This window comes from Pseudophryne corroboree, chromosome 3 (assembly GCF_028390025.1).
Source record: "Pseudophryne corroboree isolate aPseCor3 chromosome 3, aPseCor3.hap2, whole genome shotgun sequence".
NCBI classification, from domain to species: Eukaryota; Metazoa; Chordata; class Amphibia; order Anura; family Myobatrachidae; genus Pseudophryne; species Pseudophryne corroboree.
Genome location: NC_086446.1, coordinates 360,494,333 through 360,559,631, shown reverse-complemented (window position 1 = coordinate 360,559,631; position 65,299 = coordinate 360,494,333). Strand labels below are relative to the sequence as shown.

At 42.7% G+C, this 65,299-nt stretch overlaps 2 protein-coding genes across 2 annotated transcripts in view; both read left to right on the top strand.

Annotated features, from left to right (window-relative positions):
- The first annotated feature begins 18,668 nt into the window (after positions 1–18,668).
- On the top strand, positions 18,669–26,213 carry LOC135055595 (keratin, type I cytoskeletal 17-like). Its single transcript, XM_063959830.1, has 8 exons — positions 18,669–19,202; positions 21,045–21,127; positions 21,548–21,704; positions 22,156–22,317; positions 22,414–22,539; positions 22,636–22,856; positions 23,921–23,937; positions 25,744–26,213. The coding sequence occupies exons 1-8, from the start codon at positions 18,714–18,716 to the stop codon at positions 25,836–25,838; spliced, it is 1,350 nt and encodes a 449-aa protein (XP_063815900.1). The 5' UTR covers positions 18,669–18,713; the 3' UTR covers positions 25,839–26,213.
- Positions 26,214–49,211: 22,998 nt separating this feature from the next.
- Positions 49,212–65,299, top strand: part of LOC135055594 (keratin, type I cytoskeletal 14-like) — a 19,487-nt gene continuing 3,399 nt past the window's right edge. The window contains exons 1-7 of the mRNA XM_063959829.1: positions 49,212–49,566; positions 60,056–60,138; positions 60,239–60,395; positions 60,600–60,761; positions 60,847–60,972; positions 61,172–61,392; positions 63,493–63,563. Of these exons, the coding sequence (XP_063815899.1) occupies positions 49,396–49,566; positions 60,056–60,138; positions 60,239–60,395; positions 60,600–60,761; positions 60,847–60,972; positions 61,172–61,392; positions 63,493–63,563 (991 nt within the window). The 5' untranslated portion in view covers positions 49,212–49,395. The remainder of the gene's footprint in view (positions 49,567–60,055; positions 60,139–60,238; positions 60,396–60,599; positions 60,762–60,846; positions 60,973–61,171; positions 61,393–63,492; positions 63,564–65,299) is intronic.

Below are 65,299 nucleotides of genomic sequence, written 5' to 3'. Positions count from 1 at the left end.
TGGATGCACTCTCAACTTGCTGCTAACACGACAGCAGTCTTCACTTAAACACCACTGAATTTACAAAAAAACAATCATTTCAATCTTCTAAACAGAACCTGCCATCAATCCCCTTCAGTATCAAATAGGCTGCGCTGCTGCAAAGCAACAAAATAATTATTTTTTTCTTTAAAATGATGGGCAGAGCCGGCCCTAGCCAATTTGATGCCCTAGGCAAAATTTTGGCTGGTACCTCCTAGCACCGCCGCTAGTTCTGCATCTGACCCAGCAACACTCAGGCAGTGGTGCCCACCGGGGGGGGGGGGTCACCCTGTGCCCCTGTGGGCCAGGTGAACCTTGCATAATGCTCCACAGTAATGCCCATAATACAGATAATTCCACACAGTAATGCACCTTACACATATGCCCCATATTAGTAATGCCCATAATACACATAGGGGGTCATTCCGGGTTGATCGCACTTAGCAACTTTTTGCTGTCCGTGCGATCAACTAGACGCTACCTACGGGGGAGTGTATTTCTGCATAGCAGGGCTGCGAATGCTTGTGCAGCCCTGCTATGCTAAAAAAGTTTCCTGTAAAAGAAGAACAGGGTAAGAGTTACTACCCTGTACAATCATTCCAGCGATGCAGGTCCCGGAATTGACGTCAGACATCCGCCCTCCAAATGCCTGGACACGCCTGCGTTGAACTCACCATTCCCAGAAAACGGTGAGTAGCCGCCCCGGAATGCCTTCCTACTGTCAATCTTCTTGCGATCGCTCCAGCGATTGCTTTCTTCATTCTTCTGGTCATTGTCCGTCGACAGCCGTCGCTGGGCAACGATGCGCGTGCACATTGCAGCTGCCACGCAGGCACAGTCCTCACCCGTTAGCTCCGCTGTGACAAACAGCAGCGTACGAACGGGTCGGAATGACCACCATAATTCCACACAATAATGCACCTTACACATATGCCCCACATTAGTAATGCCCAAAATACACATAATTCCACACAGTAATTCACCTTACACATATGAACCACATTAGTAATGCCCATAATACACATAATTCCACACAGCAATTCACCTTACACATATGAACCACATTAGTAATGCCCATAATACACATAATTTCACACAGTAATGCACCTTACACATATGAACCACATTAGTAATGCCCATAATACACATAATGCCACACAGCAATGCACCTTACACATATGCCCCACATTAGTAATGCTAGTAGCTTTATTGTTTATAAAACTTACTTTTGCTTGCTGGTGAGCTTGCAGTCAGTGTGTGCGTCCATGGAGCTCCCTAGATCCGTGACTGCGTTTTGTGAGATGGGGGTGGCAGGATGGGTGAGTGCTTATGCTCGCACCCGCTAAAGGGGCACCTGTGCAAGGGATGTGACCTCACAGGGTATGCCGTCCTTTGCAAGCCTCATCCTTTATTTTAGCTTGCTGGTTGGACACAGATGGCAGCAAAGTCCAGATACTGCCATACTTGCTTGTTATACAAAACGACCAGTATCAAACATGTAGCAACTGTCCATTCTCTTCACTGTTCAGTGTGTTTGCTGGTGTCTTTTACTCCCGGCAACTGCATGCCCTTTATTTTATACTGCGGTAGCAATATGCTCTGCCCTCTAGTCTGATGAGTCCGAAAGTCACGCTGCACTGATGTTTCATATAGAAATAGCGCAACGCAACTTACTGACCACGTTACAGTGCTGGATGGCAGGGGAATTTTACATCATGGACTGACTAGGAAATAAAGTGTGGGGAGAACACTGCCCATGTTATGTCCCTTCAGACACCTGGGGTTTGCACAGGGATAAGGGACACAGGATAGCAGGGTCCCCCATGTGCACAAGCAGTATAGGTGATGTCAGATTTATGTAGAGCAGTCTTCCAAAATACATGTGGTATCATAAGGAGCCATCCAGTAATAGCCTTATATAGTCAGTGAAAATGTCACAGGTCCAGGAATTGCAGTTACTGGGCTTCTGCTGTCTAAACTCTCACAAGTCAGGAGCATTCAAGCATGTCGGAGGGAGTTCAAGGGACAGTGTGTTTTCTATTGACAAATGTAAACAGCAGTGTATACAAGTACTGACTGAATACATTTAGAAAGTAACAGATAGTTTGCAGACTGTCCCTCCCAGCATGAGATACTGCAGGGACATGCTTGGATGCCCCTAGACATGCTTGGATGCCCTAGGCAAATGCCTAGCCTGCCTATAGCTAAGGCCGGCTCTGATGATGGGGGCACTGGGGGTATGAGAGGTCTATTGCATAATCATGGCCCCACCCTTGGTACACAATGCCACTTCACCTAGGAAGACTTGCCAACTCTCCTGGGCATCCAGGACAGTCACCTCTGATTCAGGCGCTTCCCCGGATATTCTGGAAGAATACATTACAAAATTTGGGATGACAAAAAGTGTGGGGTCCACAAACATTGTTAAAGGCAGCACTATAGAAAAAAAACTTGGGGTCCCCTGCCATAGTCCCAATCAGTTGAATTAGCACGGACCTGTATTCCTAGGTGATCAGTCTCATAACTAACAAGCACTACGGCTCTGCCCACACCCGTATAGCAGTAGGTAGTGTGGTTATAAAATGCTTTAAAGATTAAATATATATATTTTTTACTGATGCACTACAGATCCCAGCAATCTTTGTCATTCCCATCCAAGGCCCACTGGCAATTTGCAAAAAAGTATAAATTAAATCCTGAAATAGACACAGAAACACACACCATGTTTTAATGCTTGGGGGCCCCCACAATTTAGTTGCCCTGGGGCCCCCACACAATTTAGTTGCCCTGGGGCCCCCACAGACCAAGCATGAAACCATAATGTGCAATAAAATAGATATACTCATATGGATAATAATAAAAATAATAATAATAATTTTATGCAGCATTCTTTCTCCCATAGGACTCAAGGTGCTTATCAGACAGAATGAGACATAATATAGTACAGAAACAAAACACAGTACAGGAACAATGAAATACAGAAAAGCTTTTTATGCACGCAGCAATACAAAGAGCATGGAGATACTACAATGATTTAAAACCCAATGTATAATTTATAATATTAGTAGTAGGGACTCATAACAGCTGGGGAAAGTAGTACGAAAGTAAGGGCACATTTGACATCTGGATGGGGGAAGTAGTAGGGATATATGATAGGTGAGGGTGGGTAGTTGTACGGTGATTAAGTACAAGCCAATCAGCTCCTAACTGGCAATAAGGAGACATGACAGCTAGGGTAGTAGCAAACTTGTCTCTCCTGGACGGGAGGATGGAAGCCTTATGCACCCCTCCCTGTAATATACCACAAATGGAGGTTTTGAACAGGCCCACTATGACATTTAGACTGCCCTCCACTGTAAAATATTGTGAATCACGGCTTTAAGCAACAATGGGTGAGGCCATGATTATGAGATGTGACACCACACCCCTGCCCACCAGAGAGTCCTGGAGGTGGTTTGAAAAATGTTGGCAAGTATGGGTGGTAGTGTAGAAGTAGGAACACCTAACAGTTGGGGATAGTAGTCATAGAAGTAGGAAATCAGATGGCAGCTGGCTGGGAGTACTAGTAGGAGCATATGATAACTGATTTTGGTAACAGAAGTAGGGACACAGATGACTGCTTCTGTAGTGGTGGTAGTACTAGAAGTAGGAACAGCTGGGGGCTATATATGCTACAGGATTTACAATGACACTGAACTGATCTAACAAATTATTTTTTACACTTTTATCTGTAAGAGAAAAACATTGTTTCTCTGACGTCCTAGTGGATGCTGGGAACTCTGTAAGGACCATGGGGAATAGACGGGCTCCGCAGGAGACTGAGCACTCTAAAAGAAAGATTAGGTACTATCTGGTGTGCACTGGCTCCTCCCACTATGACCCTCCTCCAGACCTCAGTTAGATTTCTGTGCCCGGCCGAGCTGGATGCACACTAGGGGCTCTCCTGAGCTCCTAGAAAGAAAGTTTATTTTAGGTTTTTTATTTTACAGTGAGACCTGCTGGCAACAGGCTCACTGCATCGAGGGACTAAGGGGAGAAGAAGCGAACCTACCTGCTTGCAGCTAGCTTGGGCTTCTTAGGCTACTGGACACCATTAGCTCCAGAGGGATCGACCGCATGGAACTGGCCTTGGTGTTCGTTCCCGGAGCCGCGCCGCCGTCCCCCTTACAGAGCCAGAAGCAAGAAGAGGTCCGGAAAATCGGCGGCAGAAGACTTCGGTCTTCACCAAGGTAGCGCACAGCACTGCAGCTGTGCGCCATTGCTCCTCATGCACACTTCACACTCCGGTCACTGAGGGTGCAGGGCGCTGGGGGGGGGCGCCCTGAGGGCAATATATGACACCTTGGCTGGCAAATCTACATCATATATAGTCCTAGAGGCTATATAGATGTAAAATTACCCCTGCCAGTATTCCAGAAAAAGCGGGAGAAAGTCAGTTGAAAAAGGGGCGGGGCTTCTCCCTCAGCACACTGGCGCCATTTTCTCTTCACAGTACAGCTGGAAGACAGCTCCCCAGGCTCTCCCCTGTAGTTTTCAGGCTCAAAGGGTTAAAAAGAGAGGGGGGGGGCACAAAATTTAGGCGCAATATTGTATATACAAGCAGCTATTGGGAAAAATTCACTCAATATAGTGTTAATCCCAAAATTATATAGCGCTCTGGTGTGTGCTGGCATACTCTCTCTCTGTCTCCCCAAAGGGCTGTGTGGGGTCCTGTCCTCAGTCAGAGCATTTCCTGTGGGTGTGTGCGGTGTGTCGGTACGGCTGTGTCGACACGTTTGATGAGGAGGCTTATGTGATGGCAGAGCAGATGCCGATAAATGTGATGTCGCCCCCTGTGGGGCCGACACCAGAGTGGATGGATAGGTGGAAGGTATAAACTGACAGTGTCAACTCCTTACATAAAAGGCTGGATGACGTAACAGCTATGGGACAGCCGGCTTCTCAGCCCGCGCCTGCCCAGGCGTCTCAAAGGCTATCAGGGGCTCAAAAACGCCCGCTCCCTCAGATGGCAGACACAGATGTCGACACGGAGTCTGACTCCAGTGTCGACGAGGTTGAGACATATACACAATCCACTAGGAACATACGTTACATGATCCCGGCAATAAAAAATGTGTTACACATTTCTGACATTAACCCAAGTACCACTAAAAAAGGGTTTTATGTTTGGGGAGAAAAAGCAGGCAGTGTTTTGTTCCCCCATCAAATGAGTGAATGAAGTGTGAAAAAGCGTGGGTTCCCCCGATAAGAAACTGGTAATTTCTAAAAAGTTACTGATGGCGTACCCTTTCCCGCCAGAGGATAAGTTACGTTGGGAGATATCCCCTAGGGTGGATAAGGCGCTCACACGTTTGTCAAAAAAGGTGGCACTGCCGTCTTAGGATACGGCCACTTTGAAGGTACCTGCTGATAAAAAGCAGGAGGCTATCCTGAAGTCTGTATTTACACACTCAGGTACTAGACTGAGACCTGCAGATAGTGCTGCTACAGCGTGGTCTGTAACCCTGTCAAACAGGGATACTATTTTGCGAACATAAGACGTCGTCTTATATATGAGGGATGCACAGAGGGATATTTTGCCGGCTGGCATCCAGAATTAATGCAATGTCCATTCTGTCAGGAGGGTATTAGAGACCCGACACTGGACAGGTGATGCTGACTTTAAAAGGCACATAGAGCCTTATAAGGGTGAGGAATTGTTTGGGGATGGTCTCTGGGACCTCGTATCCACAGCAACAGCTGGGAAGAATTTTTTTTTACCTCAGGTTTCCTCACAGCCTAAGAAAGCACTGTATTATCAGGTACAGTCCTTTCGGCTTCAGAAAAGCAAGCGGGTCAAAGGCGCTTCCTTTCTGCACAGAGACGAGGGAAGAGGGAAAAAGCTGCACCAGTCAGCCAGTTCCCAGAATTAAAATTCTTCCCCCGCTTCCTCTGAGTCCACCGCATGACGCGGGGGCTCCACAGGCGTAGCCAGGTACGGTGGGGGGCCGCCTCAAAAATTTCAGCGATCAGTGGGCTCGCTCACAGGTGGATCCCTGGATCCTTCAAGTAGTATCTCAGGGGTACAAGCTGGAATTCGAGGCATCTCCCCCCCGCCGTTTCCTCAAATCTGCCTTGCCGACAACTCCCTCAGGCAGGGAGGCTGTGCTAGAGGCAATTCACAAGCTGTATTCCCATCAGGTGATAGTCAAGGTGCCCCTACTTCAACAAGGACGGGGTTACTATTCCACACTGTTTGTGGTACCGAAACCGGACGGTTCGGTGAGACCCATTTTAAATTTGAAATCCTTGAACACATACATAAAAAAATTCAAGTTCAAGATGGAATCGCTCAGGGCGGTTATTGCAAGCCTGGAGGAGGGGGATTACATGGTATCCCTGGACATCAAGGATGCTTACCTACATGTCCCCATTTACCATCCTCACCAGGAGTACCTCAGATTTGTGGTACAGGATTGCCATTACCAATTCCAAACACTGCCGTTTGGACTGTCCACGGCACCGAGGGTCTTTACCAAGGTAATGGCAGAAATGATGATACTCCTTCGAAAAAAGGGAGTTTTAATTATCCCGTACTTGGACGATCTCCTTATAAAGGCGAGGTCCAGGGAGCAGTTGTTGGTCGGAGTAGCACTATCTCGGGAAGTGCTACAACAGCACGGATGGATTCTATACATTCCAAAGTCACAGCTGGTTCCTACCACACGCCTACTGTTCCTGGGGATGGTTCTGGACACAGAACAGAAAAAAGTGTTTCTCCCGCAGGAGAAAGCCAAGGAGCTGTCATCTCTAGTCAGAGACCTCCTGAAACCAAAACAGGTATCGGTGCATCACTGCACACGAGTCCTGGGAAAAATGGTAACTTCTTACGAAGCAAAATTCCATTCGGCAGGTTCCATGCAAGAACCTTTCAGTGGGACCTCTTGGACAAGTGGTCGGGATCGCATCTTCAGATGCATCGGCTGATAACCCTGTCTCCAAGGACCAGGGTATCTCTACTGTGGTGGCTGCAGAGTGCTCATCTTCAAGAGGGCAGCAGATTCGGCATACAGGACTGGGTCCTGGTAACCACGGATGCCAGCCTTCGAGGCTGGGGGGCAGTCACACAGGGAAGAAATTTCCAAGGACTTTGGTCAAGTCAGGAGTCGTCCCTAAACATAAAAATTCTGGAACTGAGGGCCATTTACAATGCCCTAAGTCTGGCAAGGCCTCTGCTTCAAAATCAGCCGGTACTGATCCAATCAGACAACATCACGGCAGTCGCCCATGTAAACCGACAGGGCGGCACAAGAAGCAAGATGGCGATGGTAGAAGCCACAAGGATTCTCCGATGGGCGGAAAATCACGTCTTAGCACTGTCAGCAGTGTTCATTCCGGGAGTGGACAACTGGGAAGCAGACTTCCTCAGCAGACACGACCTACACCCGGGAGAGTGGGGACTTCATCCAGAAGTCTTCCAACTGTTGGTAAACCGTTGGGAAAGGCCACAGGTGGACATGATGGCGTCCCGCCTAAACAAAAAACTAGATATTGCGCCAGGTCAAGGGACCCTCAGGCAATAGCTGTGGACGCTCTAGTGACACCGTGGGTGTACCAGTCGGTTTATGTATTCCCTCCTCTGCCTCTCATACCAAAGGTACTGAGAATAATAAGAAAACGAGGAGTAAGAACGATACTCGTGGTTCCGGATGGGCCAAGAAGAGCTTGGTACCCAGAACTTCAAGAAATGATATCAGAGGACCCATGGCCTCTACCGCTCAGACAGGATCTGCTACAGCAGGGGCCCTGTCTGTTTCAAGACTTACCGTGGCTGCGTTTGACGGCATGGCGGTTGAATTCCGGATCCTAAAGGAAAAGGGCATTCCGGAAGAAGTCATTCCTACGCTGATAAAAGCCAGGAAAGAAGTAACCGCAAACCATTATCACCGTATTTGGCGAAAATATGTTGCGTGGTGTGAGGCCAGGAAGGCCCCAACAGAGGAATTTCAGCTGGGTCGTTTTCTGCACTTCCTACAGTCAGGGGTGACTATGGGCCTAAAATTGGGTTCCATTAAGGTCCAGATTTCGGCTCTGTCAATTTTCTTCCAGAAAGAACTGGCTTCACTGCCTGGAGTTCAGACATTTGTAAAGGGAGTGCTACATATTCAGCCCCCTTTTGTGCCTCCTGTGGCACCTTGGGATCTCAACGTGGTGTTGAGTTTCTTAAAATCACATTGGTTTGAGCCACTTAAAACTGTGGATTTGAAATATCTCACGTGGAAAGTGGTCATGTTATTGGCCTTGGCTTCGGCCAGGCGTGTGTCAGAATTGGCGGCTTTGTCATGTAAAAGCCCTTATCTGATTTTCCATATGGATAGGGCAGAATTGAGGACTCGTCCCCAGTTTCTCCCTAAGGTGGTATCAGCTTTTCACTTGAACCAACCTATTGTAGTGCCTGCGGCTACTAGGGACTTGGAAGATTCCAAGTTACTGGACGTAGTCAGGGCCTTAAAAATTTATATTTCCAGGACGTCTGGAGTCAGGAAAACTGACTCGCTTTTTATCCTGTAGGCACCCAACAAAATAGGTGCTCCTGCTTCTAAGCAGACTATTGCTCGCTGAATTTGTAGCACAATTCAGCTGGAGCATTCTGCGGCTGGATTGCCGCATCCTAAATCAGTAAAAGCCCATTCCACGAGGAAAGTGGGCTCATCTTGGGCGGCTGCCCGAGTGGTCTCGGCTTTACAATTTTGCCGAGCTGCAACTTGGTCAGGGGCAAACACGTTTGCTAAATTCTACAAAATTGATACCATGGCTGAGGAGGACCTTGAGTTCTCTCATTCGGTGCTGCAGAGTCATCCGCACTCTCCCGCCCGTTTGGGAGCTTTGGTATAATCCCCATGGTCCTTACGGAGTTCCCAGCATCCACCAGGACGTCAGAGAAAATAAGATTTTACTCACCGGTAAATCTATTTCTCGTAGTCCGTAGTGGATGCTGGGCGCCCATCCCAAGTGCGGATTGTCTGCAATACTTGTATGTAGTTATTGCCTAACTAAGGGTTATTGTTGAGCCATCTGTTGAGAGGCTCAGTTATATTTCATACTGTTAACTGGGTGTAGTATCACGAGTTATACGGTGTGATTGGTGTGGCTGGTATGAGTCTTACCCGGGATTCAAAATCCTTCCTTATTGTGTCAGCTCTTCCGGGCACAGTATCCTAACTGAGGTCTGGAGGAGGGTCATAGTGGGAGGAGCCAGTGCACACCAGATAGTACCTAATCTTTCTTTTAGAGTGCCCAGTCTCCTGCGGAGCCCGTCTATTCCCCATGGTCCTTACGGAGTTCCCAGCATCCACTACGGACTACGAGAAATAGATTTACCGGTGAGTAAAATCTTATTTTTATAGTGAACACAATGTAACACTCCTCAAAAAATCAACTATTCTGTTATCTGTATACCTAGTAAGGAGAATCTGCCAAGGGCTGACTGAGCAGTGCACTGTGTGTGGTACCATGCCGCCATCATGTCACTGTGATACAGTTGGTGGTGGGCAGTGGGGGGCTCACCATCGACCCATCTGGCATTTGGTTCAGCCTGTATAGCTCTGCTCTGAAAAAAAATGTCCAGTTTCCTTGAACTATAACTCTTAATAAAACTGCAATTGCCCATTTAAGGGTCAATTTAACAACCTTCAGAGTTTTGTTCTAATAACTGTAATTTCTTATCGACAAATATTGCAGTTGTGCATGTTGCTCAAAAATGTGGTATATCTCCAAAAACAGCAATTTTAGCAGAATTTACTGCATTTTTGGTTTAATAAATGGGCCCTCTAAATAGATGACTACCTATACTTAGTAACAAGCAGCAGTATGGGTATCCCAAGTTTGAACCTCTACCAAATGGACCAGAGCTGTTGCCAATTTCTTATATAATCGTAACTTCTGGTCTGTGAAACTGCGATCTAGAACTTCATGTCAGGTCCTGTAATGTGTGTACAGTATTTACAGTACAGTGCACATAAGTGTCTTGTATAACAGTTACAATGTAAGAAGCTAGTAGGTAATGATGATATGGATTAGCATGGATCAACAACACAAAGAAGCTTCCAGTCTTTAATGCACACATAGTTCTGCACCATTGTATTGAAATAGCTGAGTACATAATTATTTAACAAGTTGGGCGGATTACTCATGTATAGATTATACCAGTAGTGGGGTTTAATGAGTTTATTTTCCAATCTGAGTACATTATACTTCCTGATGTTGTAACCTGGTTACGCATCTAACAACTCTGACAACAGAACTGTTTAGGGAATACACAAATGTTGAGAGCTGCATGATTTTTTACACAGTTAATGAGATTTGATTTTCTATTATCAGACATTGCATTTCATTATTACAAACCGCTTATAGACAGGTGTGCAGCCCTTTAAACGTGTGCTAATGCATCAAATTATTCATCTTCACATAATAACAAGTAGATCCACTGTACGCTTTTCAGACCAATCCCTGTAAACGGTGTGATTCGGCTAGATGGTAAAAAAAGTCCAGCCTTTTCGCCACTTTACAACCACTCACTACATTCATTTTATGCCTACAATACCTTCTACTATTTTACTCCTTATCTGTGTTACAGTTAATCAGGAGATACAGTTGAGTCTCCTCCCATATCCAAAATGCTTGGACCCAGAAGTATTTTGGATATTGGATTCTTCGGTATTTTGATATATATGCATTCCATAAAGAGATATCTTGGGGATAGGACCCAAGTCTTAACAAAGAATGCATTTATGTTTCATATACACATTACATACAATATAGCCTGAAGGTCATTTTATACAATATTTGTAATCATTTTGTGTATTAAACAAAGTCTGTGTACATTAAATCATCAGAGGGAACAAGGTGTCACTTTGTGAGTTGCGCTCAAAAATTCTGGCTGCCGGAATATTCCGTATTTTGGGAATTTTGGACATGGGATACTCAACCTGTATCAGTACTGTCATTCATATATATAATTTTTGTATGTTTCAGTTTTTCTATTACATTATTGGTTAAAGTGCACCACCACCAAGTAGTGAATATACCTGGATAAATAACATTAAAATAAGAATAAGATTATCTTTATTACTACCCTGTGCTGTAATCCAGCCAAATAATAACTATAAATATGCTAGGCTGTAGTTCAAGATCAGAAAACCAATTTGAGTTCAAACAGAACTTTTTACTTTGACTAATTAGTTAGCCAGAAATACAACACAATTTATACAAATGGAGATATAAACACAAAATGGGCCGGATGTAATGGCTTGCGAGACAGCCGCAGCTCCGAGACTCCAGTCGCACTTGTACGTTGTTTTAAAGCAGCAAATGTTTACAAGGCAAATCCAACCAGGTACAGTACGGAACTATTGGTGCACTACTCCAAATGATTAATCACACGCTTCAATAGCATAATTTTGCCAATAAAGCCTGTCAGTCTTCAGGTGAATTTCTCTATAACGCTCAATTATGGTAAAGAGGTGAGAGGTAAAAAGTGTTTATTCCAACTTTTTACAAAGCTGAATAAAAACACTAAAAAATAACTATACAGACATTTTCTATACCCCAAAATGCTGGAAAGACTTTAATATGATGAAAAAAGCTTGCTATCATTTTTTAACCATTAAAAACTTTTTTAAAAATCATCCATTTGACACAGATTAAAAACCTCCAGTACTTTCCTTATGCTCACTATCAGCCTTCTATATGGTTTTGCTATCTCAGTTTTTGGGGTTTATGATGGCTTCCCTAATTTTTCATGCACTTCTCCTAGGTTGCATTTTGTAGAAAAATCATGGAACCTCGCCGTGACTAGCTTGAATTGGCATTTATACTGTAGTTCAATCTTACATTTCTCAGGTGCGCACATTTGTGCGAAGTATGGGTTTTTCATGAAACAAACTCACATTAGAACACTCACTCCTACTGTAGTTGAATTTACCTCAATGTGTCAGTGTCTTATATCACACTCTTGAGAAAATGTGGATGTACAATTGCAAGTTTTGCAAAGGGATAGGGAGGTTCACTAATGTATTAAGGTGGCTTTGTGCTACAGTGTATTACTACACTATGGGGGTCATTCCGAGTTGATCCCACATAGCAACTTTTTGCTGCCCGTGCGATCAACTCGACGCCGCCTATGGGGGAGGACTTTTTTTGCATAGCAAGGCTGTGAACACTTGTGCAGCCCTGCTATGCAAAAAAAGTTTTGTGTAGAACTAGACCAGGGTAACAGTTACTTACCCTGTACGATCGATCCAGCGATGCAGGTCCCGGAATTGACGTCAGACATCCGCCCTCCAAACACCTGGACACGCCTGCGTTGGACTCTCCACCCCCAGAAAATGGTGAGTTGCCGCCTCGGAAAGCCTTCCTGCTTTCAATCTTCTTGCGATCACTCCAGCGATCACTTTCTTCGTTCTTCTGGTCGTTGCCAGGGCAACGATGCGCGTGCGCATTGCACCCGCCACGCAGGTGCAGACCTGACCTGTTCGCACTGCTGCGACAACCAGCGGGTTGGAATGACCCCCTTTATTGTATGTGAATAACAATAATGAGCGGGTTGGAATGACCCCCTTTATTGTATGTGAATAAATCATATAAGAAACTACCTATCGACGCTATCGTCCATGTTATTCATGAAAAACTGAGAAATTAAATACAGAATATAACCAGATATGTGGGTCCCATGTAACATAAAATATGTTATGTTATGTTTAGTCAAATATGGCTAAATACTGTAGATATCCTTCAGTGGGAAATGTTAGACATATAGGTCTATTCAATTAGTGTCAAAATTTCCGACAAGTCGGAAAAACTGCACTTTTCGACTTTTTAGGGCGAATCTGGATTCGATCTATTCAATTCTAGTGCCATTTTTCCAACTTGTTGGAAAACAGATGGATCGGTGAATTAACCGCAGATCCACATGTTTTGTCGAATTTCCGTGAATTTCCGACAGGTTTTTGGCCCGTTTTCGACAATGCTGATTCGACTTTGAAAAAAGTTGTATTGTCATTGTCGAAAACGGGCAAAAACCTGTCGGAAGTGCCTGCAAATTAAATAGTGAAGTGTCGGATTCTCTCTGTCGGAGAGGATCCGACACTAATTGATATACCCCATAGTATAAAAAAGATGCTTAATATTTAATCTCTTTATCGTAGGTTTAATATTTAATCTCTTTATCGTAGGTTTAATATTTAATCTCTTTATCGTAGGTTGACTATGATGCAGATTTTTAACTGAAACTATCACTTTTAATTTCTTATAATACTTTTCCAGTAGAAAGCTGGTTGTCCTACCCTTAGCAATCTAATTTTTATTGCTGGGTAGATTAATCTACTTAAGTGCCATGATTCTGGGGGAATTAAAAATGTAAAAGGTCATTATTACATTTAGAACTATGATGATCTATACAAAACTTCATCCTGCTGTCCCGTCCCCCCAAACCACACGCCAGTACCCACTTTCCTGTCCTACAGGTGAAAGTGTGGAGATAGCATCTTAGAGTTCATAGAGGTTCATCAGCCGCCGTCTGCATTCAGTTTAACAAGGATGCATCTTTCAGAGTTATCCCTCATTTTGGGGTCTATTTACTAAGCCTTGGATGGAGATAAATCCAACAGAGATAAAGTCCCAGCCAATCGGCTCCTAACTGTCATTTTTCAAACCCAGCCTGTGACATGGCAGTTTGGCTGGGACTTTATCTCCGTCAACTTTATCTCCCTCCATGGCTTAGTAAATAGACCCCTTTGTATGAAGCAGACTCAGGGCTGATCACCCAGATTCTGGCGCTCTAGGCAGCTGCCCACCCTGTATAATCATTTTCCTAATTCACATATTCTACAGTAAACCACGGGACAAATAACATACCAAGAAATGTCAATTGAAATAGAAGACTGTGATAAGGTTGGAGGAAAATTTTTATTTGGGGCGTGGTGTCTGCTTTAATATATAATTAAAATCTGTGTATAGACATTCAGTACAATCCGGAGGCTGTAACTATGTAATGGTACAAGATGTCAAAATAATTAATGCAGCTATTTTGGATCCTGTGGACTTCTGAAACAGATCAGTAATAGGAATGCGTAACACAGTGTTCTGTAATTAAAGTCACAAAATAAAATGTGAATTTAATATTTTCCTTCGTTTTATTAAATAATACCATAGCATGTGCATGCCCCATATAGTCCTAAAAGGCCCAAGTACAGCAGTCAGATCCAGTCACTCAACTTAGTCATAGACACCATCAATTAAGTTGTTCTAATAATACTGTTTTATAATTGTGTTATGCATAAAGAAAAATGGCAAACCATTGAGACTGAAGGTTATGATGATTCAGGTCATTTAAAATGAATGACTAATTTACCCTATTGTGCTAAAGTTTATCCAGATTTGCCCAAGAGATTCCAATTACAAAAGATGAATTTTGGTACAGCATGAAAATAATTGCAGAAAGATTCAGAAAAGACCTTATATGACCATTTACACATGTAGAACAATTTGGAGATGCAATGCAGAAGTCATTACTTTCTCTTTTCAGATATTCTGCATCTACATTTTTCCCGTGGGGGGTGGTATTCATGTGACCGGCGGTCAGGAGACCGACAGTCACATGACCTCCTCCAGCATCCCGACCCCTCACTATCCCGATGGTCGGCATGCCGACCAACAGGGACTATTTCCACTCGTGGGTATCCACGACACCCATAGAGTGGGAATAGAACCCGTGGCGACTGTAGGTCGCCACCAAGCCCGCAGCGTGGCGAGCGCATCGAGCCCGCAAGGGGCTTGCTGCACTCGCCCCTCCCTGTCGGGATCCCGGCGTCGGTATGCTGCCGGGATCCCATACTACACCCCCCACTAGAAAGCACTAAATGTCGGATGCAGTGCTGGCTCAGAGCTGTCACTTAACCACTGGGCTCAGTAGACATATAGATTGGAGGGTTAGAATGAGTGCTTTGTCATACCACCTTATGCGGTGTACTGCAAATGAAAGGAATTTTAATTTGATTGAAGCACAGTCTAGAATGTTAAAAAAAACAATATATTTGATTGTATAGAATTAGCAAAGCTTATAGAATATTAATATAAATATCCCAAAATATTGTACCCAATCTATTCATGTATCATATACATATGTGCGTAAACTCATACTCTGTTTATTGTTACGATGCCCATCTGTATTGTTTATAAGTAATAAGGTATATTGTTATTTTTAAATGGTGCCAAGTGGGTGTTGCATGTAAAAACATCTAAATGGGATTGAGAAATGTTCTCACGGTTCTCATCACAAAGCAGCAAGGGGTAATCAGGCAAAGAGTGGAATGCAACCCCATTATCACCTGTTTATCATCTGTTTTTAAACTCTGGGTCCCATTAGACTTTTGGAGCTGGACCCATGATGGGGGTTATCTAGAGCAGTGCACCTGAGTGATGGAGCCTTATATCATCCCTTCCAATATGAACTGCTATTCCACTTATGGAAGGACTCTTCCCATTTAGGGGGAGATTTTTTATAAAGTAGGGGAATGTCAGGTTCTATGAGCTATTTTGGGGAACTGAAAAGAGCTGTTACTTTGTCAGGTATTCTGCTATGGTCTGTATAGCTGTGGACCTTGGACTTCATATAGACCTCCTACTTTGCCCTGCCAATTTGATACTTGGGATCAGTGGCAGCTCCTAATGTGGGGCTGCTGTGCAGTCCAAAATTCAAATAAGAGAGTCACACCAACTGCCATCCCAAACGTTGCCAAACATTGCCATTCAGGACTCAGTGGAATTTGGTGTGGCCCCCCTATTTGAATTTTGGACTGCACTGCAGCCCCACTTCTGGAGCCGCCTCTGCCTCGGACTGTACTCACGGTAACTTATCTGGCACTTTATTATAGTTGCAAAAGTACTGAAAGTATTGTATTGTTTCCAACTCAAACCCCAAAAGGAACTGGGTCATCTTTACAGCATTATACAGTAGGCTGCCAGATGCAGACAATTGGTTAGTGATATTTTAAAGGTGTTCATTAATATGTCAAGGAAGAGGGGATTTGGGGAAAGAAGAGAATATTTAAAACTGCTTTCAGGATGTTAGGAAAATATAAGTTCTTTGGGTGTTATCTGTAATGAGAAACTGACTAATTTCTAGCCTATTTTTCAGGTTGAAGATATACACAAATAATTTGTGATGTATGACCATTTCTGTTATTATTCTTTTATTTTAAAGTAAACTATACTGCACTTACATTTCTGTATGAGAATATACTGTATTAGTGCCATCTTCATTTACTAAGCCCTGCTACTTTCTTGCAATGCTATACTAAAGTCCATTTAATAATGTTCTGTATTTGTGTTCTTAAGAAACTTGTGTGTCACATTGGCTTGGTTGCGATAACTCTACATTTGGGGCAGTTATTTGTTTTACAAGAACTCTGAAATAAATATGTTGCTATTGTATTTAGAGATAAGTCATAGAAACATAGAATTTGATGGCAGATAAGAACCACTTGGCCCATTGAGTCTACCCACACACACTTATACAAATATACAAATTTTGAAGGAAACGCACACAAATACGGGGAGGATATTCAAACTCCACACAGTTAGTGTAATGGTGATAATCAAACCTACACTCTCAGTGCTGTGAGGCAGACTTCTTGAAAAAGAGTGCTAGCTCATGAAACAAATCTTACTGGTAACAGAAGTGAGATATAGTTTGCGGAAATTTAAAACATTTTGGACAGGCTAGGCCATTATGTTGAAATGAACTTTTTAATATCCACACATAATGCATGCTCAAGTGAGTCTTGTCATGATAATTGGCTTTGATTTTTATTTCGTGGAACATTTTGCTGCTGGTGAAAAACATTCATACTGTATGAGTGACAAGTAAAGGGGGGTACACACTGAGAGATCCATTCTTAAAATCTAAGATATCTGACTAGATTGCTTAGATTTTAAGCACGGATCTCTCGTGTGCATGCCCAACAGCGATAGCAATGCACGGCCCCGCGCGTTGCTATCGCCAAAGCTAGATTGGCCTGCATGCAGGCACAATTTAGCACATTGCTCATTTCACCCCCTGGATGAAATGAGTGCTCCCCTCTCGCTCAGCACACATTGCGCTGTGCTGAGCGGGGGGGGGGAGATGTGTGCTGAGCGGTCTGTGACAGATCGCTCAGCACACATATCTCCCCATGTGTAGTGCCCTTAAGGTGCCCAATACAACAATTACCAGTGTTTACAACTTGCTTTCAGTCTGATAACTTTGAATGGATTTTTTTTATTTCTTTATTAAATTGTCAAGAAAAATGCAAACGCTAAACCTTTTACCATATTAAGATTTGTACATTGTAACCAAATCATTGTAGTGAAAGAGATTCCACAGATAAAAGTTGCAAATCTTAGAACATGATACTGATGTGAATACTTACACTCATTTAGTATTATTGTTTCTACTATTATTACTATCTGCACCTACTCTGTGGAATGCCCTCCCATGCACAATAAGACTCTCCTCTAGTCTTCAAACCTTCAAGCGTTCCCTGAAATCTCACCTCCTCAGGCAAGCTTATCAAATTCCAGTTCCCCCTATAACCTTCATAAATATTCATATCTAATTTCATCCTCTCTGTACAGTCCACTCATCCTAACATAGAATATTTATTTTTCTTCAGTTTGACATCCTCCTGACCTCTAGTCAACCTTGCTGTGTGACCATATCATACAGCCCACCAAGAAACTCTGCAATTTGGCTGGACAATTATGCAATAGATAACACCTATCCTTGTGTATCAATGCCTATTTCTCTATAGATTGTAAGCTTGTGAGCAGGGCATTCCTACCTCTATGACTGTTTGTTATTACCCAGTTTTGTGTTATCACTGTTGTTCCAATTTTAATGCACAATGGAATATGCTGTGCTATGTAAGAAATGGTTAATAAATAAATACTTTTTTATCTTATTAGTAAATACAATTTATATTTTATCTATATTATATAAATCTGATTATAAACTGTGGCTATTCTGTCATACAATGTTTAAATGTTAATCCTATATAATCTTATAGTAAACCGATCCTTCTCTTTTTTTTCTGAACTTTAGCTGTTGTAAATTATTTAGCTATTGATGCTTGCCTACTGACGTGCGTTCAGCTAACGGGTTAATGAAATAAAAGATGGAGGCATCAATTGTTGTCTGGAACAACACAAGCTCTGATTTCAAGTTAGTTCCTAAACTTTCCAGAATAGGGAGGGGCAACCATATTTATTACCTGGTTAAGTGTACAGGAATGTCAAAAGCATAGCCTCAGGAGAGGAACCTCCCTGACTCAATGTGAATCAGACCTTTTGTTTTAGGAACTAATGCAGCAAACACAGAATACCTATTGCTGGATGAGTGAAAGCACTTTGTGTAAGAAGGTTTAAGGGAAGAAGAGACAGGGAGGGGGGAAATGAGATGAGACATTTCTGCGTTATTCACCCAAACTTATGAGGTAATCATGAATCCCGCTTCTCTAACAAATGTTGGCACGCAAATCAAAGCTGATGACCAACCTGTGTGTGAAAGTCACACCCACTTCCCCCAGTATAAAGAACGGAATGGAAAGTCTGTGTTTCCTGCACTGATCTATAACATCACAGGTAACACTTAGAAAGACAGGCTTTGCAATTACATCATGTCATCATACAGTATCAGGCAGATCTCTACAGGATCCTCAAGTGGCCTGGGATCAGGTGGCATTGGTGGTGGCTCAAGCAGGTTGTCTATGGCTAGTCACAGGGCACCCAGCATCCATGGAGGCAGTGGCGGTAAAAATATCTCCATCTCAAGAGTAGTTTCCTCTGGTGTCAGTGGTCTAGGTAGTAGCTTTGGTGGTGGATATGGTGGTCTAGGTTCTGGCGTAGGTGGAAGCTTCACATCTAGCTATGGTTATGGCTTTGGAGGTGGACATGGTGCTGGAGAAGGTCTTCTGAATGGAGGTGAGAAGGAGACCATGCAGAACCTGAATGACCGTCTGGCCTCGTACCTTGACAAGGTGCACTCCCTGGAGAAAGCAAACTCCCAGTTGGAGATTCAGATTCGAGAATGGTATGAGAAGCAAGGACCAAGCCCATCTCGTGACTACAGCCAGTATTACAAAGTTATTGAGGATCTTCGTAACAAGGTAAGAGATGTTTAGGTAATTGTAGTAACAGGTGCTTGCTTATATAGCTTCATATGCATCCCTGTACTGTTATACATTTGCATTCCTGTCATGCATAGTATAGAAATACTACACTGACCAGTTATTTTGCTTTATATTTGTTTCATTCTCTGCTCATTTGCTAACTTATAAATGTTGAAATAACTGCTAGAAAATGTACTATAAATACTCATACCGTACAACTAATTTAGCATAGTATAATAGTGTATAAATGGAAACCATTATATCATTATATGTAAGTAGCATATTTAGACAGTGTGTATGGTTTATTTGAGACAGTTCAAAATTTAGTATTATTCTTAAATTCTATACTTAGTACAGTAGATGGGCATATAAGTAATAAAACAAGGACAAGACTACCGTTTTATGTGTAATCTATTCATATTGAAGTTGGGAATTGACACTTACACTGTTACACATCATATCATATCATATATCATATCATATCATGCTGTATCTGTCAATATGTTCTCAGATAAATATACAGCAATGGTGATAACTTGAATGAATGATGACTAAGATTTGATGGACAGTGTCCTACATTTGCTAAACCATCATACTACTAGAATGATTATATCATGCAACAGTGGCTGGACCCTTTCATAAAAAAAGGTGGAGGTCACTGCAAACCACATCATTAGTGACATCCTCATATCTCTGACTCATGATGATGATGATGTAATAATGGCATGATATAAATGTGTCAGTTTAACAATTGGCTATAAATAATTTATTATATAAATAAAGGTGAATTTATAGACAGTACTATAGATTATATGAAAAATGAATTATTTGCAAGTGGCTGTAGGACTGAATACAGATAATAAATCACTCCTACAAAGATACAGCAATAACTGTGTGGTACTTTATAAAGATGGATGCTACTGGATGACACACCCACGTCTTATATTGAAGGGCTCTGCTGTGAATAACGGGGGTCATTCCGAGTTGTTCGCTCGGTAAAAATCTTCGCATCGCAGCGATTTTCCGCTTAATGCGCATGCGCAATGTCCGCACTGCGACTGCGCCAAGTAAATGTGCTATGCAGTTAGGATTTTTACTCACGGCTTTTTCATCGTTCTGGCAATCGTAATGTGATTGACAGGAAATGGGTGTTACTGGGCGGAAACAGGCCGTTTTATGGGCGTGTGGGAAAAAACGCTACAGTTTCCGGAAAAAACGCAGGAGTGGCCGGAGAAACGGGGGAATGTGTCTGGGCGAACGCTGGGTGTGTTTGTGACGTCAAACCAGGAACGACAAGCACTGAAATGATCGCAGATGCCGAGTAAGTCTGAAGCTACTCAGAAACTGCTACGAGGTGTGTAATCGCAATATTGCGAATACATCGTTCGCAATTTTAAGATGCTAAGATTTACTCCCAGTAGGCGGCGGCTTAGCATGAGCAAATCTGCTAAAATCCGCTTGCGAGCGAACAACTCGGAATGACCCCCAACATTCTTGTGTTAAATATGAAATCTGGTAAAACATAGTGAATACAATATTCTTTTCTTAGTTTTAGGTTTTTCTTTCTGCCTATCTTATATATTACTATCACTATATCATTATTGTGCTTTATTTGGGACATTATTTTAGCACATTCTGCAATCTATTACGCCCATGATATGCTGAACATACTGTGGCTTCCTATGATATAAACATACTTGATATGCAATTCAGATCTATATAAATAGCCAATTTGTGTCTATTATAGTTTTTATTTATTATTTTTATCTTCATGGTTTATGTAAAGTGCCATAATTGCTCATTATTTATTTTAATTCTGTTTTTTTTTTTCCTACTTAGATCCTACATGCCACTTTGGACAATGCCAGCACTCTTTTGCAGATTGATAATGCCAAATTGGCTGCTGATGACTTCAGAACCAAGTAAGTACTTCAGCCTAATTACAATTAGAGATATACGGATTCGGATTTACCTGGATCTCAAAACGGAATCTTATTGGCTCTTGGATGTCATGTGTTTTGGATAGCCAATAAGAAAAATCCAGATAAATCGGAACTTGCATTAATTTTTGCACTAAGAACCAAGTAAATCCAAACCCGCACATCTCTAATTACAATATATTAGACAGAGCTGTACACAGAAGGCTAGAATATGTTTTGATTAGAATTTCCATTCATTACAAGGCATGCCGCACATAACTCATTGAACATGTCCACAGTGTTGAAAAATAAACACATTTATAAAATATATATTTTACTGGTCTAGTCTAACCAATGCTTAGTGTGCTGAATTATATAAATCCCATAAGATCTATTCAGTTAAATATTTCTTCTTTCAACAAGGTATGAGACTGAACTATCCCTCCGTATGAATGTGGAGGGTGACATCAATGGCCTGCGCAGAGTCCTGGATGAATTGACCTTAGTTAGGTCAGACCTGGAGATCCAGATTGAGAGCTTGAAGGAAGAGTTGGCCTACCTGAAGAAAAACCATGAGGAGGTAGGCAAATCATAGTTTGTCATCCAGGTATTTCATATAATTAAATACATCTGTAGGTGGAAGATGTCCAAATGTTAAAGTCAAGAGCTGAAGATATATAATGTATAAACCATCATAAAGTCATAAGACTACATATATATGTGTGAAACAACTTATAACGTGTATAGTGCTAGAGGTTTACATTGTTTATGTATTCTAGTTAGGAAAACAATTATAGCTCAGTATTAGACTATGAATGACTTAAAGTTGAATAAATGTAAATTGATAATCCATGTAGTCTGATGTGGAACAGTTAGCAAAACATTTAACACTGTAATGTCAAGTTTCTTTGATTGTCCTTTCAACAAACACAATGATGTGACAAATGATATGGCTATGGTGAAATTATGGCATAATACTGTAATGTCTCAGTCCTCTGCTAGATAGCAAATTATGCAAATCTGTTCTGCAGGAAGTAAATGCTCTCCGAGGACAAACCGGTGGACATGTTAATGTGGAGATGGACGCTGCCCCAGCTGTTGATCTTAATAAGATCTTGACCGATATGAGACAGCAATATGAAGACATGGCCGACAAGAACCGCAGGGAAGTCGAAGCCTGGTACTTCAAGCAGGTATGTCAAAATAGTGCTCTTTTGGTGTGTGTGTTATGGTTTTGTGTAGGTTGCACTCATGTCCAGCAACATACTCCATCTTTATCATCCTAAAAGACAGAAGAACTGAGCAGAGAAGTTGCAAGCCACAGTGAACAGATCCAGTCCAGCAAAACAGAAATAACTGACCTTAAACGTACCTTCCAAAGCTTAGAGATTGAGCTGCAGACACAACTAAGTATGGTAAGGCTTCTTCTCCAAATTACTCTTCATCTGTAACACAAATAACATTCAAATATAATATCGGACTAAACATTACTGACTCTTTCTCCATTGCAGAAATCAGCATTGGAAGGCACTCTGGCAGAGACAGAAGGCCGGTACTGCGTCCAGCTCTCTCAGATACAGGACTTGATCAGTAGTGTTGAAGGTCAACTTGCTGAGTTACGGTCAGATATGGAACGCCAGAGCTACGAATACAAAATACTCATGGATGTGAAGACCCGACTGGAACAGGAAATCGCCACCTACAGACGTCTCCTGGAGGGAGAAGATGTTAAGTAAGTAAAAAAATCAAATATTGACCACAAAAAATACATGAAAATCCATTGGCTTTCCCTGAGCCTAAATGGGCTCTCTGGTGCTACTTGTACAAGGAATATCTGACTTTCTTTGACCCAAAATGTTGTAAAATGTTGTTGTTATTTTTAGGTAATTTGATAATAGCACCATTACACTATACATAAGAGAATCTTTGAACCATATATGAGCCAATACAGCTATCCCTTGGTCAGTGCCATAACAGGATGACAGTGTGCCTTGGGCTCCCCACGCCCCCTAAGCTTGGGATATCATGATGTCCCACCTAGGGGGCATGGCCACTGGTTCTGGTAAATAGAGCTCTGCCTGGCGCATCCTAAGAATACTTTGTGTGGCTCCGCAGACTGCAGGGTGTCAGCCCAGAGTTCCCCTTGGATGCTTCGTGTGGCTCTGCAGTAGTGCTACTAGCTGATGTTTGCCATTCCAGGCACCCTGCAAGCCAAATGCAGATGTCATGGAGCAGTGGCGGTGTTGCCCCCAGGGCCCTGCGCCCTGTGCGATGGCGCCACTCACACAACCCTAGTTATGGCCCTGCCCTTAGTTTCTTGGCATAACATTTCTGTCATGGCTACAAACGTTGTAGTGATTGGCACTATACAATATAAACACATTGTACTGCTAGTAGATGAGGGCAGCCATCAATATGCACTAGTCCCATAGCAGGGATGTAGTTATGTGACCAGCGCTGTAGAGACCGCCAGTCACAATACCGACGGCTACATCCCGCACCCTCTAAATCCCAACAGTCGGCATGCCGACTAACAGGGACTATTACCACTCGTGGGTGTCCACGACAAGGGGCTTCATTGTGCCCACCCCCTGAACCGGCATTTTACTCCCCCGGATCCCGACGCCGGTCACCCATACCCAACCCTCATAGTAAAGGAAGGATGCGGTATGTGCTGGTGTCACTGTATGTTTCCTTTTGCAGTCGCTGTATGAAGGAATCTATAAAAATAGCAAATACATATTGTATCTGAATTTTTGGTTCACCTATTGATTTTTTTTCTTCTTTTCCCAACAGCATTCCATACAAAGAAAGTAAGTACATTCCTTATTATATTTTTTTAATTAGTAACACAGGATAGATGGAAAACACATTGAGCAACAAAAAGAAAAATGCACTCTAAACACAGTTCTAATTGCTAACTACCTCCTTTATGGAATCATTATGTAACGTTTGGCACTTTTTGAATAATATATGCAATTTGTGTAACTTTAAATAGGCTTACCATACTATTTCTTTAAACCCTTTAAACCGGGACACTTATTAATTACACAGCTTCTGTAGCTGGCTGACTTCAATCCTGAAATTCACCTGGTTTTAATCGGCTACAAAACCTGTGTAATACATGTGTGTTCCAGTTTAAAAGGATAGTATGGTAAGCCTACCTTTAAAGAGCCGTAGTGCCATCTGTTCCACTATGTTGTTACTGCATGGGATTGCATAATTTTCAGTAACCCCCATTGATGCAAGTGATGCCAAGTGATGGCACCATCTCCTCTCACCTTACATTGTTTGCCTTAAAATTGCAATTGTCATGTAAATACAGTGATGTCTGCAGGGGCGGATTGGGAACAAAAAGCGGCCCTGGAAAAATTTGTACTAGTGGCCCCACATGGGCAGCACTAGAGGTGTAAGGTCTAGCCATGGGCCATGGCAGCAGCACCCTCCCCCCAAGACTTTCCAGATAGTGGGCATGTCCAGCATCAAGGGGGAAGTCAAAAAGAAATAAAATGAAATATTATGAGCACATTATACGATGCACCTTCAGAATTTAGGAAACTATATCATTCTTTAGAAAGATATATTTTCTTGCTTATTACACCAACCGTATCCCAATCACTATTCACTCAATCTTATATGTCAACCAAGCAGGCAGACAGAGCATACACTAGAGCATCTGCAATCACAGGCTAAGTGGCAAAGTAATTTTTCATATATGCAAATTATTTTGCATCTTATTCATTATGTCTATAAAAAGGACCACATGTCCTCAAACAAAACAGGCCCCACGGGTGCGTCGGCCCACCGGGAATCTTCCCTGTAAACCCTATGCCCAATCCGCCTCTGGATGTCTGCCATTTTAATAACTATAATGTTAAAATGCATAGTCCTCAGGAAGTGTCTGTCAGATCTCACTGTTTCCTATAGAATTCATATACTCCATGCCCATGACTATTTGTGTAACTCTTAGGATCCTTGCCTCCATTATGTAAAGGTGGCAAGTACTCTTGTCTGGCCTGGATATAAGGTTTTACTTGTTCCCATAGACTTTTGCTGGCCCCATCTCTAGAAAGTCCCTTAGGCCCAAACTCCCATGTATAATCTGTGTAAATTATGTTAATGCTATTATTTTAATCATATAATTTAATAATATATTCTACCAGTGATAAGATGGGAAGACTGCAGGCCTGGGTATTATGCTGCCCTTACGGTCATATAGATATACTATTCAAAAATATGTACATATGGTGCTTAGCTGTAAAATAAGTACCTGACAAAAATGGGAGATGCAATGAGCTTCAGAACACTTCACACACTAAATTCATTGTTTATAGAATGTCCTGGTAACACTTCCTTGTCAGGCTGTCACATGATCTGTTCTCGGGATAATATTGCATAATCATTCATTTGGACAAAACACAAAACATATAATTATATTCACATAGAAATTAAATATCAGTTTATGCAATTCGAGATATGCAAATTATTTCCACAATAAATAATCATGTTTTGTTCTTGCATGTGCTCATTTATTTTCACAATAAACAATAGTTTTTAATGTAAAACCTGTATTTTACACTTTACAGAAAGTCTAATAAACCATACTTCTACATTTATAGGTCCTAAAACCGTCCGCCAGTACCGCACCATCATTCAGGAAACAGTTGATGGACAGGTCGTTTCAACAAAGGAGCAAGTTCACAGAGAGAAATAACCTAAAACAGTCTCCAAACTCAGCACAGAGTATCATTGACTTACATATAATAACATGTCTAATGTAAAATGCTCACCAACAGTCAGCGGTAAGCCACCTGTGGCATCCCAGCTCCAGGTGACAAGACATGTTCTGGTTTGTAGCTCCACAAATCTTGGAGAGCCACAGGCTGGCTAATCCTGTGGTATAATAACATCTCTCTTTTGAGCAACCAATAAGAAATTCTGAGATATGATCAATCAATGGTATTTTGTGCTGGATTAATCATTTTAAGTTATTGATACCAATGTAATTCCTGTGTTTCCGGTATCCAATAATACAGTTCTTTGTGCTACTTCTTAAGATCTTGTTTATTCTGTTCTAATAAAGTTATCAGCTTTCTCATGCATTTTAAGTAATCTGTCATTTTGTATTATTTTATACTCCTGTATTGCTCAAAAGTAATATTGCTTAAATAATTCAACAAATGAAATAAACCCTACAAAAATGGGTTGTCTTTAGCCTTTAGACAAGCTTGGCATATGTTTAGTTCAGCTGAAGAGGCAGAGCACAAATTATTCTATTTATTTGGTCTTTACAACTTTTGCAACCTACCTGCTTGAAGGATGGGTGTTTGCAGGAAAAGGATATAAGGGTCACAGTTAATTTAGGACATATTTACTCACATGGGCCATTGAGACAGCCACACGGTGTGGGCACTGAAGTGGGTATGACCAAATACATTAGGTATAGCCCAGCCACCCCTGGGGAAAAATGTTAAATTATCTGCGTGGTGTTGGTAAGTGGTGCTGTGAGCTGCAAAGGGGGATACTTGCCCCCCTCTGCACCTGACCCAGGCCCCAGCCAGGCCCCCCATGAGGCCCAGGCCTTTGCCACTCCTGTTTACTCATAATTCTTAGGACACTGTGTCATGAGAGGCTCCTAGAAACTTTATGCTGTTATTTTCCTATTTAAAGGGTTCCTCCCTTTTAGGCCCTCTATCTAGTTAAATGTGCAAATCAGTCCAGCAGGCATGGCCAGTGCAAGGTTTCTTTGCACCCTAGGCAAAACTTCAGCCTAGCGCCCCATAACCTGCCAACCCCTGCAACATTTTGTTACTTTGTCACAATATACTTTCACTTTAAAAGTCCTTGAGTGCCATCTATTCTTTATATACTGTATAATACCGTATATGGGGTTTGATTGGGATATTTAATTGGGGTTGGGTACAAGATTCCACCAGTCAGAATACCGCCAGCAGCATCCGACCACCATAATACCTACATTTTGAATGAAATAAATTAATCTTACCCCTTACCCTAACCCTCCATCCCGGCAGCCTAACTCTCCCCAACATACTAACATTCAGGATGCCGGCTGTTGGGAATCCGGTGTCAGCATTCTGATCACTGTGCCAACTACATCCCTTTAATTGTATGTGTATATAATATATACACATAGACATAAATATATTTGTATGCTCCTTATTGTGTTCCATCCCCCATCTAGGGTTACCACCTCATCCCTTTAATTCTGTACACATATTAATTAATTACACAGCTTCTGTAGCTGGCTGACTTCAAGACTCCATTTCACCTGGTTTTAATCAGCCACAGAACTTGTGTAATTAATATGTGTCCAGCATGAAAGGGATGAGATGGTAACTCTACCCCCATCTGTAAGTTCATTACTGACTCACATACAGCGACATCCTTCAGTTTTTTTCTGGATGAATTCAGTGGTGCCCTCCAGTGGTCAGCGCCCCTAGGCAGCCACCTAAAGTTGCCTAATGGTAGAGCTAGCACTGCCACAAAGTCATATCATATTTTCCATGATCATTATTATACACTTTAATCTTCAAATGAAATGTTCAACATCACAAAATTAGACCCCTTATTAATTTCTAAATATTTAGGTCTGAAACCAATAAGATGTTAACGATGCACTGGATTGATGAGAATTAATTTTCTCACCAAAATGTAAAGTTCTAGCTATTGTCCTCAACAGTTATTGTTATATACTTATGTAATACAATTACATACTGTATTTAGAATCATTAGAAAGCAACTTATTAAGTTTGCTAACAGTCATTGCAACAAGTAGGTATCATTGTGGCAAAGTAGTTATCGTTGCTGCTTCACAGGGCTGCGCAGTGGTTGAAGTTAGAGATGAGCGGGTTCGGTTCCTCGGAATCCGAACCCCCCCGAACTTCACGCTTTTTACACGGGTCCGAGGCAGACTCGGATCTTCCCGCCTTGCTCGGCTAACCCGAGCGCGCCCGAAAGTCATCATCCCGCTGTCGGATTCTCGCGAGGCTCGTATTCTATCGCGAGACTCGGATTCTATATAAGGAGCCGCGCGTCGCCGCCATTTTCACACGTGCATTGAGATTGATAGGGAGAGGACGTGGCTGGTGTCCTCTCCGTTTAGATAGAGAGTGAGACACTTGATTTACTGGAGCATTAGGAGTACTCAGAGAGTGCAGAGTTTTGCTGATAGTTATACTAGTGGTGACCACCAGTTTTATTTATTATTTAATATAATCCGTTCTCTGCCTGAAAAAAAACGATACACAGTCACATACCATATCTGTGCTCAGCCTCAGTGTGCTGCATGATAATATCATCTATGTATATCTGACTGTGCTGAGTAGTGCTCACTGCTCACACAGCTTAATTGTGGGGGAGACTGGGGAGCAGTTATAGCAGGAGTACATATTTAACAGTGCACACTTTTGCTGCCAGAGTGCCAGTGTGACTGACCAGCAGTGACCACCAGTATATTGTCTGCCTGAAAAAGTTAAACACTCGTGTGGTGTTTTTTTTTTTAATTCTATAAACGCATTCTGCTGACAGTGTCCAGCAGGTCCGTCATTCATTATATTTCTATCGTCTTCATACTAGTAGTTTAGGAGTCTGCAGTGCTGACAGTGTCCAGCAGGTCCGTCATTATACAATATATACCTGTCCTGCAGTAGTGATATATATATATTTTTTATATCATTATCATCCAGTCTATACTAGCAGACGCAGTACGGTAGTCCACGGCTGTAGCTACCTCTGTGTCGGCAGTCGCTCGTCCATAATTGTATACTTACCTGTGGTGGTTTTTTTTTTTTCTATCTTCTTCATACTAGTAGTTTAGGAGTCTGCAGTGCTGACAGTGTCCAGCAGGTCCGTCATTATACAATATATACCTGTCCTGCAGTAGTGATATATATATATATTTTTTATATCATTATCATCCAGTCTATACTAGCAGACGCAGTACGGTAGTCCACGGCTGTAGCTACCTCTGTGTCGGCAGTCGCTCGTCCATAATTGTATACCTACCTGTGGTGTTTTTTTTTTTTCTATCTTCTTCATACTAGTAGTTTAGGAGTCTGCAGTGCTGACAGTGTCCAGCAGGTCCGTCATTATACAATATATACCTGTCCTGCAGTAGTGATATATATATATTTTTTATATCATTATCATCCAGTCTATACTAGCAGACGCAGTACGGTAGTCCACGGCTGTAGCTACCTCTGTGTCGGCAGTCGCTCGTCCATAATTGTATACCTACCTGTGGTGGTTTTTTTTTTTCTATCTTCTTCATACTAGTAGTTTAGGAGTCTGCAGTGCTGACAGTGTCCAGCAGGTCCGTCATTATACAATATATACCTGTCCTGCAGTAGTGATATATATATTTTTTTTATATCATTATCATCCAGTCTATACTAGCAGACGCAGTACGGTAGTCCACGGCTGTAGCTACCTCTGTGTCGGCAGTCGCTCGTCCATAATTGTATACCTACCTGTGGTGGTTTTTTTTTTTCCTATCTTCTTCATACTAGTAGTTTAGGAGTCTGCAGTGCTGACAGTGTCCAGCAGGTCCGTCATTATACAATATATACCTGTCCTGCAGTAGTGATATATATATATATTTTTTATATCATTATCATCCAGTCTATACTAGCAGACGCAGTACGGTAGTCCACGGCTGTAGCTACCTCTGTGTCGGCAGTCGCTCGTCCATAATTGTATACCTACCTGTGGTGGTTTTTTTTTCTATCTTCTTCATACTAGTAGTTTAGGAGTCTGCAGTGCTGACAGTGTCCAGCAGGTCCGTCATTATACAATATATACCTGTCCTGCAGTAGTGATATATATATATTTTTTATATCATTATCATCCAGTCTATACTAGCAGACGCAGTACGGTAGTCCACGGCTGTAGCTACCTCTGTGTCGGCAGTCGCTCGTCCATAATTGTATACCTACCTGTGGTGGTTTTTTTTATTTTCTATCTTCTTCATACTAGTAGTTTAGGAGTCTGCAGTGCTGACAGTGTCCAGCAGGTCCGTCATTATACAATATATACCTGTCCTGCAGTAGTGATATATATATATTTTTTATATCATTATCATCCAGTCTATACTAGCAGACGCAGTACGGTAGTCCACGGCTGTAGCTACCTCTGTGTCGGCAGTCGCTCGTCCATAATTGTATACCTACCTGTGGTGGTTTTTTTTTTTTCTATCTTCTTCATACTAGTAGTTTAGGAGTCTGCAGTGCTGACAGTGTCCAGCAGGTCCGTCATTATACAATATATACCTGTCCTGCAGTAGTGATATATATATATTTTTTATATCATTATCATCCAGTCTATACTAGCAGACGCAGTACGGTAGTCCACGGCTGTAGCTACCTCTGTGTCGGCAGTCGCTCGTCCATAATTGTATACCTACCTGTGGTGGGTTTTTTTTTCTATCTTCTTCATACTAGTAGTTTAGGAGTCTGCAGTGCTGACAGTGTCCAGCAGGTCCGTCATTATACAATATACACCTGTCCTGCAGTAGTGATATATATATATATTTTTTATATCATTATCATCCAGTCTATACTAGCAGACGCAGTACGGTAGTCCACGGCTGTAGCTACCTCTGTGTCGGCAGTCGCTCGTCCATAATTGTATACCTACCTGTGGTGTTTTTTTTTTTTCTATCTTCTTCATACTAGTAGTTTAGGAGTCTGCAGTGCTGACAGTGTCCAGCAGGTCCGTCATTATACAATATATACCTGTCCTGCAGTAGTGATATATATATATTTTTTTATATCATTATCATCCAGTCTATACTAGCAGACGCAGTACGGTTGTCCACGGCTGTAGCTACCTCTGTGTCGGCAGTCGCTCGTCCATAATTGTATACTTACCTGTGGTGGTTTTTTTTTTTTCTATCTTCTTCATACTAGTAGTTTAGGAGTCTGCAGTGCTGACAGTGTCCAGCAGGTCCGTCATTATACAATATATACCTGTCCTGCAGTAGTGATATATATATATTTTTTATATCATTATCATCCAGTCTATACTAGCAGACGCAGTACGGTAGTCCACGGCTGTAGCTACCTCTGTGTCGGCAGTCGCTCGTCCATAATTGTATACCTACCTGTGGTGTTTTTTTTTTTTTCTATCTTCTTCATACTAGTAGTTTAGGAGTCTGCAGTGCTGACAGTGTCCAGCAGGTCCGTCATTATACAATATGCACCTGTCCTGCAGTAGTGATATATATATATATATTTTATATCATTATCATCCAGTCTATACTAGCAGACGCAGTACGGTAGTCCACGGCTGTAGCTACCTCTGTGTCAGCAGTCGCTCGTCCATAATTGTATACTTACCTGCGGTGGTTTTTTTTTTTTCTATCTTCTTCATACTAGTAGTTTAGGAGTCTGCAGTGCTGACAGTGTCCAGCAGGTCCGTCATTATACAATATATACCTGTCCTGCAGTAGTGATATATATATATTTTTTATATCATTATCATCCAGTCTATACTAGCAGACGCAGTACGGTAGTCCACGGCTGTAGCTACCTCTGTGTCGGCAGTCGCTCGTCCATAATTGTATACCTACCTGTGGTGTTTTTTTTTTTTTCTATCTTCTTCATACTAGTAGTTTAGGAGTCTGCAGTGCTGACAGTGTCCAGCAGGTCCGTCATTATACAATATACACCTGTCCTGCAGTAGTGATATATATATATATTTTATATCATTATCATCCAGTCTATACTAGCAGACGCAGTACGGTAGTCCACGGCTGTAGCTATCTCTGTGTCGGCAGTCGCTCGTCATCCATAAGTATACTAGTATCCATCCATCTCCATTGTTTACCTGAGGTGCCTTTTAGTTGTGCCTATTAAAATATTGAGAACAAAAATGTTGAGGTTCCAAAAATAGGGAAAGATCAAGATCCACTTCCACCTCGTGCTGAAGCTGCTGCCACTAGTCATGGCCGAGACGATGAAATGCCATCAACGTCGTCTGCCAAGGCCGATGCCCAATGTCATAGTACAGAGCATGTAAAATCCAAAACACCAAATATCAGTAAAAAAAGGACTCAAAAATCTAAAATAAAATCGTCGGAGGAGAAGCGTAAACTTGCCAATATGCCATTTACCACACGGAGTGGCAAGGAACGGCTGAGGCCCTGGCCTATGTTCATGGCTAGTGGTTCAGCTTCACATGAGGATGGAAGCACTCAGCCTCTCGCTAGAAAAATGAAAAGACTTAAGCTTGCAAAAGCACAGCAAAGAACTGTGCGTTCTTCGAAATCACAAATCCACAAGGAGAGTCCAATTGTGTCGGTTGCGATGCCTGACCTTCCCAACACTGGACGTGAAGAGCATGCGCCTTCCACCATTTGCACGCCCCCTGCAATTGCTGGAAGGAGCACCCGCAGTCCAGTTCCTGATAGTCAGATTGAAGATGTCAGTGTTGAAGTACACCAGGATGAGGAGGATATGGGTGTTGCTGGCGCTGGGGAGGAAATTGACCAGGAGGATTCTGATGGTGAGGTGGTTTGTTTAAGTCAGGCACCCGGGGAGACACCTGTTGTCCGTGGGAGGAATATGGCCATTGACATGCCTGGTGAAAATACCAAAAAAATCAGCTCTTCAGTGTGGAAGTATTTCAACAGAAATGCGGACAACATTTGTCAAGCCGTGTGTTGCCTTTGTCAAGCTGTAATAAGTAGGGGTAAGGACGTTAACCACCTCAGAACATCCTCCCTTATACGTCACCTGCAGCGCATTCATCATAAGTCAGTGACAAGTTCAAAAACTTTGGGCGACAGCGGAAGCAGTCCACTGACCAGTAAATCCCTTCCTCTTGTAACCAAGCTCACGCAAACCACCCCACCAACTCCCTCAGTGTCAATTTCCTCCTTCCCCAGGAATGCCAATAGTCCTGCAGGCCATGTCACTGGCAATTCTGACGAGTCCTCTCCTGCCTGGGATACCTCCGATGCATCCTTGCGTGTAACGCCTACTGCTGCTGGCGCTGCTGTTGTTGCTGCTGGGAGTCGATGGTCATCCCAGAGGGGAAGTCGTAAGACCACTTTTACTACTTCCACCAAGCAATTGACTGTCCAACAGTCCTTTGCGAGGAAGATGAAATATCACAGCAGTCATCCTGCTGCAAAGCGGATAACTGAGGCCTTGGCATCCTGGGCGGTGAGAAACGTGGTTCCGGTATCCATCATTACTGCAGAGCCAACTAGAGACTTGTTGGAGGTACTGTGTCCCCGGTACCAAATACCATCTAGGTTCCATTTCTCTAGGCAGGCGATACCGAAAATGTACACAGACCTCAGAAAAAGACTCACCAGTGTCCTAAAAAATGCAGTTGTACCCAATGTCCACTTAACCACGGACATGTGGACAAGTGGAGCAGGGCAGACTCAGGACTATATGACTGTGACAGCCCACTGGGTAGATGTATGGACTCCCGCCGCAAGAACAGCAGCGGCGGCACCAGTAGCAGCATCTCGCAAACGCCAACTCTTTCCTAGGCAGGCTACGCTTTGTATCACCGCTTTCCAGAATACGCACACAGCTAAAAACCTCTTACGGCAACTGAGGAAGATCATCGCAGAATGGCTTACCCCAATTGGACTCTCCTGTGGATTTGTGGCATTGGACAACGCCAGCAATATTGTGTGTGCATTAAATATGGGCAAATTCCATCACGTCCCATGTTTTGCACATACCTTGAATTTGGTGGTGCAGAATTATTTAAAAAACGAGAGGGGCGTGCAAGAGATGCTGTCGGTGGCCAGAAGAATTGCGGGACACTTTCGGCGTACAGGCACCACGTACAGAAGACTGGAGCAACACCAAAAACGCCTGAACCTGCCCTGCCATCATCTGAAGCAAGAAGTGGTAACGAGGTGGAATTCAACCCTCTATATGCTTCAGAGGTTGGAGGAGCAGCAAAAGGCCATTCAAGCCTATACAACTGAGCACGATATAGGAGATGGAATGCACCTGTCTCAAGCGCAGTGGAAAATGATTTCAACGTTGTGCAAGGTTCTGCAACCTTTTGAACTTGCCACACGTGAAGTCAGTTCAGACACTGCCAGCCTGAGTCAGGTCATTCCCCTCATCAGGCTTTTGCAGAAGAAGCTGGAGACATTGAAGGAGGAGCTAACACAGAGCGATTCCGCTAGGCATGTGGGACTTGTGGATGGAGCCCTTAATTCGCTTAACAAGGATTCACGGGTGGTCAATCTGTTGAAATCAGAGCACTACATTTTGGCCACCGTGCTCGATCCTAGATTTAAAACCTACGTTGTATCTCTCTTTCCGGCAGACACAAGTCTGCAGGGGTTCAAAGAACTGCTGGTGAGAAAATTGTCAAGTCAAGCGGAACGCGACCTGTCAACATCTCCTCCTTCACATTCTCCCGCAACTGGGGATGCGAGGAAAAGGCTCAGAATTCCGACCCCACCCGCTGGCGGTGATGCAGGGCAGTCTGGAGCGACTGCTGATGCTGACATCTGGTCCGGACTGAAGGAACTGCCAACGATTACGGACATGTCGTCTACTGTCACTGCATATGATTCTCTCCCCATTGAAAGAATGGTGGAGGATTATATGAGTGACCGCATCCAAGTAGGCACGTCAGACAGTCTGTACGTATACTGGCAGGAAAAAGAGGCAATTTGGAGGCCCTTGCACAAACTGGCTTTATTCTACCTAAGTTGCCCTCCCACAAGTGTGTACTCCGAAAGAGTGTTTAGTGCTGCCGCTCACCTTGTCAGCAATCGGCGTACGAGGTTACTTCCAGAAAATGTGGAGAAGATGATGTTCATTAAAATGAATTATAATCAATTCCTCCATGGAGACATTCACCAGCAGCAATTGCCTCCACAAAGTACACAGGGAGCTGTGATGGTGGATTCCAGTGGGGACGAATTGATAATCTGTGAGGAGGGGGATGTACACGGTGATGAATCGGAGGATGATGATGAGGTGGACATCTTGCCTCTGTAGAGCCAGTTTGTGCAAGGAGAGATTAATTGCTTCTTTTTTGGTGGGGGTCCAAACCAACCCGTCATTTCAGTCACAGTCGTGTGGCAGACCCTGTCACTGAAATGATGGGTTGGTTAAAGTGTGCATGTCCTGTTTATACAACATAAGGGTGGGTGGGAGGGCCCAAGGACAATTCCATCTTGCACCTCTTTTTTCTTTCATTTTTCTTTGCGTCATGTGCTGTTTGGGGAGTGTTTTTTGGAAGGGCCAGCCTGCCTGACACTGCAGTGCCACTCCTAGATGGGCCAGGTGTTTGTGTCGGCCACTAGGGTCGCTGAGCTTAGTCACACAGCTACCTCATTGCGCCTCTTTTTTTCTTTGCGTCATGTGCTGTTTGGGGAGAGTTTTTTGGAAGGGCCATCCTGCGTGACACTGCAGTGCCACTCCTAGATGGGCCAGGTGTTTGTGTCGGCCACTTGGGTCGCTGAGCTTAGTCACACAGCTACCTCATTGCGCCTCTTTTTTTCTTTGCGTCATGTGCTGTTTGGGGAGTGTTTTTTGGAAGGGCCATCCTGCGTGACACTGCAGTGCCACTCCTAGATGGGCCAGGTGTTTGTGTCGGCCACTTGGGTCGCTGAGCTTAGTCACACAGCTACCTCATTGCGCCTCTTTTTTTCTTTGCGTCATGTGCTGTTTGGGGAGTGTTTTTTGGAAGGGCCATCCTGCGTGACACTGCAGTGCCACTCCTAGATGGGCCAGGTGTTTGTGTCGGCCACTTGGGTCGCTGAGCTTAGTCATCCAGCGACCTCGGTGCAAATTTTAGGACTAAAAATAATATTGTGAGGTGTGAGGTGTTCAGAATAGACTGAAAATGAGTGGAAATTATGGTTATTGAGGTTAATAATACTTTGGGATCAAAATGACCCCCAAATTCTATGATTTAAGCTGTTTTTTAGGGTTTTTTGAAAAAAACACCCGAATACAAAACACCCCCGAATCCGACAAAAAAAATTCGGTGAGGTTTTGCCAAAACGCGTTCGAACCCAAAACACGGCCGCGGAACCGAACCCAAAACCAAAACACAAAACCCGAAAAATTTTCGGTGCACATCTCTAGTTGAAGTAGGAATTTTGAAGCAGGGGTATGAAAAATTTAACCGGAGTGCCGGAAAAGGGGGCTTGACCAGGGTAAAGGGGCATGGTCACTCAAAAGGTGTGTTTCCATAAGAGGTATGGAGCAGTGAGGCAGATTTAGGTGGTGAACCTTTCACCAGCTTCTTCAGGCCCTCAGCACCTTCCTCAGTCCTCTTCCTCTGCCCCACAACACCTTCCTCAGCCCTCATTACCTTCCTCTGCCTTCATCATCTTCCTCAGCCCCTCATCACCTTCCTCGACCCCTTAGCACCTTCCTCAGTCCTCTTCCTCTGCCCCTCAACACCTTCCCCAGCCCTCATTACCTTCCTCTGCCCTCGTCACCTACCTCTGCTCTCATCACCTTCCTCAGCCCCTCATCACTTTCCTTAGCCCCTCTTCACCTTCCTCTGCCCTCGTTACCTACCTCTGCCTTTATCACCTTCCTCAGCCGTCATTACCTTCCTCAGCCCCCGCCTCACCTGTCTCCTGGGCACTTTTTCAGGGCAGTGTAGCAGTTGCTCATCACACAGGGAGATGCATTTCTATTACCACAGCTCGGGTGCATGGGGGGATGCCACAGCCATCCTGCTCTATAGCAGCCATGGCGGGAAGGGTATAGTGCAGGAAGGAACTGCTTAGTACATATAAGCATACATGTTGGGCAGCACAGATGGTGTAATGGATGATGTAATGGTTAGCATTACTGCCTCACAGCACTGAGGTCATGGGTTCAATTCCCTTCATGGCCCTAACTGTGTGGAGTTTGTATATTCTCCCCATGCTTGCGTGTGTTTCCTCCGGGTACTCCGGTTTCCTCCCACAATCCCAAAATATACTGGTAGGTTAACTGACTCCCAACAAAATTAACCCTAGTGTGAATGTGTGTGCGTGTACATGTGGTAGGGAATATAGATTGTAAGCTACACTGGGGCAGGGACTGAGGTGAATGGCCAAATATTCTCTGTAAAGCGCTGCGGAATATGTGTGCGCTATATACAGTGGGGCAAAAAGTATTTGGACAGCCACCGATTGTGCAAGTTGACCCACTGAAAAAGATGAGAGGTCTGTAATTTCCATCATAGGTACACTTCAACTGTGAGAGACAGAATCTGAAAAAAAAAAAAAGGAAATCACATTGTATGATTTTTAAACAATTTATTTGTATTTTCTCGTGGAAAATAAATATTTGGACAATCAAAAGGTTTAACTCAATACTTTGTAATATAACCTCGGTTGGCAATTACAGAGGTCAAACGTTTCCTGTAGTTCTTGACCAGGTTTGCACACAGTGTAGCAGGTATTTTGGCCTACTCTTCCATGCAGATCTTCTCTAGATCTGTCATGTTTTGGGGCTGTCGCCGGGCAACATGGACTTTCAACTCCCTCCACAGATTTTCTATTGGGTTCAGGTCTGGAGACTGGCTAGGCTACTCCAGGACCTTGAAATGCTTCTTATGGAGCCACTCATTAGTTGCCCGGTCGGTGTCTTTGGGGTCATTGTCATGCTGGAACACCCAGCCACGTTCCATCTTCATTGCTATTACTGAGGGAAGGAGGTTTTTGCCCAAAATCTCACGATACATGGCCCCATTCATCCTCTCCTTAATACGGATCAGTCGTCCTGTCCCCTTTGCAGAAAACCATCCCCAAAGCATGATGTTTCCACACCCATGCTTCACAGTGGGTATGATGTTCTTGGGATGCCATTCATCATTCTTCTCCCCCCAAACACGACGAGTGGAGTGTGTCACTGGCAAACTTTAGACGGGCCTGGACATGTGCTGACTTAAGCAGGGGGACCTTTCCGGTGCTGCAGGATTTCAATCCATGACGACGTAGTGTGTTACTAATGGTAACCTTTGTGACTGTGGTCCCAGCTCTCTTGAGGTCATTGACCAGGTCCCCCCGTGTAGCTCTGGGCTGATTCCTCACCATTCTCAAGATCATCGATACCCCACGAGGTGAGATCTTGCATGGAGCCCCAGGTCAAGAGAGATTTCAGTGATCTTGTATTTCTTCCATTTTTTCTACAATTGCGCCAACAGTTGATCTCTTCTCACCAAGCTACTTGCCTATTGTCGAGTAGCTCATCCCAGCCTTGTGCAGCTCTACAATTTTGTCCCTGGTGTCCTTAGACAGCTCTCTGGTCTTGGCCATGGTGGAGAGGTAGCAGTCTGACTGTTTGAGGGTGTGGACAGGTGTATTTATACAGATAACCAGTTCAAACAGGTGCCACTAATACAGGTAACGAGTGGAGGATAGAAGAGCTTCTAAAAGAAGAAGTAACAGGTCTGTGAGAGCCAGAAATCTTGCTGCTTGGTAGGTGTCCAAATATTTATTTTCCACAAGAATATACAAATAAATTGTTTAAAAATCATACAAATGTGATTTCTTGGGTTTTTTTTTTTTCAGATTCCGTCTCACACAGATGAAGTGTACCTATGATGGAAATTACAGACCTCTCTCATCTTTTTAACTGGGTCAACTTGCACAATCGGTGGCTGTCCAAATACTTTTTTTACCCCACTGTAAATAACTGGTAATAAATAATAATAATAATAATAATAATAATAATAATAATAATAATAATAATAATAATAATAACATGTTCTGATGTGCAGTATGTAATATATGTACTGGCTGGTTCCCTCTGGATTGGCAGCACTGTGTTGATAAGGTGCCATGCAGCACCAGGGACTCAGCATAAGGCATCACATTCCTTCTAAGCCCACCCTGGACTCTCATTTACTAGTTTTACAGGAGTATGGGAGTGGGCTTAGAAGGAGTGTGATTACTTTTTCTGAATCTTGGTGCCGCATTGCACCCTATACACACAGTGCTGCCGATCCCCGGGAGGAACCAGCTAGCACATATATTACTGTTATGATCTGTTTCTGTTGGATCAGCTTGCCATACTTTCCTGCATTACCAGTTCATTTCAGATTCCTGCCTGTTCCTGTGTGTTCAGCTTCGGCTACAGTATAATGAGGAGTTTTGTCTGTGTGCGTGTGTAGCTCAACAGGTGCACTGAGTCTCTTCATCAGAGGGCCTTGTCTCCCTGGCTGCTCTGTTTGGGTATTGTCTCCTATATGTTTCCTTTCCCTCATTCCATACTGGTCATAGTTCCTGGTTGCTGCGGGAGCCCTCATCACTGTGTTCCAGTCATCGTATACAGAAATCTCACCTGCTCCATACCAGCTTACTATAGAAAAATCCTGCAGTATATATACCCTTGCTCTTTACTTTAAGTATTAGTAAGTACTCACTGTTAGTGTTAGTACTGCTCCTCCCAGCCCGAAGGTTTTTCCCAGTTATTGGTATCTTTTGTGTTAATTCTCCTCAGTATTTTCCTCTCCCTGGCCTGGCAGTCCCTTATCCTCTCTGTACTTTAGTTCTAGCTACTTAGCCATTGTTTGCCTTCCCTTCTCTCTGTTCATCTCTGCTGCCCACTAGTTCTTTTAGGGCTCAGTTCCTGCCGGCTTTGATTCAGATCACCCAGAGGTTGAGCTCATACTACCGCCAGTGGCGTAAGTCCTGGTGGGCATCCCAGTATTGGTAGACGCATACGGTCTTATGGGAAAAGCGGCTCTTACAGGTGAGAAGACCCACTGTGTGCGTTTTATGAGTCTCAACCTCGGGTGTATAGGGGTCACTGCCTGAAGTCTGCAAGAAACTCTTAATCCTATATGAAGAACTCCATTCCATCGTAACATTTACATACATCACAACATGTATATTATATGTGCTAAGTGGTGTCCCCGTGCACTATGTGGTCAGCGTTGGTCATTTATATGTTTTGTTGCAAAATCTTTTACAATATATAAATATTTCAACAAATTTCTAAATAAAAATTAATTTATCAAAACATAAAAGCAAGAAGTACAACTAGTAACCTATAAATAGTTCTTCATATAATTTCTTGGCATATATCTTTATGTACTAGAGTTTGTTCAACGTTGTCAACTAATTATATAACCCCACCTTCTAGGGTGGCTCCCAAGTGATTATCAAAGTTCACACAGATCCTTTACTTTGAGGACTATAATGTATTTCTGCCAAGTTTTGTAGCAAAACGAATAATTTACTAATGTGAATGTTATACATTCAATCAATTAAAAGATTAACTAAAGGCAATTAGTCACTCTGATTAGTTACAGATCAAGATACAAATTAATGTAGCAAGCAAATACAGAAACCCAATCAAGTTAAATACTATTGTTAGATAGTAATTCATTAATTAATTAAATATTAGCATATCTAGACTTGTAAGTGCTACTTTCTCACAAACAGTATCTTCAGTGGCCACACTATTGTTATCTTACTATTACTAATCTTAGCCACCAGTTCAGATTGGTCCTGAGACCATTGATTGTGCCATGATATATTTTATATATGTTTGGCATTACACTATTAATTTTTTTTTTATTAACTTTGAAATGAGCTGCTTGTGAGCACCTTTATTGTTCTTAGGTTTAGTATCATAATTGTCACAAGGATTGGACAGCCTATCTGGCACTTCTGGCATATGCGCGCCATGTTCGTGTTGGCCCCCCCCCCACTCGTAGTGTGTGTTTTAACAAAAATGGCATGCTGCAAATCCACGCCCCCCTGACTTATGGCACGCCCCTGTGCCCCATCCCTGTGCACCCCGTCTCCTGTGTGCATGCCAACAATGCCTTGGGTGCACGCGTCCAGTCTGTCCCTGATTGGAAGATTTCTATAGTACAGTCAAAAGTATTAATTGTACCTCAAGGCTTGGGGATAGACACTTAGCTTTTCAGTGAACATAGTCTGATTGCATATTGGCCTTTAATATATGTATTATAGTAGGTATAACTCTTTGTAGTGAGCTGAATAAAACACAATAGGTTGCACAATTTGTCACTTTATTCAAGCATTAGCATGCAGGGAAGGATGAAAGATAAAAGGAACAGTTAAAAGGTCACAACCTTAAAACAAGGAGTATAGCAATTTAATAACATTAGCTGTGTCCAAAGATGCAACTGCTGTACAGACTACATCCATCTCTGAATCAGGCTCATTGTCATAATATAGCCCAGTGCCTCATACTGTCTCTCAGGAACAATCGGCCTGCAGCTGTTGCTATACTTCAGACTCTTTTCTCTGGTCTTTAGCATTGTTTGCTATAGTCCAAGGGCATAGCTACTATAGGTGCAGGGAGTGCAGCTGCTATGGGGCCCAGAGCTTAGAGGGGCCCACCCTTTACTTTCAAAGTTACATGCGTTATATACATTTTTCACCATTGGGTGGTACATAAGAGACCTTACAATCTTTTGCTTTGTGGCCTACAATTTATCTAGTTATGTCCCTGGACCTGTTTATTGTAATGTAGTAGAAAATTAACTGGAGGGCATTAATAATGTTACATAATATGAACTGGGGACATTGTATGTAATGTAATATAAATTGTGGGTACTGTGTTGCATACTGTGTACTGGCAGCCCTGCAATGTGACATAATGTGAACTAAGGCACTAATAGGGATCATAAAATGAACTAGGGCACTACCATGGGGATAACGTTAACTAATGGGGACATGTACTAAGCAGTGAAAATAGTGAAGTGAGCCAGTGGAGAAGTTGCCCTTGGCAACCAATCAGCATTGACATAACATTTATAATTTGCATACTATAAAAGTATACAGTGCAGCTGATTGGTTGCCAAGGGCAACTTCTCCACTGGCTAACTTCTCCACTTTTATCACTGCTTAGTACATGTCCCCCTAAGACTCTACTATGGTTCAGAAAATGAACTACAGTAGGGAACTAATATGTGGCTTAAAATTAACACCTGCTGCGGAGAGGTGTCACTCAAGAAGCATTGGGACATGGACCCCTTCAAAATGTTGCTATGGGGCCCACAAAGTTCTGGCTATGCCCCTGCTATAGTCACATCTGCTACTATATGCTAATGCTGGTATCAGCCCTTCCCTGGTGCACAAGTGTGCACGTGAATGTGCAAGGACTTAGACACACACTTTGAGCATCATCAGATACTGTAATACTGCTTGGTGGATCTTTAAATGCTACTATAGTTTGCAATATCAAAACTTGAACCAGTCCTATGATAGGAGCAGATGTTATCACTATGGCCACCAATGTGAGTGATTAAGTGTCTCTGTATACCACCACTTCAGCAACGTGACTGCGCCAAGGGGCGGAACTGCCGGAGGCAACAGAGTAATTTGCAGCCGGGCTCAAGATGCTAAGGGGGCACCTCTCCTCCATTGTCCCTGCCAGCTTCCAGCTCAGGTCGTAGGTGGTGACGGCACAGTTCACTATGCATCATTCATGCCTGCAACAGCTGCAGCTCTTATTTGCCGCTGTCAGTCTGGCCCTATCTGAATAAACACTTGTCTCCCACTGCTCCCTTTGCAGGTTGTGCATGTGTGACTGGCAGCTGTCCGACAGTGAAGCTCCGCCTCCTCCTGCTATTGTTATACTCCCATACTCTCACCTCCCCACCCAGCCATTCACTCAAGTCGATTTCACTGGATACCGAGATCAATACATTTGTCTCGTTTATAAGGGGTATTTATATTTACCCTGCCCCATGCACTGAAGGTAGTCACCACCAGTCGTGGTGCAACAAGATGGTGGTTTTTGTATAAAAACAGGGGCCAGTGGCATAACCATGACCACCATGGAATGATCATACTCCCAGCATTCCACAGCTATACCCCCATATCCTGTATCCAATTCCACCAATGCTGGGAGGTATGTAAGGGTACTGATTTGCAGAACAGCAGCAGTTTGCCAAACATTAGCAAGAAATATAATTTCTCTTTTTAATTCCACCTAAGCATAAAGCGTGTGCATCATGGCCATTTAATTTCGGGGGCTAGATCATTTGAGATCTGGGAAAAGACGAGTGCATGTTGCAGGCCTTCTTTGCTTTGTAGTGCACAGCCAGCTTAGAGTTGGGGGCAACGGAGTCTCCTCCTATATATCTGCATTGCTCACCTCTTCTAGACACATTTTAGCCAAAGTTCAAAAGGAAACGTCAAACACACAAATGCCACTAAACACTGTCTCAAAGACTCCTCACTTTCAGGATAATATTAAGACATAAGGGGGCTGAAGCAATTAGGCCTCTGTGTAGCAAATGTGGTCAAGCAGCCGTGACTCTTCCTGCTGCATTAGTATGTTAAACCCCATACACACTAGACGAGAAAATGAAAGATCTCGCTCAGAAGGGCTAATCTGAGTGAGATCTTTCACAATCTCGTCCAGTGTGTACACTCATTGTCGTTAGCGAAAAGCGCTCCCGTGCATCATTAATGACCCCCTCCCTCGTCTGAATATGTACAGACGAGGGAGGGCCTTGTTAACGACAGCCATGATGCAGATGTAGCATGGCCTTCATTCTCCCCGCCCCATCGCTCCCTTCTTTGCCGGCATCGGCATGTGTGTATGCACTTGACAATGCCGGCACGCTGCCGGGTCCCTAGTGTGCACTAGTATTTAGTGCTATCACTGCTATTTCCATGTAAGCAGCAAAGATAGCACCTCCAACCACATCTGAATGAGGACCTATATGGCAGTCACTGCATCACTCTGCATTATACAGTGGGCACTGCAACACTGCATTGTATGCCTGGCACTGCAACACTCTCTGCATTATATGGCTGGCACTGTAACACTGCATTATATGGTGGGCACTGCAATGCTGTGCATTATACCTGTATGGTGGACACTGAAGGTCTATATTATACAGCGGTTACAAAAATGCTCTCTATATTGCCTGGTGGTAAACTGCTTGGGTGTTGATCCTCATGTATTTAGTATACCACCTGTAACAAGGGATGGGGGCATGCTGTTAAGGGGGGTACTCATGGAGCGATCGCTGCTTAAAATCTAAGCAATCTGACTAGATTGCTTAGATTTTAAGCATGATCGCTCCGTGTGTACCCCCCACAGCGATACCCCCCACATCGCTATCGCTGGTGCTAGATTGGCCTGCCGTGCAGGCTCAATCTAGCAGGTCGCTCATTTCACCTGCTGGGTGAAATGAGCGGCACCCCCGTCTCCCCCCGCACGCTCAGCACACATCGCGCTGCGCTGAGTGGTGGGAGAGATGTGTGCTGAGCGGTTCGCTCAGCACACATCTCTACCACATCGGCAGTGAGTATTGGCCTTTAGTTCCAACCAGTAAAAGCTGATCAAAGCAAGGACTGATAAGAATGCCAAAACCAGCTTAATCTAGCAGCTAAATTGCAAAAAATGTGTGGGGTCTGCAACTCGGAGGTTATTACATTTAACCCCTTTTCCCACCCACCCCCACCACCATGACTGGAAAAGTATCTGCATAAACATTGCCTAATTTGACACTGTTTACCAGTAAAACTTATTATAAGGCAAATATATATTTTAACATGATCTAAACATCAATATCCAGCATCCTATTCATATTAGCTGTCTGATTTTATGAGGTTTTCAAGCAAGTTAATACTGACTCTCAGCCACTTGCTAAAGCAGAAACTATGAGTCATAAATACAATTTATAAGTAATATGCTGCAATAAGCAAAATTCCTTCATGTAAATCTTTTGACTGCCCTCTACAAGAAGATGCCTATAAAACAAACTGTCAATTACCTCTCCCATTAATTGTTGCTTAAAGTACTAATAAATGAGATTTTACTAGGATTTGTAAATTAGGTCTTCGGGGACATTTGCTGAAGGGCATCATGTAATTGTAAATGGATGAAACTAAAGTGAAATAAAAAAAGGTGGATTATAATAAATAACTCAATTTTTATGGATAGTTATATTGCTTTCTATTTAGCAATATTTTGTAGGCATGTTCTTTTTAATAAGCAGAAACTTTTTCTTCTTTTATATAGGATTATGTTCTTCAATGGAATGTTATTGGTCCTGAGTTATTTTAAATGAAAGGCAAGCAAGCTGAAAGTTAAATTATAGTTTTGGAATTCAGTCTTTCTTATTTCCATTAAAAGTGTGCTAAATACATATATATTACCCTTTTCCATATAAAACATTTATTCAAATGTTTAAACAACTTTTAATTTCTTATTTGCACATTACTATCCTGATCTGTTTTGCCTACTGTGTTGTTCAGTAAGGCCTTTTTATTTCCCAGGCTGATTCTGTTATATCACTATACACAAAGCAGCTCTATGTCATGTTAATGGTTGAAATACATAACAAAGCCAGCCTAACCATTCTTAGTGTTTGGTGCCCCCCTCCAACCATTCTTACTTCTACACCAGACCCGACTTCTTACGCCCATTGGATCCATGTGAGTACCAGAGTGAAGAGCATTGGTATCACCATTTTAATGCAAGTTAAAACACTGTTGCATGCTGTAAATGAGTGAAAAGAGGAGGGGACACAGGTGTATGAGCGGTGGCTAAACTAGCGGGGGCTGGCAGGACACAAGCCCTGGGCCATGAATGTATGAGAAAGTGTGCCACCAAGGTTAGATTACCCATTAGGTACCCTGAGAGAACTGACAGCTAATATGTCACAGCATGGCAGGGTTTAAACATCAATACCAGAAAGCTATGCTATCGAGAAGAAGTAGCGCCTGGCTTATTTCCAAGGCCAAAACGGTGAAAGAGACCTTCATCATAGCTATGGTCATGTGAGAATCAGATGCTCCCAAAGAAGGTATGAGGAAGATCACTCTGCACTTTACTTTTCTGGGTCCTGTATTGGGTTTGCAGATATCTGTAGATTAAGAGAACCTAATGTAGAAATTGAAACCGTTGTTATAGTGTATTGTTTTACACACTAGTGTCTTTCTATACCAGTTAAACTGTTTGTGAAAGAAGTCCTAGCTTTACCTTGGCTTCAGCATGGAGCATAAGCCCTTGTTATCATGAGGGCATCCAGAGAGGGCATAGCTTGCCTTATAGTGTCAGACTAGTCCACCGGGCTACTTGGAAGACACCTGATGGGCCCCTGATGCCAACATCCAAGCAAAGTACTGCTCCATCTCCACCCTTAAAACTGAACAAAATAGTGTTGTAACTTCATTGCAACAACTGAGAAAAGGAGAAGAGGGTAGTCATTACTTAGAGCTGCCATATACTTTTTTCTTAAATGGTGAGCTTTACATTAATTTTATATGAAGCTTTTCTTTAGAGCACTTTAGAACATACAGCTTGATATCAAAAGTGAATCTCCAGTTGTATCTCTGACATATCCTATACTGTAATAGTAATGGATTTTTTTTAAGAGTGTATTATTATTATTATTATTATTATTATTATTATTACTTTGAAGTCACTCACACTGTCCTTTATAATTAAGGGCTAATTCATTACTCTGATGAATTGTATGTACTGTATCTATGAAGGACCTAAAGTAAGGGCTCCCAAACTTGCTCCTCGGTGCACCCTAACAGGCTAGGTTTTAAGGATAATCATGTTTGATCACAGGTGGATTATTTAGTACCTCTGGCAATTTGATTTAACTATCTTGGATCAAGTATGGATATCCATAAAATCTGGCCTGTTAGTGTTCCTTGAGGACCGATTTTGTGAACAACTGACCTAAAGGATGATGCTGGATACAAATCAACACAAAGGGTCTGATTCAGAGTTGAATAAAATGTCTGCATACAGATTGCATTTTCTGTGTTTCACATTTGTTTTATTAACATTTCACACATGTTGTTGTTGTCAGTAGAATGCACCATGACTGAGGGAGGCAAAACTTGGTTGACAGAATCAATGGGGAGATGGACAACAATACTAATGGAGGAGGGGTGGGGGAGTTGGTTTAATGAAGAAGATCAGTGAGTTGGTCTCTTAGGAAAATTTGGGTTGGTTGGGCGATTAATTCAAAGTTGTAGTTAAAGCTTCCCATCCACCAGACCAACTTTCCTCCAACCATCCAACTGGTTGGTTGGTTGGTTGGTTGGTTGGAATGACAATCTGGTCATGTAATGGAGCAAATGACAATCAGCAATTTCTCCAAAACACTGCAAAATGGACAAAAACTGTTGTTTTATTATTTTTAAATCAAACCAATTTAACGAACGTCACTAAACAGCTGTTTTTGTCAGTTGCATATGGTATATGCCAGACATACAGTAAGTCTGTATACTTGCGTCCGATGTTAGCAGAGCCATACAGTAGACAATACAGTTATGCAAGGAAGTGTCATATACAGTATGCATGAGAGAATATTGTCTTGAGCAAAAGTTTAATTTTCAATATAAAACCTAATTAAATGCAAGCAAAAATTTGAAAGCAAATTACACACAGTGGTGTCGGGAGGGTGGGGGTGGGGATACTAATTCTCTAGGCCCAGGCTGCTGGAGGGGCCCGGGTCCGCTGACCTCCCCCCTCCCAAGCATACCTCATGGACGCGCACATCACTGCTATACTTTCCAGTGATATCTTCAGGAAGATGATACCTGTACATTGAAAGCAAAGACTCTAGCACTGTGCCACAATCTTTGCTCTCTAGTTCACACGTGACGCCTTCCTAAATATCACTGGGAAGATGGCACCGGCCAAGGAGGAGGCACCCACTGCCCACAAGCAAGGTAGGAAGTGGGTGCCCCCTGCCTCACTCCTGGATTAAAATGACTCCACCGGTGCGCTCCTCACCTCCCCATAATTATGATTTTTTTTTGCATTGTGGTATTTTGAGGGGGCGTAGACACAACCCGTTTTCTGGCCATGCCACATTCATTACCGGGGCCCAGAGTGGTTCTCTACGCCCTTCATTTCACAAAAAAATATGCTGTTTTCCCATGTAAAAGTCTAATGTTATTCAAATGGAGAAACCTATTAAAGATCTGTAATGCTAATGACTAAAGACAAGTACTGTAAGACTGGAAGAGTTAATATGCAAACATACAGTATATGGTGCTGGTGGTCATTAAGTGAGCATGCCCTTACTGTACTTGACCTATGCTTGGCCACCACCATGATAGAAAGGAGTGCAACTCAAAAATATCATAATGTGTTTACAATATGGACATATGCATATTCATTTTTGGTGCACATGTGTAGCAAGGAAAAGTGTATATTATACAATAGAAATTGACATATGCTCCCCTTAAATATATACAATACTTTATACAAGACTGAATCTGCTATGGAAGATAAATTGCTTTATTAATTACCTTTCACATTTATGAATTATATAATAATTTCTACAATATTATGAATTTTGCTGAAACATTTCACTGTTCTTCAGTTATGTGTATACTGTATATATCATTTAGTATAATATCTTTATCATACTGATACTGAAATGCATTTGCCCTAATGTGGGTCCCAATATTACTGTGACTGTATGTAGTATGGAGGGGATGCGGTCACATCGCCCCAACCCGTATGGAGGACATTCCAAAATAAATATATTCAGCTCTCTTGTTACTTTATAGCTGATTAGCCCCATAATCTGCTGAGTATTGATTTTATTGCATCAGGCTTTCATCCAGGAAATACAGTTGAACATGAATTTCTGCTTCTGCTACACATCTTATGGAAAAGATAACACCCAGATGCTATTCACATAATGAGTATCCATCATCTTGGGAAAAACCTGTGTTAAAATAATATTGGCAGAAACAACTCAGCTCCAATTAAATGGTGACACCCAATGTATATTTGGTATAAAAGGAATCAGTAAACCAATAAATATATCTGTGGTCCTGACTCAGATCCAGCTGTCTAATCTTCCTTCACTTTCCTGCAGAATTATCAGTTTCTACAATGAGTATCAGACAAGGATTTGGATCAGTCAAAGGGATAGGGAGCTCAGGTTCCTGCTCAGTTCAAACATCTAATGTCAGGGTGTCTTCAGGAGGGCAAAGTTCTGGAGGATTATATGGTGGTGGTGGAAATTCTGTAAGATATGCAGGAAGCTTGAGGGGCGGAAGCATGAATGTAGGTACATCTTATGGTGCTGGTACTCATTTTGGTAGTGGGTCTGTACATGGTGGGGGACATGGCTTTAGTGGTGGGTCAGCAGTAGCTGCCTGTGGTTTTGGTGGTTCTAACTTTAGTGGTGGCTATGGTTATGGTGGCTCTGGTGACTCTGGTTTTGGTGGATTTGGCTTTGGAGGTTCTACCTTTGGACATGTCGGTGGCCAAGGTGGAGGCTTTGGAGAGGACCAGGGACTTCTCTCTGTCAATGAGAAGTTAACAATGCAGAATTTAAATGACCGCCTGGCTGCATATCTTGAGAAGGTTCGGTCTTTGGAGAATGCCAATGCTGATTTGGAGAAAAAGATCCATCACTGGTATGAAACACATGGTCCCAAACCAGCCCAGGACTACAGTCATTACTACAAAACAATTGAAGATCTGCAGAAAAAGGTGAGAAACAAAAGGAACAGTAGTATGAATATTTAATATTTGATGTTGTAGAATGCAGGTAATTAGATACGTAGGAAAACAGGATTGCCTAAAAAATGTGTTTAAGAGATATTTATGTGCAGGTAAGTTAATTGGTTGCTACTGTAACTCAATCCATACATACAGTAATTTCATCTGCAAAGATAAAATGGCAAGAAGCTGTGACTTCTGTTCACTAGATCCTTAAAACTTCAGTTACTTTATAATACATACTAGTCCAAGTTAGTAGTTTAGGACACATATGAGTTGATGCAGAGTAACATGTATGTTGGTTTGTTGAGTGTTTCTTACATGTATTCGCACTGTGCACACTCCAAAAGCGAGAGTCGTATGCAGAATAACCATACACTTATGACTAAGGAGGTTCTCGCATTGTAGATAGAGCTCAGCGAGGTAGAGTTGATGCACCTGCAGGCAATGCAGAGCTGAATGTAAGTGTAAATATCATATGTACCAAGAAGGGACTGGCACAAGTGCACACTGATGAAGACAGATAGCAAACCAAGTGAATGGATGTGGGAACAGATGCACTTTAAGATGACTACCACCCTGCATACATTTAGTTCTGCACATGTTACATAGGAGCACATGCGTCGATTTTCCTATTTCTAAAAGATAAAAACCAGAGGCCGCACACTCATGGCCAACAACGTGAGATGTAGTCATGCCAGCAGCTGCTATTGTAGACACAGGATGTTGGTTCTCCGAATAGTGCTTCTGGAGACTGAGCGGTAAACCCTGTGCCTCTGGTTTGGTGATATGCTGATGATTCTTGATCTTAATGTACGTGATTTTGAATGTAAGTAAACTTGTTTACTATTTATTATTCACAAGTGTGCGCCCTCTGCTTTTTATCTTATACACAGTGTACACCTTCTGGGAAAGGTGATTTGGATGGTACAGCACTACATCTAATGATCTGTAAAATTTGGGATCAACTTTGGGGGCTTCATATTTGATTTAACTATATATATATATATATATATATATATATATATATGAACAAAAAGATGGGGTGAGACCCCCGAAACGTTGATGCACTAAAGGTTATTCATTGTTCATCATACTGGTAGTGCCGCCTCTTTTTGTTCTCGTATCTACATGGGGTTTATTATACACCTCTGGGAAGGCACACCAGGAAACTTTTTTTTAGGGATCACGCTGCCCTAAGTGAGTGCCGGATTTGGACATTGTTTATATATATATATATATATATATATATGAACATTTCTCCCCCAGGGGAGGTGGCAGACTGAAGCTTTAGTCTTGAAAAAGGTCCTGGTAGGGACCAAAACGCTGACCTTGACCCTGTAAACGATGTGAGGTTGTATTAAATTAACTCTTTTTCATTATGGACAAGAGTGGTGAGTGCATTCCTTGAGAAATGTTCTTATTATTGGGACTTTGCCCGGTTTGGAAGGTCTCTGGATTTTTGCACCCCTGAGGCTGTGGATGATGGGACTGTGAGTATAACTCTGTGTACAAAAGGATATATATATATATATATATAGAGAGAGAGAGAGAGAGAGAGAAAGAGAGAGAGGAGTGATGGAGCACTCACCAGTTTTTAAAGTGCATAAACGATTTAATTCATACTTGATAGATCAATGCATCACAGCTCCGAAACGTTTTCGATCACAGAGATCTTCTTCAGGGGTCACAACAATGTAATAGCATAAAGGAGCAACGCATCCATCACCAGAGAAGTGGTCACAGATGTGATAGGGATCGCGTGAGTGCGGCTTAAAAGTATTTATATATATATATATATATATATATTTCTCATACGTCCTAGAGGATGCTGGGGATGCTTCAAGAACCATGGGGTATAGACGGGATCCGCAGGAGACATGGGCACTTTACGACTTAAAAGGGGTGTGAACTGGCTCCTCCCTCTATGCCCCTCCTCCAGACTCCAGTTATATTCTGTGCCCAGTGAGACTGGATGCACACTGAGGAGCTCTCCAGAGTTTCTCAGAAAAAAGACTTTGTTAGGTTTATTATTTTCAGGGAGACCTGCTGGCAACAGGCTCCCTGCATCGTGGGACTGAGGGAAGAGAAGCAGACCTACTTCTCTGAGTTCAAAGGCTCTGCTTCTTAGGCTACTGGACACCATTAGCTCCAGAGGGTCCGATCACTTGGTGCGCCTAGCTGCTCGTTCCCAGAGCTGCCTCGTCACCCCCCTTGCAGAGCCAGAAGATAGTAGCCAGATGAGTATGAGAAGATCAGAAGACTTCAGTGACGGCAGAAGACGGCTTGTTGAGGTACCGTGCAGCGGCCGCACTACGCGCCATGCTCCTACATTCAGAACGGCACTGCAGGGTGCTGGGCTCAGGGGGAGTGCCCTGGGCAGCTTTAATCCTCAATTTAGCCACTGGCAGAAAGAGTATAACGTGCCTGGGCACTGATTACAGACCCCCGCCAGTATGAAAAATATGAAATTATGCGGGACTGAAGCGCGACATTGAGGGGGCGTGGTTTAGCCCTCACAGCTCTGACCAGCGCCATTTTCTCTTCACAGAAGCTGCAGAGACGCTGAGCCTGGCCTCGCACACTACTGTACAAGTAACAGGGTGCAAAACGGGGAGGGGGGGCGGCACAAGAGATTTGGTGCTAATTATTGAAATGTAAAAGCGCCAGCAGGTCTGGGCAGTATTTTACTTGCTTCAGAACTGGGACAGGCGCTGGGTTGTGAGCTGGCAGAACACCCTCTGTGCTTCTCTTACAGGCTTTGTTGTGGGTCTGTCTCCTATAGCCCCAGTGTGGTTGTGGGTGTCGGTACGTGTGTGTCGACATGTCTGAGGCTGGGTGCTCTTCTCAGGAGGAGGCTGGAGTGGGAACAGAAAAGGCTGGGGGAGTGACCATGTCGGTACCGCCGACGGCTGATTGGGTAAATATGTTGAGTGTTTTGAATGCTAATGTGGCTCGGTTGACGAAGAGATTAGATAAATCTGAGTCTAAAAGCCAGACATGGAGGAAATCCATGGAAGATGCATTGTCACAAGCTCAGACCCCTTCGGGGTCTCAGAAACGTGCATTTACCCAGTTAACAGATACAGATACCGACACGGACTCTGATTCCAGTGTCGACTTTACTGATGCCAGATTAAATCCTAAACTGGCTAAGAGCATTCAGTACATGATTGTGGCAATAAAAGAAGTGTTGCATATAACAGAGGACCCTGCTGTTACTGATACTAGGGTCTGTATGTATAAAGGAGAGAAACCTGCGGTAACTTTTCCTCCCTCTCATAAACTGAACGCTCTCTTTGAAAAGGCTTGTGAAAATCCTGACAAGAAGGCACAGGTTCCCAAAAGAATTCCAGTGGCATATCCATTTCCCTTTGGGGACAGGGGAAAGTGGGAGTCAACTCCCACGGTGGATAAAGCTCTATCGCGTCTATCCAAAAAGGTGACGCTTCCGTCTCCTGACACGGCAGCCCTAAAAGATCCTGTGGATCGCAAGCAGGAAAATACACTAAAATCCATTTATGTCACTATGGGTGCGCTACTCAGGCCTGCCGTTGCGTCGGCATGGGTGAGTAGCGCTATTGAAAAGTGGGCAGATAAATTGTCATCTGAGATTGATTCCCTAGACAGGGATAACGTGCTTTTGACTCTGGGTCATATCAGGGACGCTGCAGCATATTTAAAAGAGGCTGTAAGGGATATTGGCCTTTTGGGATCAAGGTCCAATGCCATGGCAGTCTCAGCTAGGAGAGCATTGTGGATTCATCAATGGAATGCTGATGCCGACTCTAAGAAGGCGATGGAGTCTTTACTATTTAATGGTAGTGTCTTGTTTGGTGACGGCCTCACTGACCTGGTATCTACGGCTAGGATGGGGAAAGTGGTCACAGGCTGTGGCAAGTTACCAAGAGCAGAAGTCCTCTCCGGCTTTTACCAAATCCACCGCATGACGCTGGGGCTCCTCTGCGGGAGTTCGCACCGGTGGGGGCACGTCTCAAACTCTTCAGTCAGGTCTGGGTACACTCGGACCTGGATCCTTGGATATTAGAAATAGTAACCCAAGGGTACAAATTAGAGTTTCAAGACGTGCCCCCTCACCAATTTTTCAAATCGGCCTTGCCAGCTTCTCATCTGGAAAGGGAGGTAGTATGCACGGCAATACTAAAGCTGTGTCAAAATCAAGTCTTTGTCACGGTACCCCCGTCAGGGCTTTTATTCGAGTCTGTACGTGGTCCCGAAGCCGGATGGCTCAGTCAGACCGATTCTGAACCTAAAATCCCTAATTTCTTTCTGAAAAAAAATTCAAATTCAAGATGGAATCTCTCAGAGCAGTGATCTCCAGTCTGGAGGAGGGGGATTTTATGGTGTCGGTCGACATAAACTTACTTACACGTTCCCATATATCCTCCACATCAGGCATACCTGAGGTTTGCTGTTCAGGATTGTCATTACCAATTTCAGACTTTGCCGTTTGGTCTGTCCACAGCACCAAGGATTTTCACCAAGGTTATGGCAGGAATGATGATCTCCTCATAAAGGCAAGGTCCAAGGAGCAATTGCTGAAAAATGTTGCGCTCTCACTAACGATTCTGCAACAACATGGTTGGCTCCTAACTTGCCAAAATCACAGTTGGTCCGACGACACGGCTGTCATTTCTGGGTATGATTCTGGATACAGAATTACAGAGAGTTTTTCATCCAGTGGGAAAGGCTCTGGAAATACAGAACATGGTAAAACAGATTCTGAAACCGGCAAAGGTGTCAGTTCTTCAATGCACTCTGTTGCTGGGGAAGATGGTGGCGGCCTACGAGGCCATTCCATATGGCAGGTTCCATGCCAGGGTGTTTCAGTGAGACCTGTTGGACAAGTGGTCCGGGTCTCACCTGGACATACACCGAAAAATAATCCCATCTTCCAGGACCAGGATCTCCCTTCTGTGGTGGCTGCACAGTTCTCACCTTCTGGAGGGACGCAGGTTCGGGATTCAGGATTGGAACCTGGTGACCACAGATGCAAGTCTCCGAGGCTGGGGAGCAGTCACACAGTGGAGAAACTTTCAGGGAAATTGGTCAAGCCAGGAAGCTTGTCTGCACATAAACATTCTGGAATTAAGGGCCATTTACAACAGCATTCTACAAGCGGAACATCTTCTTCGCGGTCTGCCCGTCTTGATTCAGTCAGACAACATAACAGCAGTGGTGTACATAAACCGCCAGGGTGGAACAAAGAGCAGAGCGGCGATGGCCGAGGCCATGAAAGTTCTTCGCTGGGCGGAAAGACATGCAAGCGCTCTGTCAGCAGTCTTCATTCCAGGAGTGGACAGCTGGGAAGCAGACTTCCACAGCAGACATGACCTCCATCCAGGAGAGTGGGGTCTTCATCAAGAGGTCTTTGCAGAAGTGACAAGTCGTTGGGGAATTCCTCAAATAGACATGATGGCGTCCCGCCTCAACAAGAAACTTCAGAGATATTGTTCCAGGTCGAGGGACCCTCAAGCAATAGCGGTGGACGCCCCAGTGACACCGTGGGTGTTTCCATCAGTCTATGTGTTGCCTCCATGTGCACTCATTCCAAAGGTGATAAAGATTATAAGAAGAACAAGGGTTCAGGCGATACTCATTATTCAGACTGGCCAAAGAGGGCCTGGTATCCAGATTTTCAGGAGTTGCTCATAGAAGATCCCTGGCCTCTTCCTCTACGGGAGGACCTGTTACAACAAGGTCCGTGCGTGTATCAAGTCTTACCGCGGCTGCATTTGACGGCATGGCGGTTGAATGCCAAATCCTAGCCAGAAAGGGTATTCCCAGTGAAGTCATTCCCACACTTCTTTAGGCTAGAAAGGAAGTAACGGCAAAGCATTACCACCGTATTTGGAGAAAATATGTGTCTTGGTGTGAATCCAAGAAGGCTCCTACGGAAGAATTTCAACTGGGGCGTTTTCTCCATTTTTTGCAAGCAGGTGTGGATGCGGGCCTAAAGTTAGGCTCTGTTAAAGTACAAATTTCAGCCTTATCAATTTTCTTTCAGAAAGAATTGGCCTCCCTTACAGAAGTTCAGACCTTCGTGAAAGGTGTGCTGCACATCCAACCTCCACTTGTGCCTCCTGTGGCACCATGGGATCTTAATGTGGTATTGCAGTTCCTGCAATCTCATTGGTTTGAACCTTTACGTAAGGTTGAGTTAACATTCCTTACTTGGAAAGTAGTCATGGTTGGCCTTGGCATCCACAAGGTAGGTTTCTGAGTTGGCGGCTTTGTCTCACAAAAGCCCCTGTTTAATCTTCCTTGCTGATAGAGCGTAGTTGAGAACTCGTCAGCAATTTCTGCCAAAAGTGGTTTCATCATTTCACGTAAACCAGCCTATTGTGGTGCCGGTGGCTACTGATGCCTTGGCGGAATCGAAGTCTCTCGATGTGGTCAAAGCTTTGAAAATCTATGTCGCCAGAACGGCGCAGATTAGGAAAACAGAGGCTCTGTTTGTGCTGTGGGCTCCCAACAAGATTGCGGCTCCTGCTTCCAAGCAGACTATTGTGCGCTGGATATGTAATACGATTCAGCAGGCTCATTCTACGGCAGGTTTGCCGTTACCGAAATCGGTGAAAGCCCATTCTACCAGAAAGGTTGGCTCATCCTGGGCGGCTGCCGAGGGGTATCGGCATTACAGCTTTGTCGAGCTGCTACTTGGTCGGGTTCAAACACCTTTGCAAAGTTTTACAAGTTTGATACCCTGGCGGAGGAGGACCTCTTGTTTGGTCAATCGTGCTGCAGAGTCATCCGCACTCTCCCGCCCGTTCTAGAGCTTTGGTATAAACCCCATGGTTCTTGAAGCATCCCCAGCATCCTCTAGGACGTATGAGAAAATAGGATTTTAATACCTACCGGTAAATCCTTTTCTCTTAGTCCGTAAAGGATGCTGGGCACCTGTCCCAGTGCGGGCTGTATCTGCAGTTTGGTTTTGGTTACACTCATGTTGAATTAAGTACAGTCAGTCTGTGGCTGACTTTGGTCATGCCGTTGCATGCGTTGTTGTTGAATGCCATGTTGTATGGCGTTTTTGAGGTGTGAGCTGGTATGTATCTCACCTTAGTTTAAAAATTAAATAAAAATATAATAAATCCTTTTCCTCGAAATGTCCGTCTCCCTGGGCACAGTTCCTATAACTGGAGTCTGGAGGAGGGGCATAGAGGGAGGAGCCAGTTCACACCCCTTTTAAAGTCTTACCATGTCTCCTGCGGATCCCGTCTATACCCCATGGTTCTTGAAGCATCCCCAGCATCCTCTACGGACTAAGAGAAAAGGATTTACTGGTAGGTTTTAAAATCCTATTTTTTTAATATATATATATATATATATATATATAATCATAGTTTTTTAATATCATCATTATTAAAAAATATAAAGCTGCCATTAATTTCATTGCACGTTATATACAGTATATATTTAAATGATCTAAGTAGTATACTGTAATCTATCTATCTATCTATCTATCTATCTATCTATCTATCTATCTATCTATCTATCTATCTATCTTTCCTTATGCTTGTCTAGTCTCTCCAGTGAAATGAACATGTGCAGCTAATCCAGTAATAACAGATTCTAGTGATTTAAATGGGACGAGCGAGAGAGGGCAGCATCTTCCTAGTCTTGAAGGATCACATATAATTAATCTCTTACCGTCACTTATAAAACAGAAAATCCATGCTTTGTACAGCATTATGTATTTTGTGTTTCAACTGGATGTATTTTCTCTAGCAATGGAAAACTTGAGAATAAGATAGATTATTGTAGAGACGTGCGCCAACCCCAGTGTTTTGGTTTTAGTTTTGGATCTGTATTAATTTTGTGTTTTGGTTCTAATTTGGCAAAACCACCCTCACTGGTTTTGGTTTTGGATCTGTTTTTTTTTTTAATGCTAAAAACAGATAAAGTCATGTAATCATGTTTATGTTCCTACAGTACAGTATTATTAACCTCAATAACATCTATTTCCAGTCAGTTTTGACCACCACACAGCTAACAATATTGTTTTCACCAATATTGGCCAAAGGCTGGCTGGCTAAACAGAGTACAAACACATGACAGTTTTTAGCAGTCGCATCAAGAGGGGGGTGCGGCCCACACCAAGGTGTCACCCTCAGAGAGAGTGACACCAAAATACCAGCTTCTCCACAGTGACATAAGCCGGGTGCTACAGTGTGACATTCTCCTGCAGCACCCAACACCTGTCATAGAGGAGGAGCTGACACTACAGGTACTGGTCTCTGGGGGTATCCTAACCTCTCTGGGGATGCCAGGCTGCCCCTTAGTGATGTCACAAGGATTCCTGCTGAGGCCATGCCTCTATTGGACACGTGAGGCATGCCAGGGGGGTAACACAGCGTGCACCGGGTTTAACCAAACCTGGTGACACCTCAGGTTTATAGCACCTCTTTGAAACATTGCCTTTCAGCAGTGGTAGACAGGAGGATTGCTTTTTAATAAACTATATAACCTCATATTAAGTAACCATGAATGTTTTCATTAATCAAGAACTAGCTTAGAGACCAGAGGGAAGTATAGCAAAATAGGGATGGAGTATATAGTGGCAGGTAAAAGAATGATTGATTGATTGATTGATTGATTGATTGAATAGATTATCAAAAAATTAAATGAAGACGTGGACTATATACTGACTATGTTGACATCTATTTCGTAGAAAATTAGGAGAGAAAGAGCCGTTAATGGGACCTGCACCCATTTTCTACACCATGCCTACCGCAATACTACATGGCCGCCCCTCACCGCCCCATGAAAGCCTCTGCCTGTCAATGATGCAGAGGCATTCACATCAAGGTGATGCAATCACATTGCCTGGCCCATGCATATGCAGAATAGGCTCTGTGTGTGCTCACTGGCCCTATATTTGGCAGAATATGATCACATCGCAGGTGCGATCCATAATGAATAAGACCCTTAGTGTCCTTTTTTGTGCCTTATGATTTGTCAGTTTCTAAAGTGACACCACTACCTCTTTTATTAACATTGTGAAAATTAGTATTTCAGGTGCCCTTTTCTAAACTTTCTCTAGTAGATATTGTAGTACTATTATGACTGGCAGCAGCCACAGCACTAGTACTTGGTTGCTGCTCCTGCTTTTGCAATGACTGATCGTGCTCCATATTGACTCACATCACTTATATTAATAATGCGGTGGGTGGCAAGGCCTCTACTGAGTGTTATTGTAAGACAATGCCACTGCCTGGCCCTGAACACACACATTTTTTTTTCCTTTGGGTTGTTTTGTTTGTTTTATTAATATTTATTTTTTAACAAATGACAACAACTTTACACTGTGACTCACAGCGCTTACATTATTAGCACATTGGCAAGGCCTGGCCCTGAACACACACAAGGTGTTTGTTTTTTTAAATGAAAAACATTTTTTTCTGTTTTTTAACAATTGACAAATTCACACTGTAACTCAGAACGCTTATATTATTAATGTGGAGGCTTGACCTGGCTCTGAACACACAAACTCTTTTTATTTTTTGTGTTTTAAATAAAATGTCTTTATGTGTTTTTTTTACACACTGCTGCAAATCATGAGCTTATATTATAGTAATGGTGGCACAATCAAAAAACTTTTTGCAGTTATCAGTGTGCACCAATAAAGGGTTAATGCTGTGGGTAGTGACAAAGAAACAACACCAGTGTGCACCAAGGGTTAATTCTGCCCTATATTAGGCACTGTGGGCAGTGAAACATAAGCAGTATGATGTTCTCCAAGGGTTAATGCTGACCCTGTATTAGGAGGTCTTGGCTAAACTGCGTGCAGTGACAAAAAAACAACAACACCAGTGTGCACCAAGGGTTAATGATGCAGTTAAGTTACAGCACCAGTGTTACACACTTAGCCAAAATGAAATTAAATAAGTAATAGAGATGTTCCTGCACTATAAAAATACAAAAATAAATGTTTAGCTAACTAAATACATCAAAACTAGCTCTGTGGAGTGTGCCCTTCAAACAGTGTCCTCTTGTTCACTTTGTATTGTAATCTGTGAAAGGGTGCTCCTATATCCAACTCCTCCAGTGGTCATGTGTGAAATGACACCCGAATCACTGCAGGAGGGACAGATATTGAATCCAAAACACGTGAGAACCAATGCTAGGAAGATGACGTTTTGCCTTGTTTTGGAATCTGAGCCTGACTGGAAAATCCGAGCCATGACTCGGATTCACTTGGAATCGTGAAGTTCGAACAGGCTCAGTTTTCTCAAAACCGAGCTGGCACATCTCTACATCATAGTTCTATAACAAGTGATAAGGCCATTAAGAGGTTGTGTACCTGATATCAAGTTGATTAGTTTGTATTTATATACTCTATGTATTTCCACCTTGGAAATTGTAGTGCAGGGCATTTCTACAACTTTTATGTAACCGCACAGAATGGGCAATTTTTAAAGTGTTTAGACTGATCTTCTTTCCCATTAACTTTCAGATCCATATTGCTTCTATCGATAATTCCCGTGTTGTCCTGCAGATTGACAATGCCCGGCTGGCAGCTGATGACTTTAAACTCAAGCAAGTAGAAACGTTTTGTGCAATTTTTTTACGTATCGTTTTCCTGTTGGAGGTTTGAGGATTGAAATGAATAATTATGGTTATTTTGATTGATGGGCAGGTATGAGAATGAACTACACATGTGCCAGTCACTGGAAGCTGATATCAATGGTCTGAAAAAGGTCCTGGATGACCTGACTCTCTCCCGAAGTGACCTGGAGTCCCAACTTGAACATCTGAAACAGGAGTTGGCTGCTCTGAAGAAGAACCATGAAGAGGTAATAAAGAAATAAAGTAAAACAGCCAAACAGGAAATCTAGTGACATTAATCTCATAATCTTTTTAAAGTAGTATGTTCCTAAAATGTGTCTGAAGAAACAATAACTAACTGTAGGTACTCGCTAGGAGGCACTGCATGCTTGTACAATCTCAGCAGCAGCATCACCTCTAAATAGAGACTTTTTGTCTATTTGGTTGTGCAGGAAATGAAGGCATCTAGCGGACATCTCCAGGGTAACATCAATGTAGATGTCAAGGCAGCACCAGGAATTGACTTGCAAAGAGTGCTTGGTGACCTCAGACATGAATACGAGACACTCATGGACAAAAACAAGAAGGAGATTGAAAATTGGTATCATGAACAGGTAACATATTACCAGTAGCAAGTAAGAGAAAATATATGTAACGTATTTTTTGTTACTATACAGTAATAATATTTTGCTACTTCAGACTGTGGAGCTGAATCAGCAGTTGACTAAGAGCACGCACGAAGTCAAGACAACTCAATCCCAGATTACAGAATTGAGACGCACTGTTCAGACTCTTGAGATTGACTTTCAGACACAGTTAAGCACGGTATGTGACCCTCTTAATTTTCAACTGTCAACTTATAAATTGTTATAATTAATTTGTAAGTTTAAATTAATGATTTGCATTATTTAGTTACAAAGTTCATTTATCAGGAATAACCTATTGTACGTGTGGTAATCCAGATGAAGGACACTTCTTGTTGAGTATTGTACATTGTATTGCAAATACTGTGTTTTCATTACAGAAAGCTGCTTTGGAAAGCACCCTAGCAGAGACAGAGGGACGTTACTGTATGCAGCTTTCACAAATCCAGGGGCTTATACAGAAAGTGGAGTCGGAATTAGCAGATATCCGCTGCGAGACAGAGAACCAAAGTCAAGAGTACAAAATTCTTCTAGACATCAAGTCTCGTCTAGAGCAAGAGATCAGCACCTACCGCAGCCTGCTCGATGGACAGGGCACTCAGTATGTGGATGATGAATAGGAATATAAATATGAACACTATACATATGTCTGTAGGACATTACTGGGCTCAGTAGCAGGGCCAAGAAAAGGCATTTATGAAACACACTCTGTTTTTCTTCAACTTAGAGAACCAGAAAACACTTAGTGGTAAATTTACTAAGATGGGAGTTCTATTTAAGATGGGATGTTGCCCACAGCAACCAATCAGATTCCTGGTATTATAATCTAGAAGGTGCTAGATAAATGAGAAGTAGAAACTGATTGGTTGCTACGGGCAACATCCCACCTTAAATAGAATTCCCATCTTAGTAAATTTACCCCTTAGTCACCACCAGGAGTTATGTATGCATATGCTTGAGATGGTTAGGAAAGGGCACAGTTTGGTGTCTACCTTGAGCTCCTTCTGATACTGTTGCAAAGATTCATCCAGATTACTGTATATTTATCTTTATTTTAATGTAATTTAATTACAAAATTCCCTCAATATATATCTTACAATTATCTAGGGCTCCATTTATTATGGTGCCTACACACAGTGCGATTATCGCATCCGATTTGATCTTTTTAGTTCACATCGTGACGTGCTCCCGCGTAGTCAATATCGCAAGGCAAAATAGTATGTGCAGACAGGTATTTTTGTACTACATCGCATACATTACATATTGTAGTGTAGTCAAAATCTGGTGCAGTTCATCTCGCATACCCCACTTAGTCCAAATCGCATAGCACACATTGTATAGGCTCAAAGCGCACCTAGCACAGATCTCACCGTGTGTGGGCACCTTTAGAGCTATATAGTGCTGTAATAAATCATCTACATTATATTTATGAGGCTGTGGTTTAGGAGCCTATTTATTAAGCCATGATAATGTGAAAATGGCAAATTCTGTGTGATTAAAACATCCTTTCAATATGGGGCTGTTTAATAGAGGCTAAATACAGGAGATATCAGAGATACAGTATTTCCTAGGCACAACTAAGTACCATAGTCACAATTATTCTCATCAGCTACTGTAGCCTCAGATCCCTCCCTGGCAGCCTAGAGTATGAGCATATACAGCCTGTACAAGCGCCTCCTTCACCGTTGTGATAAGCAAGCAGTACAGGAGATTTTAGTAGGGCAAAGCCATTGCTAGGACAGCCTGCTGCATGTGTTGTTCTGGTAATCATTAAATGATAAATGACCATTTTAATTAAGATCTGTTATAGCCAGTATTCACAGCAACAGCTGAGGTAAATAATGTGGCATAAAATGGGACTATTGCTAAATAAAGTGAGTTTGCTATATTTATTGATAGTCAACCTGTGTTACTTTTAGCTAACCATGCTCATGTCATGATTGAGCTGGTTTATTTCCAGTGGCCTAACATGGCAGCAGTGCACTCTGGAACAGTGTATCCTTATACATATTGTCACGCACTGCAATGTAACTTAGGGGCCTGAGTCCATGAAGCAAGTGAACTGTTTTCTCCATGATTTCAAAAAAGTCAATGCGTATGTCAAAAAATTTCTTCCATTGCCATTTTCATTTGTTATTATTAGTATTAATATTATACTTATTGTTTTTTTTTATCTAGAATGCACCCCCATATTCCACAGATCTGTATACGCATTGTATTTTTATTGAAGCACATCAATCCCTGACCCAGTGGACCTTGCAATCTAATTTCCCTACCACAAACCTGCAAACACCAAAGTCCACTATAACCAATTAGACTACTAGCGTCATTGTCATTCATTATTTACAAGAAGTCACACTGTTTTGTAGCACCTAACAGTTGATATTACAAATTAAGTAAACAAATCTTACATAGAAATAGAACAAGCTTGTGCAAGGATGTAGGGGAAGTTGCAGATATGAGACGGAGGGAAGAAAAGAGCCTGCTTATAATGTCTATGGACTATGGGAGGAGAGCCTCATAAACGCAAGGAGAACATACAGCATCAACATAAAACCCAAGGCCCCAGCAATGTCAGTCAGCAATCCAAACCACTGTAGAGTACCTCCCCAACATTACTATTTAGAGGCATGTATTGTATGTCACATACATGAATGTCACTCATCTTGTAAATATAAATCTTGTGTTTCATTTACTACAGGTCCCACAAGGGTTCCTATGACCAGTCATACTCCTCCAATTACTCATCAGGTTCCCATTCGGATAGTCAAGGTATGAAATGTCACACTTGGAGTTAGCAAGATAATACACAGGGTGGGGAGACTTTCCTGGCATATCCTACATTCCATCCCACCATCGTGAATACTAACAGATCATTGAGAAAGAGTCTCACTTATCACATTATTTCTGAATGATAATTTATTACAAATCATGTTTCACTTGTACGAGATAATATGGTAATACTGTTCCTCATATGAGGTAATAGCCAATTTAAGTTTAATATAGACTGACTTATATAGGTGAAATAGTCTATACAGTGGTGCAATGAACATTTTACCATAAACATTTATATTTAAATAAACATTTAAAATGGTGCATCAGTCCTCATGGTTCCACTTGTAGTTTACTAACAACTTAATTTAAAAACACTATAAAAATAACTTGTCTTCTTTTGAAAAACTCATTCTCTTTAAGTTGTGTCACCAATGTAGCAAATAAGGAGGGCACCCCTTCACTCTGGTATCCCCAGCCATAATTATGTGTATATGCAGCCATGATTGCCTGCGCCCTGTATATACACATCATACGCACATTTTACCACAGAGACATTTGGGCATTGTTTGTACTTGTATGTTCCGTTTTATATGTTGTTGCTACAAAGTTATAAATGTAGCTAATTTAGTGAACATTTTGTTTTGCAACATAAAATTTGCTTACAGCTGTATTGGTAAGTCTTTACAGGAGAAAAAAAGATTTTCCCTGACCACAAGTTCTGACAACAAGTGGGGACTCCTTTCAGCTGCCAGGGAAGAGACGCCAGAGCTTCTAAATAAAATGAAAAAATGAATAAGAATTTTGGGGGAGAAACTTGAAGTCCCTTTATTGCCCCATTATACAATGTAGAAAGAAGAAATCCACTCTTCCAAATTGTGGGCGTGATCAGTACATCAGTGTATAAGGGGGGTGTTCAATTAGTGCCAAATTTTTCACCTAGGTGAAAAAACTTAACTTTTCAGTATTTTTAGGGCGAATGGGGATTCGCCCTATTCAATTGCAGTTTTGGGAACTGAACATGTGCAAAAAGAGTCCTGTGTGATCGTTTGCAGTTCCCCCTTAGCTGCAGCTTGATTGACCTGCTGCAGCATTTGTGGGGTGGAGCTGTGGGCCATGACCATGATGACGCAACAAAACGGGGGAGCGTCACCCCCATTATTAGGAGTGGTGAGCATATGGTCCGCGTTTTCAGACAAATACTTCCTGAACCTGGGAGAGGGGTTCCATTGGCCAGTCTGAGTAAGCTGCGGCTTATGCAAACTGCCCGAGGGCTGCAACCACCATGACTGATGGTCATAATGGTGATTTGATGCTGCGTCTTCTGATTATGAGTCAATAGACATACAGAAAATAGCTGTTTTTTGGCATACAGCGCACACACAGATGCTAATTCATACATTTTACATATGTCTGTCCTTTTCTGAGTTGGACGAACTTGGCCGGATCTGTCTTTCCATGACATTGAGCATTTGAGGATGGGAACTAGGCAATATTGCATTGCACAGAACTACCCTGACTTGTGGGAGTGACATGGGAGCGTTGTGGACTTTATTCTAAAGTTCTGTACAAGTCTGATGGATCCTTTGCACCTAGCATTTAGTTGGTGCAAGTGTCAATACGTATCTGATGTTTGTGGTGTTTGATATAAAATCAGTTGGTGGCGCGACTTTCCACTTGCAGATGTATGGATCATCGCATTAGCGAAATGCAATCTTGCATCACTATAAGGTAAG

What these genes read in the sequence shown, in the direction of transcription:
- LOC135055595 (XM_063959830.1), top strand. Translation starts at nt 18,714, where the DNA reads ATGTCATCATACAGTATCAGGCAGATCTCTACAGGATCCTCAAGTGGC. An exon ending in TTGAGGATCTTCGTAACAAG is followed by an intron (nt 19,203 to 21,044) that starts GTAAGAGATGTT and finishes TTTCCTACTTAG; the next exon opens with ATCCTACATGCCACTTTGGA. An exon ending in GCTGATGACTTCAGAACCAA is followed by an intron (nt 21,128 to 21,547) that starts GTAAGTACTTCA and finishes TCTTTCAACAAG; the next exon opens with GTATGAGACTGAACTATCCC.